General features: G+C 41.3%; 3 protein-coding genes across 4 annotated transcripts in view; 1 reads left to right on the top strand and 2 right to left on the bottom strand.

Annotated features, from left to right (window-relative positions):
- MPP3 (membrane palmitoylated protein 3) overlaps nt 1-20,542 on the top strand; it is an 81,106-nt gene extending 60,564 nt beyond the window's left edge. The window contains 8 exon segments of the mRNA XM_042477430.1: nt 69-89; nt 3,363-3,404; nt 4,445-4,609; nt 6,618-6,698; nt 13,166-13,259; nt 15,082-15,190; nt 17,491-17,613; nt 19,861-20,542. Coding sequence (XP_042333364.1) covers nt 69-89; nt 3,363-3,404; nt 4,445-4,609; nt 6,618-6,698; nt 13,166-13,259; nt 15,082-15,190; nt 17,491-17,613; nt 19,861-20,040 — 815 coding nt within the window. The 3' untranslated portion in view covers nt 20,041-20,542.
- A 9,408-nt stretch (nt 20,543-29,950) lies between these two features.
- Nucleotides 29,951-47,285, bottom strand: CFAP97D1 (CFAP97 domain containing 1). 2 transcript variants are annotated; one of them, XM_042475432.1, is made up of 7 exons: nt 47,136-47,285; nt 41,984-42,054; nt 41,000-41,068; nt 38,418-38,536; nt 35,948-36,071; nt 32,098-32,150; nt 29,951-30,237 (listed from the first exon to the last, which is right to left on the bottom strand). In XM_042475432.1, the coding sequence occupies exons 1-7, from the start codon at nt 47,254-47,256 to the stop codon at nt 30,186-30,188; spliced, it is 609 nt and encodes a 202-aa protein (XP_042331366.1). In that variant the 5' UTR covers nt 47,257-47,285; the 3' UTR covers nt 29,951-30,185. The 2 variants fall into 2 exon arrangements, with proteins under 2 accessions (XP_042331366.1, XP_042331367.1); XM_042475433.1 differs by lacking the exon at nt 41,000-41,068.
- A 4,507-nt stretch (nt 47,286-51,792) lies between these two features.
- On the bottom strand, nt 51,793-70,658 carry LOC121934692 (ras-related protein Rab-18-B-like). Its single transcript, XM_042475431.1, has 7 exons — nt 70,436-70,658; nt 70,254-70,309; nt 67,254-67,315; nt 64,811-64,883; nt 59,142-59,257; nt 53,255-53,321; nt 51,793-52,007 (listed from the first exon to the last, which is right to left on the bottom strand). The coding sequence occupies exons 1-7, from the start codon at nt 70,510-70,512 to the stop codon at nt 51,835-51,837; spliced, it is 624 nt and encodes a 207-aa protein (XP_042331365.1). The 5' UTR covers nt 70,513-70,658; the 3' UTR covers nt 51,793-51,834.
- Nucleotides 70,659-71,776: the final 1,118 nt, after the last annotated feature.

The following is a 71,776-nucleotide window of genomic DNA, read 5'->3' as shown; positions in this document are numbered from 1 at the left end:
ATCCCTTGGAAGGTTTTTCTAGGCCTTTATTTAACTTTCTTACCTCTATCTTTTTATGCTGACCATAGATGATCAGTCTTCTGAGAAAGGTAGGTTCTCTGCTTATTCTGGAGTAAGCCAGCAATGCCTTTTCTTACACACCAGAAGCTTCCCGAATAAAAATTCCCCTCTTTGAACCTAAACCAAAGTGAAGCCAATCTAGATTGTTGGAAAGGAGAAGCATGGTTCTTGCAGATGTAACATGGGCATTTTTGTTTATAACATTTTCCATCATTCATTTTGCTCCTGAGATCCAGAATTTCAGATAACATGGACGAATCATGGCAAGAAAGGAAGTACATATATAAAAAAGGAAACTTTTCTGTTCCTAGGAAAGTCCTTAGCCCTGGTGGGGTGGTCAGAGTGTGGCTGTTTCCATAAATTTTGCTCTAACAACACACAGCCCTGTCTCCAGGAGCCTGATTGAGAGTGGATTTGGGGAATAATGCCACCGGCATACTAAATGGGTTGGTTGATTTGGTCTTAAATTTAATTTCCTTTCCATTCTCATTTCAGCCTGGGTCTGAGTTCATTTGTTTCTCTCTGTCCAAGTCATTAGTGATTATGAGCTTGAACTGGGCTTGTTTTTTTCTGCTCTTAGGAGGACATGTTGTTTAGGATCAATGGGTTGAGGGGAGAGAACGCTTACATTTTCTCTTCTAAGCTTGGGGGGACTCCAGGTGTCAATCTTGTTTAATTTTCCTTAGCTATTAATTTCCCCTACATTTTTAGCATGTAATTTTTTGGTGCTAATCACAAGGATTAAGCTCCTGCTGTTTGTTAAAAGCAATTGTGCTGCTCCTTGGAGCTTTTGTTAACCCAGCAGGTAATTTCCTGTGGAACCACAGATGGGTTGCTTTGCTTCCACCACCGCCTCCACTTTGATTTGGACCCTCCTTCTTTAAAAAGCTGCTTTTTCAGACTTTCAGCATACAAGGCAGTGTGCTTGTGTGTGTTTTTAAAAAGAAAGTGTAATTACTGTACAGAATTTAGTGTTTAAGGTGATTTATGAACATGGGTTGTTGTTAATACTGGCGTTGTCATCACCCCCATCATCCCCATAATCTCTGGGGTTAAATTTGAATTCAATTGGTTTAACGCATGGCATAGCTTGCTTTCCAGCACCATGTGGTCTCTTGCATGACTATCATTAAAGAACGCAGCTAGAAATCTAGCTGGGAGAGTGGGAAGAAAACCATTTTAAATGCAGCAGTAAATATTGCACCTGCCAGATTTATTTCAATAGGTTTAAGACTCATTTCTAGACATTTTGCTAATGTGGGATAGAAAATGGTATAGTGAATGGAGCAGCTTTCCTCAGCTTCACAGACGAGAAAGGGTCGTTCCTTCAGATGACTTTCTTGTTGATGTGTACCTTCAAGTCATTTCCAATTTACAGTGATGCTAAGGTGACCCTATCATGAGACTATCTTGGCCAGATTTGTTCAGAAGGGGTTTGTCATTGCTTTCATCTGAGGCTGAGAGAGTGTGACATGCACAAAGTCACCCAGTGGGTTTTGATGGCCAAATGAAAATTTGAACTCTAGTCTCCAGAGTCCTAGGACTTTATTGTACAGGGCTCCTGGGACGTGATGAGAACGGTCCCAAAGGAGCCAGGAAGGGAACAGAATGAGTGGGGGACCATTTTACTGCACACAGAGTCCCTCACTCATTCTATTCCCTGCCCTTCCGTTCCCAGTCCGTTCCAGGAGGAAATGCATCCCCCACTCGTCCCTCACTCATTCCAGGCCCCTTCCATTCCGTTCTGAGAGCGGTCCCTGGGATCCCTGTGTGATAAAGTTCCTAGTTGAACACTCAAACCACTACACATTACACAAACCACGCTGGCTCTAAGAGCACCTCACAGCACCTTACCATTGGTCTTACTCTCTGAGGGCTTCTGGAAACTGAAGTCTTACATATTTGGAGGGCCAAAGGTCTCCATTTGTCTCCCCGCCTGTCTGGTAATTCCAGATGTATTGCACTACCCCTGCCATCATTTCACACCAGCATGGCTAGTAGACCTCTGAAGGGAGTAGCAGTTGCAGTCCAGCTCATCTGAAGGACAGGTAGAGTGTGTTAGAATACTGGAAGTCAGTTTGAGATTCAGTTTGAAATTCACAGTTAGATTGTTCATTTGCTCATTTTCTAAAGTAATGTGATGACATATATTAAGTTGGGGCACAATCAGGTTAAAACATTTTTAGTATTATAGATCGCATGATTAGGTCCTGTCATCATATTTTTAGAGTAGATAGGAAGGACAATGTGGGCACCTGGGCTTGTTGCAGAAGGGTGTGATTCATGTCTTGCATCTGTTCATTCAGAAGGAGAATACTGAGAAAACATGGTCCATATCTTCTAATTTGGTATGTGCCATGTTCTACCAGTAATGTGTTTCTGGATTCTATGCAGGGCAAACAGGCCAGAATCTGTATATGAAATGCCAATATTCACACCTAAATCAAGTATTTTTTTCAGAGCTAGTGTGGTGTAGTGGTTTGAGCATTGGGCTACAACTCTGGAGACCAGGATTTGAATCTCTGCTCGGCCATGGAACCCCACTGGGTGACCTTGGCCATGTCATACTCTCTTAGCCATAAAGGATGGCAGTGGCAAACCTCATCATACCAAGAAAAACCTGTGATAGATTCACTTTCCAGTTTGAGTCAGGAATGACTCAAAGGCACACAACAAGAACAAACTGGGGGACAATAACAAAGCTCCTCTAAATAAATCTTGCCAAGAAAGCCCTATGATAAGATTGCCATAAGTCAGAGTGGTCCAGAGTCGCCTTGAAGGCTTGTAAATCAAGGAATTCAGTTTCTGAATGGAAAGTCAACACTTGTGTAAATCCTATTGAGGCAATAGGCCTGTTCTAGTTGGTACTAGCAGGTGAATTTAGGTAGATATTGCTAACACTAAAAAATGGCTGCTCATGAGCAAAGGCACTTCAAAGGAAGATTAGAATGGAAAGCTACTGAGTGGTTATTCATCAGTAGGCTTAGCTGTCTCCCCTGTGGCTTGAATAAGGTGGAAGGTTTTATTTTAAGTTTTTAAAATTCTAGACCCACATGTTAATTAGCTACATTATCAGCAACAATAGTTTGGTAGGTGGTCAGTGTTAATAGTGCGATTGTTCACATAGTGTAATTGTTCAATCTGGGCTCTATGCAAGTCATTTCCTTCTGACCTTGCTGTTTACTGCATTCCCATCCTAATACCTGCAGGCTCAGATGAATGTTTTGTGCATTTCATGGCCTCTAGCCCTCAAAAACTTTCTTAACACTTTTCCACCCCTTCTCTCTTTTCTTCCTGAACAGAAGACTGTGATTGTGAAGGATACTTCAATGGACAATATATAGGTGAGTATTTGGTGGTTGTGAACTCCATTCTGTGGCTGTTTGAATCAATATTTAACATAATTGTCTATCTCTATGAGCACTTTCTTCTTCTTTTTTGTGATTAGGTTAACAAATGGGCCTGAACATACAGGCCAAAATAAAGCTGCTTCAGGTCACTTTGAAGGTATGCTGTTTAAATGCTGCACGCATCTTAAGAGGATAGAAGCCACACTAAAGCCACGTTCCAGTCCTAAGGACTGGAGCACAGCTTTGCTGCAGCTTCTGGACTCTTAAGATGCATGCATCATTTATACAGCATACCTCCAAAATGACCCAAAGCAGCTTTATTTTGGCCTGTCTGTTTGGGCCCAAATATTTCAAATAAAAAGGTAAGCAGAGAGGAATTGTTTTAAGAGGTCCCTGAGTTAATACATGCAAGACTAGTAGGGGCTAATCAATTACATCCAATTTTTAATAATGGATGGATGTTGTATTGGCAATGAGATAGATTCCTTTGAAGGGTGGTGAAGTCTCCTTCATTGGAGGATTTTAAGAAGAGGTTGGATGGTCATTTCTTAAGAACACTTTATCATGGATTCCTGCCCTGGCAGTGGGTTGGAATAGATAGCAGGTTTGAATAGATGCCAACTCTCTGATTGTCTGATTCTTTTTTCTTTTTCTTTGTGTGCTTTTAAATTCTGTTTTAAATTTTGAATGCTTTTATTCTTTTGTTGTTTTACCTTTGTCTGTTCTATTACACTGTAAGACACCATAATTTCATTCAGGGAAGAAAGGCAGCATATAAACAGAATGAATGAATAAATGAATGGTGGGATATTGCTTGTGCAACAGACTTCACCTTCCTCTTGCGGGCCCCTGCACACCCCAGATTTGCTCTATATGACGTTGTGCAGGACTTGATTGGGAGTGAGTGACAGAATTTGATTTCCAGTGGTGCATGTTACACTGGTGAAAGGACAGCATTATATACAACCCAGTGAAACCTTTTCTTGTAGCTTGAGTCAAGCTTGGCAACACTAATGTTGTCTTTGGCATTGTAGCTGGCTTGAGGCGGAGTTTCCGGCTGAGCCGAAAGGACAAGCAGAATGGCCAGAATGAAGCCAAGCAAGTTGAGCAAACCCAGACCTCAGAACTCCTCACATACGAGGAAGTCACCAAATACCAGCAGCAGCCAGGAGACAGAAAGAGGCTAGTGGTTTTAATTGGTGAGTTGCTGCATGTGAAATGGAAAAAGCTGACTTGCTGGGGGCCTAAAGAACAGACATTTTCTTCCTCAAACAATGGAATAAAGATTCTTTGAGATGACTGGCCATTTGAGAGTCCAAAAATTTCAGAGTGTGAAAGTCTCAGAGGGGAGGGAGTTGGTCTGCTGCACTGCACTGGTAGAAGAGAAAGATTCAGTCAAACACTTTGCACTCTGGAACTGTGTGCAAAGATGACTGAATCTGGAATCGGCCCGAATCAGAATACCAGTGATGTAAAAAATAGTGTGTAATTTTTTTACAGTGCAGAGAAATTGCAGTTGAACTATTGGGAGAAGAGGATCTGTGTCAGATTCTTGTAGTTACACTAGGTGACTGTAAACTTTCCGCAAAAGTATGGATTATTAAAAATAAGTTTTATATAAGCTTTTGTGTACCATCTGTCTTCGAAGACATACTATAGAGAGGGTTAGGGTTAGGTTTCCAAATACTGTCCTAGCCAAGATTTTTAGAACATTGACAGAGCACTGTTAGACCAGAACAAATGCCCATCTGGTCCACAGTCCTGTTTCTTACAGCTGCCAACAATGTGCCACAGTGGGATTCCCATAAACAGGACCAGAAGGCATTATCTGTGGCTGTTGTCCTCCAGGAACTGATATTCACAGGCCTATCCCTACTATATAAATGAAGCTTGTTTATTAAGTAGCAGGGAGGAGGCTGCCTTAGGCCGCAGAGTTGAGATACAGTATAGTGAAAGAGGATATAAGTTTGCTAATTAATTTATTGTAATTGTATTTTATTGTCAAGATGGGCTAACTATGCTTGTGAGATTTTCTGACTCATATGCCAGAATAATTTGCCTGGCTTTGGGTGCACTGTGTCCTGACTTAAACTGGTGAGGGCCATCTGTGGCTGGTGGACACCATCTAAGTGAATCTGCTCCTGGTTTAAGTACAAACTTTAAAGAAACTTTCCAAGATGCTGTAGTTATTTGCACAATAGCATCTTCAGCACCTCTGATAACTTCAATTAAATGAGCTGTCATTCAGCCTAGTAGCAATTAATTAAAAGTAAATTTCCAGCGAGGGGAAGATTGGATCAGGTTCCTACTGGAGTGAGTTTGGAACTGTTTTCAAGGACTCTCCCACAATGAAGGCTGGGAGGCTGTCTTCCCCAAGATGATTTGGCAACACTGGACTACTAAGAGCCTATGTAGTTGAGCCTCCTAAAGCATTATCAGTCAGAAGTGTACTGAATGATTGAGTGCTAAGAAATATTAAGACAGTGATTATTGTCAAACTCTCTCAGGAGTAATAAAGGCAGACTGCAATCTATCCTAGGTGAACTTACTTGGAAGTAAGCTAAACTGAACACATAGGCCTGTTACAGACTGCCAAAATAAAGCTGCTTCAGGTCTCTTTGGAGGTATGCTATTTAAATGATGCATGGATCCTAAGAGTCCGGAGGTCGCGCCAAAGCCACACTCCATTCCTAAGCACTGGAGTGAAGCTTTGGTGCAGCTTCCGGATTCTTAGGATGCTTGCATCATTTAAACAGCATACCTCCAAAGAGACCTGAAGCAGCTTTATTTTGGCAGTCTGTAACAGGCCATAGAGTGCACTTCTAAGTACTCATTGTGCTTGTAGTAGTCTTCATATTTAAGAAAAGTTTAGTGATAAGGGTTGGGAAAATTAAATTGCTGCCGCTTGCAAATGCTTGCAGGCAGACAAAATTAATAACAACTTTCCTGTTGTGGTTCAGCCCTCCCTTAAAAACACTTCTGGGGTCATTAACTAAGGACTTCCTGCAGTTTTGGTTTTAAAAGCTGTTGAGACAATTGCAAATTGCAAGCATGGTGTCTTTCCTAGTTTGCTTCATGGGTGCAGACCTATTCCTGGCTTGTATTTTTTTTCTTCTTCTCATTTTTTTTAGGTTTCTTCTTCTGCAGGGCACCCATATGCCTTATATTCTCTGTCCACTGACACACCTTGTTCCTCTGACCTCTCAGGTTCTTTGGGGTCCCGGTTAAATGAACTCAAGCAGAAGGTGGTAGCTGAGAACCCACAGGAGTATGGGGTTGCTGTACCACGTAAGTCCCTTTCTGGCAAAACACATTCTCACTCAGCCTTCACTTCCCTTTGGCACCTCCATAGCATGTCTTTGATTTGTTTGTTGAAGATATTTATATAAAGTCACTCAATGACATTGTTTTCTGGCTGACTTACAATATAAAATGATAAAATAGAATTCAAAAGGCAGTATATATATATATATAAAAACGACAGCACAGCAATTTGCAAGACAACAGTTTCCAATAATACTAGACACGCAACAAATGAACAAACCTTTGGGTTGGATCCAGATCTAGGTGCCTCTTGCTGGACTGGTAGAAGCACAATTTCCAAGGCTGTTCCTACCGTTAGGCAGATACTACAGGGCAGCTGCGGTACTTCTGACCCTGCAATTATTCCCTTTTCAGCCTCTTGACCATATACACTTGTTCTTGGAGGACAGAGGTGTTTGTGACACACTGCCTGTTCTGCACCTCCTAACCTCACCTGCTGCCTTTATGCATGAAGGAGGACACTGTTCTCCTTCATGCATAATTTTTTTTTATTATAACGTCAAAGGAAGGTTCTACTCTCAATCTAATCAACTTCTGTATGTGAAATAGTAAATGGGACACAATCTTGACCTTTATTTTTGACTGAAAAATGTCTTGAGCTGACACTAGGGCTGGGTTTTAGCACAATTTCTATGGCAGGAGCGTGAAACCTCTGCAAAGGGCCACTGTGTTGAGATAACAGACAAGCTGTTCATCTGTGATATATGAGAAAATCCTCCTAACCCATCCAAAATAACTGCTGTAGGTGTATGAAGGTCTCATGCAACCTGCTCCCATGCCCACTCCAAGCTGCCCATTCTTGACAGTTTGGGAACTGTGCAGATGGGCCCTTTCTCCTTTGGGATCATAAATGCCAACACTGCCTCTTGAAATGTTTTAGGCACACCTGAGCCGAGGGAACTGTTCGTGCCAAGTGCATGTGCCTCTGCATGAGGGGGAGAGAAGTGCCTGCCCCATGGGATTTTGCTTGGCCTGTTTGCTATGATTTTTGGCATACTCATCAATGTTTATCTAATCTCCAAGGCTTTTAAAAAAACAGTTGATATGGAAGTTGCATTTCAGCAACTAAGCAGCTGTCACAGTGGACCTTCCTCTTCCCAGCAAATTCATAATGGTCGAAAGGAAGGAATTTTAATATGTTGATTTATTGACATTTCTATTCCAACTTTCCTTCAAGGTGGAATTCCATGGCTCTCCGCCTCTTTCCTTTATTCTTACCATGACCCTGTGAGGTCAAGTCAGACTATGAAAAAGAGTAGCTGGGCCCAAAATGTGACAATCAGACTCCTGTACCAACAGGGACATTACACATGACCTGGAATGTAGTGGCTAATCATGATACAGGCCATAGGTGTCTTTAGAACAGGGGTGGGCTACTGTATTGGGGATGAGGGATGAATTTTAGCCTGGTGCCACTTGGGTGGGTCACACTTGTGTGTTTTTAGTGACCACAAATAATGTCTTATTAATTTTGGCTTCATTTTTGGCTCTGGGTTTTTTAGGTGACTAGGGATTATGCAAGTGAAGGAAGGTAAATTGCTGTGATTTGGAGGCAGTTTTGCACCATTTTTGTGTATTTTGGTAGGTCAGGGACTTTGGGGGTATATGGGGGAGCTTGAAGGGCACAAAAAATGGGACTGATGGCTGCATGCTGCCCATTGACTGCACTGCTTTGATCCTAAATGCAGATCATGGTTGGCATGGTATGGACTAAATTCTGGATTTAACCAGTGACTCAAAAAAAGAGATATTGAGCCTGAGCTTGGAGAGTTTATTTTTTTAGACTACAGCCTCTAGAACCTCCCAGTCAGCATAACCACTATCCATTCTGGTTGGGAACAAAGTCCCTAAAACGATTCAAACCCCATCCCCCAGTCTAGGAAAGGGAGGTTGAGCTCCTTGAAATGATCTGGGAAAATAGGTTCCTCCCAATGTAGTTGAGCCTCTACTAAATGATCAAGCTACCAGCAGACTATCCTAATTGTGTACTAAACTACACCTAAATACCCTAAAGGCACCAGATCCTGTCTGATCTTGGAAGCTAAGCAGGGTCCACTCTGGTCAGTACTTGGATGGGAGACAGCCAACAAATGCAAGGTGCTGTAGGCTATATTTCAGAGGAAGGAACTGGCAAAAACTACTTCTGAGTATTCTCTTCTTAAGAAAACTGTGTGAAATTCATGGGGTTACCATTGGTTGGCAGGCATCTTGAAGGTGCACACACACATGTACACTGAACACATTGAAGGGCACTTCTAAGTACACATTGTGCTTGTAACATTATTTCAGATGTTTCAATGATAATGGATGGGGAAATTATTTTGCCCTTTACTAACAAGTACCTGGCAAGTAGGCAACATTAATAGCTATGTCCTGCCAATACTGAGCTCCCTCACACCTCAAAAAATAGATCTGGAGTCTCTGTTGGGGGATTTTAGGAGCTGTAATCTGAAAAATAACTTCTCTAAGTGTGCAATGGGGTGGTGTAGGATGGGGGTTGTAGCAGTACCAACTCAATTATACAACTTAAAAATTAAATAAGCCCAACAAGTTTAGAGGAAACTGTTACTGCTGAATTATTGAAATATCTGTAAAACATGGAGAGCATCTCTGTAGAAAGGGAAAACCAGTTTGGGGGACTGACAAAGAGATTATATAAATGCTAACAGCATTGAGACAGATGTTGAATATGATTTCTGGCAGCTGTAAAGGCCACAGGGGAAATCACACATTGTGATCAAAGGCAAGATTTTTCACAGCACACAGTTAAGGCTTGAACAAATTAGTATGTATGGGGGGGGAGGAGAGACAGAACTCGTGCATGTGTATATAGATTGCAGTGTTCGAGTCAAAATTCTGCACCATGGAATGGTAAATATGGCAATCTTTATGTTGCAATCCACCTGAGAGTACCTTAGATTTTCTTGATCTACATCTCAGAAAATTCACCTGTAGCTGAAATATGTGGATGACAGATTGTAGCAGCAAGGGGCAGTTTACACATAGCATTACATTACCCACAAATACCACACTGTGATGGCACTTTAACTGCCATGACTGCATCTTGTGGACTCTTGTGGTTTTTAGTTTGGTGGGGCACCAGAGCTCTCTGGCTCTGAATTCTAAATAGTTGTTGTTGTGTGTCTCCAAGTCATTTTTGACTTATGATGATCCCCTAAAGTGAGCCTAAGGCAGTGGCAGTCTGAATTTATATGTATTAAATCGGTAATTTGTGATGTTATGTTGAATTTCTGTTTAATAAATCATTAGTTGGTCTTGTATGTGTTTACCTCCAAGAATGCTACATATTGGAAAGCTTGTGTTCAGATATGGTGTCTGTGGTGGCAGCAATTAATACAGTAATAACTGGAACTGGTGTTTGGTGGGGAGATAAAATGAAAAAAGTCTCACACTAGAACTATGAGGACATCTTTAAAAAAAACCCAAATTTGATGCTATAGTGGTGGGACAGGTGGAAGTCCTCACCTTGGTGGACAGAATAAAAACCCTCACCTTGTTTGCAGAGGTTGGGATTAGTGGAAGCCCTAACAGCCTCCCCCCCCCAAGAAGTGTTTGGTCAAATGAAATGTTCATTTGGTGAATGGTCTGTGAAAAGAAACAAAAAATCCAGGACAGCTTCTGCACATGAACCCCTTGAGGGGTTTCAATGATTCTGGAACTATGGCAGAAGGTACTTCTTTCCATAACTCTTCTGGGCAGGGTTCCAGTAGAAAAATCACCAACCTGCCAACTCCTTCCCTTTGGGCAGGAGACAGCCAATTTTTCAGGCTGATCTCCTCCACTCCCTCCGGCTTTGAAAATTTATTTCCTAACTTTGCCTGTCTTCTTCTAGTACTTTTCACCTTCATTGTGGTTTCCTAAGCAATGTTCTTGTCAATTAAGTGAACTGCCCCAGAAGTTCAGCTGAGCTTGCTAGATGGAAATGATGCAGTTGATGCCCAGCTGAACTCCTCTTCCCACCTCATTTGCAAGTTAATTAAGATGACAAAGGTTGAGTTACAACAACAGAGCTTTCAAGTCAGGAAGCAGGAAGCATTTTAAATGTGACCCCTACATCTCCATTTTTCATACATTTGGGAGAGAAATGGGCAACTATGAAAGGGTAAGGAATCTCATTAACCCCTTAGGAGAAATTGTAAGGTGGGAGATGCAGCCTGCCATACCTGCTCTCACCAATACACACGCGCACACACACATATCCATAGATTCTTTATTTACAGATTTAACCATCTACAGCTTGAAAATATGTTTAAAAATATAAATTCCAAAAAGCAAAGCTTGATGTGTCCATTTTATATAAGGGATGCCATTTTACTATGCCACTGTGTCTAATGGGACTTGAGCACCTCCATTTTGGTATCCAAAGAGGTCCTGGAACCAAACCCCAGTGAATACCAAGGGCCCACTGTGTGTAACTGTGTATGTGTATTTATACATGATTCCCCCCAAAATGCTCTCTAGAGGACATGAAGAGCATTTTCACCATGTGTTGGGGGTGGCATTTCTAGGTAGTTTTAGGACCAGGAGATGCCTTTAAAAAAAAATAGAAAGTGCGCAGTAGGAAGTGAGCAGCCACTTCTTCTTCGCTTCCCATTTTAAAAAAGGCCTCTGTTGGGCTAAAATTGGGCCAGGGAGGGTACCAAATTGTTTTTCTACCTCAACTAGTTAAAAGCTGAAGGCCTATTTAAACAAAAAGGCCTTTGCTATTCTGTATGTTACTACAGTACAGTTAACTCATGACCAGCATATGCCTTTATTTTAGTGCAAGATCCACTTATTTCAAATGGTATTTTTGAATTAGTTCTTCTGTTTAATTAATTGTTCTTTTTGTGCCTTGGAGGAAAAAAGTTAATCCTCCCTGTCCAAATCATTAATATTTGTTTTATACTTTGACTAAGACGTTTATGGCAATCCAATCATTCAGATTAAATTCTCTATTATAATACCTCTAAATAATCTCCAAGCTCCCAGAAGGGATATGACCCTTCTGAATATCCCCTTCAATTTATCTTTAACTTTTCTTGTTCTTGTGAAGTTCCTCCTTTTGAAACTAAATATAACCCCGATAGGCTTTGGAAGCAACTTAATTAGTTCTTTGCTCTTTTCGTAAGCATATAGTTTTTAGTTTGCTAGAAAGTTGTTCATACACACACTCAAGTGGTGCTCTGTTTGGGAAACACACTTGCTGTGTTGCTGTGACATGTATTAGGTGGCCCAAGAAATTTTGCTGCCTGAGGTAAAGGAAAAGAAGCTACCAATCTTCCACCTTTTGAAGCTGGGTCAATACCTCACACCTTACAATGAGGGCTGTGGGCTAGCTTAGGAGGTGCACAATAGGTCATGAATAACACACAGCTCTGTCCTTCAGTAGAAGGGAAGCTATGGGGCTGCCGCACTATTCATCATCTGCCCCCGAGGCATCCACCTCTTGTTGTTTAATGGCTAGCTTTGAACATGTGTATTTTTCTCAATAAGATTGAGTTCAGGAAAGAACACATTTTGCCAGTTTGAAGCAGGAAGAACTGTGCAAAGCATTTTCTTGACTTCTGGACATCACATCCTCCTCTATTCTTTCCTGAGCAGTTTTCCAACTAGTGATGGACCCAGAGAAGCCAAAGTTCTGGTGTATTCCTTTCTCTTAGCCATACTGTTGTTGTTTCCTGTTGTTGTTGTGGTTGTGTACCTTCACGTCATTTCCAACTTATGGTGACCCTAAGGCAGTTAACCTATAATAGGGTTTTCTTGACAAGTTTCTTCAGAAAGGGTTTGCCATTTCCAATCTCTGAGGCTGAGAGTTTGTGACTTGTCCACAGTCACTCAGTAGGTTTCCATGGCTGAACCGGGATTCTAACCTTGGTCTCCCAGTGTCCTAGCCCAACACCCAAACCACTACACCATGCTGGCTTTGTATAGCATAGCAATACTATAGCTCAGGGGTAGGCAACCTGCGGCCCGCGGGCCAGATGCGGCCCGGTGAGGCCTTGGGACCAGCCCCAGCCCGGTCCTGCCACCGATTGCCGCCGGGGCCTTGGAGAGGCAATTGTCTATAGAAGCCTCAGAAACATGCATTTATATTAACATTTTTAAAGAAATCAGCAAATTTTTTCACGTGTCCTCCATTTTTTTTTAAAAAGTGTCTTCTGTTTGAAAATTTTGTCCTACATTTGTCCTGGTTTATTTATATATTTAATTTTTTAAAAAAAATATATTTAATTATTTATTTTTTGGCTTCGGCCCCCCAGTTGTCTGAGGGACAGCAACCCGGCCCCCAGCTCAAAAAGATTGCCTACCCCTGCTATAGCTGATCCTAACTGCTTTTTTTCTGTGCCATCCAGGGCAAATGCTCTTTTGCAAAACAGGTAATCTCTCCACACTGACGTTGCCTGATCTTGGCTTCTTCTCCTTTGCAGATACAACGAGGACCAAGAAGAGTCATGAAAAGGAGGGTGTAGAGTACAACTTTGTTTCAAAACAATCGTTTGAAATTGATGTGCAACATAACAAGTAGGCACTGTTGGCAAAACAAGTACACTGGGGAGAAACTGAAAGTTTAACTCTTCTGGCAAATAATTCAGGGCCTGCCACACATTGCGGACATTCTTAGATACTAGTAATGCTGCCAACTCCTTTGCCTGTAGAAGTTTCTTTAACAAGCAGGCCAGAAGAGTGGAAGGCACTTGCTTTTTCTTCCATTTTCCTGGTCAGGATAATTTTGACCGCATTCTGAAAATTACCAGCTAGCCCAAATCGTACTGCCTAGATATAATCCTGAATATTATTTGGCATAATAACAAAGGAAATCAGGTCAGCTTCAGGACAGTTTCTTTTGTAGCCCCCCCCCCCCAAACATCTTTATGTCACCATATCATCCTGAACACATCCAGCCTCAACTAATTTCAAAAGCTAAGCAGGATCAAGCTTGATTAGTACTTGGATGGGAAACCACAAGGAATACCAGGGATTTCCAATCAGAGCTTAGAAATAATTTAGCTTAAAATCATGAACAGCTATTGCTGGTCAACAGTATTGGACTAAATGGACACAAGTGTCAGTATAGATACTTTCAAGTGGTTTTTTTCCTCATTCCCACTAATTCTAACATTCTAATTAGTATCATTAGGATACTGGAATACTCAGAGGCAGTTTTACGAATCTGCTTTTTAACAATGGCTGGAATTCTCTATCACAGTCTATATTACATAACTTTATACTTAACGACATAGCAGAGGTGCTAAGAAACCCATCTTGTTACAATACATAATGAGACACTGGCAAGTGTTCCAATGTGCATCATGCTCTACTAATGCTCTTAGTCACTCCCTAGCAGATGTCCCAATGCACATCAGTCCCATTGTACATTGGTTATGTTGTGTATCAGTCCTAATGTGCCTCAGTCACTTTGCCAGCTCCCTTACATAGTAATGTAACAGCAGCCCCATATTGGATATGGATGTTACAGAATTGCCCTATTCTATTTCCCACAGATGTAAGTCCACTTATGAATATGTAAGTTCCCAACATGCCCATGTTTTTAACATGTTTAACTTAATTGAATTTATTGATGTTGTTTTCACTAGCTGTCTTGAATGTAATTTTCTGGTAGAAAGGTGGGTTAGAGGAGCATCACTAAGGTGTGCTGTGGATATGGACCGCACTAAGTGACACATAAAGGAGTGTGTGACACCACTGCCTCCCAAACAGCCGCTTTTGGGCAGAAATGGGCTGTGGCATTTGCCTGTGTCCCAGTAAAATGCTGAAGAGATGATGTGAATGGGGTGAGGTTCAGTGGGAGGAGAAAAAGGAGGCCCCAGGTTTTTAAAAAAATTAAATTTAAATTTAATATTTTTTAAAATTAATTTTTATTTTTTAAAAAAAATCATTAAAAATCACATTTTATTAAAATTTCAGTTTAATCACACGACACTCCGTACAAGTAAATACATTTTGGTTATGGGTATGATGTTGTAATTTGAAGGTATCATATTAATTTTGCTAGTTGTTTATGTCACAACTATTACCATTACATTCAGTGTGATATATGGGAATTATGATTTATAAGTAGCATTAGTACTAAAAATGTTAATAAGGTTTCTGTATGGCGTGGTATGGGAGAAGGTTAATTGGGTGGTGGTGACATCATGATGCCAAACCTAGTGATGCCACAGTTGGGTTATAGATGTAATAAATAAAGAACTTTAAATCCCGTTTTCTTTACAAAACCTTTTTAAAAATAGGAACATTTAGCACATTTAACTGTTTCTGCCATTATTTATTCTGTGATGAGTGCACTTTACTTCCTCCCATTTAATTCCCTCAATCTTTTCAGGTTTGTGGAACATGGGGAGTATAAGGAGAATCTCTACGGGACAAGCCTTGAAGCAATACAGACAGTCATGTCCAAAAATAAAATTTGCCTTGTGGATGTGGTGCCTGAGGTAGTGTTTTTTATTCCCAGTTTTTTTTCTTACAGATTTGCTTCTCAGGGGCACTTCACTTTCATTTGGAACAGGGAAAAGCTCCCTTTGAAATCAGTAGGTCCTTTTGTTACAATGGAAATTACAGACCCATCGTAACACTCCTCCGTTGCACTCCACACATCCAGATCAGAACAGCAGTAAGGACAAAGGGGTAAATCCCCGTATCCTTCATGCCAGGGTAAACCAGATAAGACCAACTGAAATTTCTGGGGTGGAATCTCTCCTGTGCTCAAGGGCAGAACCCCACATTTCCCCCTTCATCGGGGATAGGCTTATTATGAGGTGGCGCGAAACATGATCAATCCCTTGATGCTGGTGGGGTGATGATCTTTTCAAATTTCTGTGCCTATTTCCCACCCACCTCCTTAGCTTTAACATGTGATTGATGGCAGGTCTGTTTTTTCAAATGAATGTTGTTTCATACTGTTGATGTTTTTGTGTAGAGGCAGAGCCTTTATAGATGGATTTTATAGCCTGGTCCATCGCTTCGGGTGCTGTTGTTGCAGAGAAACACATCTAACATGTTTGAGCAATAAATCAATAGTTGTATATTAAAGGAGAAAAGATGCCTGCATTGCTGATCCCATAATGTTACATTTTTGCTTTACCCGTTCCTGCCCTTAGTTTTCTTCTATCCCGTGTGTGTGTGTGTGTGTGTGTGTGTTTTCTGTGGAACTGTGTATTGATTTCAGGATCACATTAGAATTATAGATTCATAGAGTTGGAAAGGACTGCAAAAGGCATTTGTGAAGTGAGAAAATGGGCAAGTCTGGATAGAATCAGTCAGTCATCTCTTATGGAATGCTGTGAGAGAGAGGATTGTGGGGAAAAGGCTATAGCCTAGAGACTTGGCTATAAAAGAGTTAGGTAGGACCAGTAAGAAGGAGGAGAGTAAAGGCTGACAGCAGAAGAGAAATCAATAAGATCTAGATGAGGTTTGAGGAGGTGAGAATATGGACGGAGTTTGAGGAAAGGTTATTTTGTTTGAAACTGAGGTGTTGCCATGTACTGTGTGTGGAACCACCATAACATTAGATGTTTATTTGATCTCTTACAATAAATCTTCACTGTTTTATTTTCTGTGTCTCTGTTTGGATGTTTTAATTTAACAGTTCCTGAGAAATGGTAATATGACCTCTGTTAAAAACCTTTATACCTGTTTAATCTCCTGAGAGATGGTTATTTGTACTCTCTTTAAAAGCCTCCAAATGAGAGTCCATTGCCTTCTGAGGCAGCCTGTTGTTATTGTTGTTGTTGTGTCTTCAAGTCATTTCCAACTTATGGCAAACCTATCACAGGGACTGACAGTGTGCGACTCACCCAAGGTCACCCAGTGGGTCCCATGACTGAGTGGGGACTCGAACCCTGGTCTCCAGAGTCATAGTACAATGCTCTAAACATTACGCTATGCTGGCTTTCAGTCTGTTCTATTCTAAACAATTCTTACTGTCAGGGAATTCTTTTTTCTTATAACCTGAATCCACAAGTTTATGTCCTAATTTCTGGAGCAGCATGAAACAAGCTTGTTCCATCTTCTGTACATCTAGATTGTTCTCCCATGTGTGTTGATCAAGCTGTCTGTCTGGATGATGCCATGCTCTTCCAGTCTTATAGGCTGGAGATTTACCTCCTCTGTTATAACCTAAGGTTTGAGTGTTGGACTATGACTCTGGAGACTAGGATTTAATTTGCTTCTCACACACATACACGACAAGGCAGACTACACACCTGTGTCATTTTCCTTGCATGTCTCATCCAGCCCGTTCTGCTAAATTAATAAAAAGTGTTTGCCTCTTCATTCTTCACAGTTCTGACATATTTTAGAATGCCTTCATTGCCTTTCTATTAAAAAAGCACACACGCACACTTTAAAAAAATCTATATTGCTATGAACTCTGCCAACCCTGCGGCATTTGGGGGGGGGGGAAGGGGGAGGATTGTGGTAAACCACTAAACACAGAGGCAGAGCTGATGGGTTTTGGACATTTCCAAAAGTAAAGTGAAGAGGAAAGGAAAGGAACTGCTTTTCCTCACTTCCATTTCAAGCCTTGTGCTTCAAATGCAGAAAGGGATTTGTGTGGTGCCTTGCACCCTCTTTTAGGATTTACTGAAAGAGCTATTCTCCTCCCCAGTTCCGCAAAAGAGGGGAAACGGTACCAGCCTTAGTTTTGACTGGATTTTCTTCTATTTATTTTAAAGGTACTGTGCACTGTTTTTGCTTGCTGAATAGGATTCTCATGTTGTACTTCTCTTGACAGGCTGTGAAGCACTTGAGGACGGCGGAATTCAAGCCATACGTTGTGTTTGTGAAGCCTGTTGTCTTAGAGAAGAAAAAGAATGTGCCGACATCTCTATCACCAGATGACATCTTTGTTCCACTGGTAAGTGTTTGGCATTAACACCAGGATGTGGCCCACCAGATATTGTAAGGACTGTAACTCTCATCCTCCTTGATGCTTGTTGGTTGGGTTTGAAGGGAGCTGAAGTCCAACAATATCTGGAGGACCAAAGGCTCTGCACTCTTTAATTGAAGGCCAATTCCCAGGGCTGTCAAGGGCAGATTTGGGCCTTGGTGGAAACAAATTGGGGCAGGAGCAGGGGCAGGCCCCTCAGCTGTTTTTCAAGCTGTCTCTTCAGAGGCCAGGGATTGCTGGTGGGTGACAATGGTACAACCAGCTGGCTAAGTGCCTCTTGGCCAGGAGAGTGGGTTTGTCTCTGCTATCTGGAGCCTGGAGCTTGGCTTACTCCAGTATGTTGCAAACAATATTCATCTCCCCATGATGTGTTACCTACACAATTACTCTCATGAATTCTAATAAATCCACATTGGGTTAGATCCAGACTTATGGTATGACTACATTACACAGTATCAATTTTGAACTACTGAGGGGCCTCATTGTCTGCAGGCTTGCCATCTGCGAATTTAAGCATCTGTGGATGGCAAGCACAGATTGTCTCCAGTGGCAGCATGTGTACACGGCTGCACTGCCATTAGGAACAGCCCCTATTGTCGCCAATGGCAGTGTGTGCACATGGCCGCACCACCATTAAGGACAACAGGACTTCAGGTAAGCCTCCGTTGTTTGGGGATAACAGTACTAGAGGTCCTACTGTATTTGGTATCTGTGGAGGGGTCCGGAACGGATCTCCCATGGATACCAAAGTCCCACTGTACAGTAATTGTTCTGGTTCCATGCTATGAAATCCTGGGATTTGTTGTTTTGTGAGGCACTTAGAGGTCTCTGTCAGAGAGCTCTAATGTAGTTCAAAGAAATGCAGTAACGAATTCTAAGTTTCTCAGCAGACTATAAATTCCAGGCTTCCATAACATGGAGCCGTGGTGATATACAGTGCTATAATGGCGAACCTTTTACAAACCAAGTGCCCAAATTGCAACCCAAACCCACTTGTTTATCACAAAGTGCCACGTTCCTCTGGCTTTCTAGTAACAAACTGGTGAACTCTGTGCTGGGGTGACAGAGCGTGTGCCCACAGAGAGGGCTCTGAGTGCCACCTCTGGCACGGGTGCCATAGGTTCACCATCACTGGTTTAGATCCACCTTTAGTCATAGTCTTCAGTCCCATTGAACATGGCAGGGTGTAACATTAGTCAGTACCGATATTCTTTATTATTAATTGAAAAATGGCTTTTCCTGTTGGCAAGAATAATAGAACAGTGAGACTTTCAGTTTTGTCCCAGTGTCCGAAAGTCCAAAGCGTTCTGGAGGATTTGTCTGTGCAGAAAAACATTTTGCTTTTTTTTTCCTATGCAGAGAATGTGTTTTTGCACAGAAAAACTAGAATACAGGTTGATTATCCCTTAACTGAAATGCTTGGGACCAGAAGTGTTTTGGAGCTGGGTTTTTTAAATGTTATTTTATTTTATGGCATTTGGTATACCTGTACAAGTAGCACAATACATACAGTATTGGCAAGCACGAAGAGAGATGTGGTGCTGGAAAGAGATACAAGGATCTGTGAAATGGAGGGAATCCAAGTGCAGTGCTTGGCATGAATCCATGCTTCCCACCATTTTACAGATCCTTGTGTGTGTCTCCAGCCTTGCAAATACAGAATGTAATACTATGCTACTTGTATCCCAAACTCCAAAGTATTCTCAAACTGAAGCCTTGGAGCATCATGTGGGAACTCAACAAGTTTCAGATTTTGAGCATTTTGAATTTTTTGATAAGGAATACACAAACTGTACTTTGGGATATTCAAAGGAAGAAAACTATGCAAAGGTCTCCCTGGCTAAGGGGAGACAATAGATTGGAGGGAAGCAGACTTGAAAAGCTAAAGAACCAGATCTTGAAGTGTTTTGTGTAATCTGCCAATCTATCAAGGAAATAATAATTTACAATCTTCAACCTTTCTTCCTTGGGTACTTCTGCTTGGCTTTTGAACAATTCTAAATGTGTTAGATGAGGTACATTTATACTGTTTTTTGCCCAATGAGCTCAAGGCAGTATACATGCTTCTCCTTACCACTACTTTGATCTTACAACCACTCTGTGAGGTAGGTTAGGCGATGACAGAGTGTCTGACCCAAGGCCATGTAGTGAGTTTCATTGGGCCCAGAATTTTAACCAACACACCATACTGGTTCTTTCTGTCTTGATTTGTAGGATGAGGAGCAGCAAGAAATGGTTAATTCTGCTATCTTCATTGAAGAACAGTATGGCCACCTGATTGACACTGTCTTGGTGAAGGAAGATCTCCATAGCGCTTGCACCCAATTGAAAACCATATTGGAGAAACTGAGTACAGACTCCTTTTGGGTACCAGTCTCTTGGGTTAGATCATAGTTCTGTGTGCTGTGCCAAAAATGTTGTAAATAGAATGGATGGATGAGTGGATGATCAAAAGGGAAAAAAATGTACTCCGGAACAGTTAGTTTCTTCAGATGAGCAGCAAAGAGAAGCCTTCTCCATCTAGGAATATATTCTGATGGAAACCTATAGCTTCACAGAAAAGGACAAACATTGCAACGGAATGGAAAGTCATCACTGAATTCAATGCAGAGACATGTGCATCATCGAACAATAGCCTTATTTCAGATTCCAAGTACCTGGAAGGATACTTTTAGCTTGTTTTAAACTTGCAAGTTAGGCTCAACGAGTGGTGATCCAGACCAAGGTTGCTTCCAGACAGAAGTGCACCCATTTGGAAAGGATTGTGCACCTATTCTGTCTTTTTCTCTATAATGCATATTTTTGCTGATAAGAAAGAAGAATCATAGAGTTGGAAGAGACCAAACAGTGCTGGAAAAATATGGGAGAATTATAAAATATTGAAAAACATGGAAAACAATGACTTGAATCTAATTGTTAGTTCCAACTGGATTAGATCCATTGAATCAATAGGATCTAGCTATGTGTTGACTTATCATTCAAAAGTTGATTCATGGGTCTAGTCTAGCTGGGATGAATTGGTAGGATTTGGGCCAAAGTTATCTGGACCCAGAGGTTAAAGGAGTTGCTTTTTGGTTTACAGTGTCCTGAATCCTACATTCTGGGCATTATGTTCCCCAAAATATATACCCCAAGCTTTATCTGGACCATTCCCTCCCACTGCAAAGTTCTGTGTTTAAGGCAGGATAACTGCAAATTAAAAGCCTCAGCTAGCATAAGTAATGGAAGCTACAGTTCAATGCATCTGGTGGTTGTTAGGTTGGAGAAGACTATCCTAAATAATGTGCTAAATCATTATTATGATGTTCATGATAACTGTTGTTATCATTATTATTTATATCCTGCCTCTTCCCCCATTGTGGGACTCAAACCTGCTTATACGAGTTAAAACAAATATAGCTAAGACGTTTATATCATACAGAAGATAAAAATACAGTTACACTCCCAATAAAATTAAAAGCGGTTTTAAAAGCCATTAAGAATGAATAACAAAAAACAGCACAGGATATGAAAGGCAGCCACCATCAAAGATTGACTGGAACAGAAAGGTCTTAGTCTGCCTGCGAAAGAATAGCAAGAAAGGTGCCAGAGTTCAAAAACCTGGGAGCAGCCACTGATATATCTGTAAGGGTAGTGGGTCAGAGAGAAGGGCCTCCCCATAAGCTCTTAAGACACCCACAGGCTCATATAGGGCTCATATATAAATCATGTGCTCAAGGTTCTAACAACTTCCTTTCTATTAAATCAAAAAACCACCAAATTCTAGATCAGAGCTTGGAAAATTTTGCTTTTGGGGGGATGGAAGGGCACTATACTTCCCAGATTTCCTGAAGCACCCATGACAATACTGGTTTGGCCATACTGGTTTGAGAAGTCCGGAAGATGCAATAAAACAACAACAACCCAAACCTCTTTTTCTAAGCTCCACGCCAAATAGTTAAATAATGAGGAGGTGCCTGATGTGCTTCTATATTCTGCCTGTTTTCCTTGTACAAGATTTCAGCAAGGCTTTAAAATGGTGAAAAACTTGTAGAGTCCAATTACTCACTCCAGTTCAATTTATTTTTATGCTGATTATTTGAATATGTCGAATCAGTTCAAGGTGCTCATCATGGGGGATACTGAAAGGAAACTGACAAAGCTTATCTTCGAGTCCCACTGTAAGTGTGTCATATTATTTCACAGAATCATTGCTATAGGTGTTGCAGAAAATTTGCAGGAGGGGTCATATAACATATGTCATCTAGGCCGACTGATGTATTTCATACCTATGAAATTGCTGGACAAGCATAGAATCAGGCACTTGGTTCCCCCCCCCATGTTTTTTTCAATATGAATTTTTGCACAATAAAAAAGTGTGGTGAAAAACAACAACATTGAACTGGGCACAAAGTTCAGCATCTAGAAAGGCACAGGCCTAAATCCAGTGGCAAATCCCAACTAGAGTGAACTTGTTGAACCAACTGGAGACTTCCTGACTAACCAAGCTCCAATTGATTCAACAGAATTAACAGTAGTTTGGATTTAAAAACTAGATTTGGGTTGGGGTGGGAATTGTGGCTCTCCAGAGGTTGGACTGTAAGTCCCAGCAGTCCTAACCATCCTAGCCAGTGGAGAGGCAACTGCTGGGTCTGACTCTTGAAGTCAAATAATATCTGGATTTAGGCTGCAGCCTTTTTTTTTTATTAAAAGCAAAATAAGTTTCTAGTTCTTATGTCTATTGAAAGAGAAGTCGCCCCAGGGACTGGGGCAAGGATGCTGCATTGTTTCTGCAGCTCCAGAGTTCCATAGTTAACCTGTCCTCAATGGCCACTCTCTTCCCTGCTGTTTGCTCTCTAATTCCACATCAAAAATGAACAAACAAAAGAACCTTAGGAGTAAACTAATTTATGCAATATAAAAATACACAAGCAAATTCTCAATTTTGCATAATGCTTATCGCAGAATGTGGGGTTTTTGGCACATGTATGTGGGTGTTGTTTGTATGTTGGGGGTATTGTGTGTTGGGAGTAGGAAGTGTGCATCTTGTTTGTGTTTTCCCCCCTTTTGGAAAACCCATAGCAATTTTATGTTCTGATGTGAAACATTCCTGTGTTGTAATTCTCTGTAAAATTGAGTCCCATTGATGAAAACTTGATATCAGATCTTCCCAGGGTTTGTAGATGTGTCAGCCCAAGACTGTATCACAAACCTGTCCTTTAGAAGTGGAATTTTTAATGTACTTACTGTTTTGTTCTGTGGTTTGAAAATTGTACTGCAGGAACTCAGGTTTGTAAGAAGTTAATCAGGAAAAGGTCCAGAGCCTGGAGTACTCTTTATGCACTACAACTTCCAGACTCTGTTCACAGCCAACAAGGCTGGGTGGGGAATTCTGAAAGGTGTAGCCCAAAACAGTAACATTACCAAGTTATTATCCAGGGGTAGCCATGTTGGCCATATAGCAAATCCAATAACATCAAAAATCCACCAAACAGTGGCCCCATACAGACAGGCCAAAATAAAACTGCTTTGGGTCACTTTGGAGGTATGCTGTTTCAATGATGCATGCGCATTAAGAGTCCGGTAGCCGCGCCAAAGCTATGATCCAGTCCTAAAGACTAGAGCGCAGCTTTAGCACAACTTCCAGACTCTTAGTACTCATGCATCATTGAAACAGCATACCTCCAAAGTGACCCGAAGCAGCTTTATTTTGGCCTGTCTGTGTATTGGGCCATTTTTGCCTAACTAAGGGTTCTGTGGCCTCACAAATGATGGAGACATACTGGACTGCAAAATAAGTACCTTTTCCTGTTGCAAATGGATGTTAAATTTCCTGGACTTTGAGAATCTCCCAGTAGCCACATGGCCAGAAGGAGGAGGTACCAGCCTGCAAGAAACACCCCTCCACATCATCTGAATTGAGAACAAAAACAGCGAAAAGCAGGCCTGTGACTAACATGTTCAATTTTTTTTCTCCTACATAGCTTTCGACACCTTGCCTGTTGAAGAAGCCAGTGGAGTTTCAAAAGCTTGCAACATGATTATTGTGCACTTTGGTTGGTCTGATAAAAGATATCACTGTTTGGTGGATTTTTGATGTTACTGGATTTCCAAATTATGAGAATGTTGGAAATAGGAAACCAGTTTCACCTGAGGTTTTGCTCAGCCTGGTCAATCTTCTACAAGGGAGAGTGGGCTGTATTCTAGACAGTAATGGAAAAGAATTGTAATGGTTTACAGAATCAGCAAATTGTTCATTTTGCAGCTCCCGAGACTCATTGAGAGACAAAGCGCAGCTTGTCTCAGAAATTTGCACGTTTCAGAGGCTCGCAGTATGTTTCATATGCACAAAACCATGCAGAAATTTTAAAAATGCAAATGGCTAAAAAAAATGTGGACTATTGAAAAATACATTCAAACATGCTTTAGTACATGGGCGAAAAGTGCGTAAATAAACGCATGCATTGCAGAAAATGTGTATGAATTTCCCTGAAGAAAAAACAAAAACAAAAAACAAAGTCTCACAACCTGATATGAACAAACCAGGGATGGATGGATGGAAAAGTAGGTGGAAATTGGCGAAATACAACACAATAAAGACAGGTCAAGGTCCTAAAGTAGCTTGGGAATGCATGAAACTCCCCGAAGCACCCATTTGCCTCTCTCACGCCGTGTGTATGCAATTGACCCTTTGGCTACTCATCCTTTGATAATTTAGTGGCCCTGGTAGGTCTATGCATGCCCAGGGTCCAGGAGGGTAGAATCTTTGTGCATCCAGCTGAATTCAGTGTGGGCACCCCTGCTCTTCCCTGGCCATTAAATGTTTCTGGAAGCATGTACTTGCAGTTCACAACCTGTGTTCAAGTGGGGGGTTCTTGCACAAAGGAGGTACTGGAGACAATGTGTTTGCATGGACTAAGGCAAGTGTAACAAAACAAGTGTTTATCCCTTGCGTATGCAATCAACAGAATCCCAATCACAGTTTCTAACAGGTTAGTATTAAGAGGCCATGATGGGGTTAGATGGTGAAGTCTTAGGATGCCCAGCTAGTATCCTGAATAAACTGAGAGCTGCATATAGACAGCCAACCCTGTATCTTGATTCCTCTTAACTCCTGTTTCCCACAGAGGGGTTATTACTTGAAATGCTATACCTAAGGAGTGGAGACTTAATTCTTCCCTCTTTAGCATGATTGGACATCTCTAACCACACATGGATAGAACATCTCTCCCTTATGCATAAGTTGAATGGTCAGGGTTTGTTACACCTGGTAGCTTCTATGTGAGATGAGCATGATTCTGTTCTAGAAGTTATTCTTAACTTTAAGGAGCAATCAGAGATGCCATTCTCAAAATAGGTTCACCATGTTGGATAGCTCTTTCAGAGTCTGAAATCGAGAGCAGATTTTCTGTTGCACTTAACACAAAAATCACTAGCAGTCATTGCTCAGGGATAGTTAAGCTTCTTTCCTCTACAAGTTTTGGAATAGCTCCCTGCAACTCTGGCCAGCTTGATCAGTGTTTGGGGATTATGGGAGCTATTGTCCAAAATATCCTCAGGGCACCATATTACCTACTCCCAGTCTCCACTGGCTTCAGTGGGGTCTTTTTATTTAAGTGTTTTTAGCATGATCATGATGGGAAGGGAAGAAATTAAAGTTTTCATGTGTTGTATTCCAAGAAAGACCGCCAGCTTCTAATTAAGGAAAAATATACGTAACTACAGAAGGCCTTTGATGTTTGCTGGGGTTTGGTTCCAAGGTGCCCCATGGATACCAAAATTTCTAGATGATCAAGTCCCATTAAATACAATGGCATAGTAAAATTGTATCCCTTATATGGCAAAATCAAAGCTTGCTTTTTGGAATATATATATTTACAAGTCACGGTGGTTGAATCTGTGGATAAAGACTCCATGGGTGCGGAGGGCTGATTTTACATGTCAAACAAATGCTCATTTAGCTCTCAGACAGGATTGATGTACATGAGCCTCCAGATGTTCTTGGACTGCAGCTCCCATCACGTCTAGATAGCATAACCAGTGGTGTGGGGAGGGATGCTCAGAACTGTGGATCAACAACATCTGGGAGGCCAAATGACCATGTGCCTTGGAAGCTTGCAAGAATTCCACAGCAGGTGTTCATCAGCAGACTAATCCAAACAAAACGATTGTTTGAAGGTAGGTTAGAGGAAGAAAACCTCCCTGACATATTCCTTTTGTAAATAATTCAGTTTGTGATTTAAGTGGAGCAATACATCATGTCTATTTGAGTTTATGAATTCAATGTACATGGTTGTTTTTCCTGTGACAAACTATCTGTATGAATGCTGCAGAATTCTATTTATGTCCACTTGCTTTTTAATAGCCATTTTTAATGGTTGTTCAAAATTTCAATGCATGTTTCACTCTGGTTTAGAACACATGAATGCTCTCCGCTCCTTCCAGCTGTCTATCCTGTGGCATTAGCTATAATGCTTGTATTCCACCACCAGGTAGATGCTGCTTTGTAGTGGCAGCTATCTCAGTTTCCTCTGGCACATTGGCTTCCTTGTGCATATTACCTTTTTCCATGAAAACAATGACTCGATTTCTCCCAGGGTAGGGAGTCCACCAAGCAGCATGTATTTTACACAAACAGTCAACCGCTGGAGTACTAAACACAACAAAATCATGCAAATAACCTGCAGTAAAGAAGCACTATGCAGACATATGACATAATGTTTTTTCCTGAGTGAGCCCAAAACATTTTATTGACTAAAGAAGAGCAAGAGATGTACCCTCCCACACAGATTACTACTTTTTGCTTTTTTCTACAAGATGCTTTACTTCAACATGAGACCCAAGGTGTCAGTGTCATGGTACACAGTATGGAAAGCCAACCAAGTTATTTTGACACCCCAGACAGAAAATTCCACAAGCATCTCTCTTAAAAACAATGTCTGGGATCCTGTATCAACTACTTTGGTAAGTACAATATATGTATCTATGTAATCTTTCCTGATCCAACTTCTCCAAACCTGGTGGAAACATACTCTAATCACCAGCAGAATGGATTGGAGTGTGTATGAATGATGTTTCCATTGAAGCACCCCCTGTATATGTTCATTTCCAGTTACATGCAGCATGATCCATCCTCCCACCCTTAGTGCAATGTGAGCATTGCTGGTCACTTTGGGGCTGAGTAGGAATTTCCCCTATTTTTTACCAAAGGGTTTTTCCCCCTACCCCACTCTGTATCTTAGGGAATTGGGTACAATTGGCTTAGGGTGGTGGCGACAAACAGCTCTCCACTGGCAAAGTATAGGGGAAAATATAAGAGTTCCAACATACACTTAGTTTTGGTGTAGGATAGATCTTTGGAACCACCTCACTAGGGGTCTGGGGGTGGAGAAGGACTCTGTCTTTGAGGTGGATCTGGGGTTTTTACTCCAACTTGAGTGGGAGCACCTGGGATTGCTTTCCAGGAGATGATCAACCAGGAAACAATTTAGCCCAATGGACTGCCCCTGATGTCAGGTGTTTTGCCTTAGGGAAGGCTGAGGATGTAGCCAAGGGATGACACCAGGCCTCAGCGGAGCCCACGTCAAGTTGTTCTCCCTATTGCCATGTCTCAGGGTTGGAAATGTTAATAAATAGGTCAATAAAGTGGCCCTTGTTTAACCCAACGCCTTGAGTTTGCTCTCATCATTCCATGGTAGATCATCAATATTTAGTTAAGTATTGTAAACTAAGACATTTATCCAAGAAATGTCATCACAAGACCTAATATTAGGGGGACCTTCACGTGCTCATTCTCCAATGTGATTTATGCCATACTGTGTCAGCAATGCCCTTCAGGACTCTACATTGGGCAAACAGGCCAGGCCCTGCGCTAGAGGATAAATGGACAGACACAAATCAGACATTAGGAATGGGCATACAGAAAAACCGGTGGCAGAACATTTTAGTCTTTCTGGCATTCCATCTCAGACCTCAGAACAATGGTCCTTGAACAAAAAATCTACAAAGGTAGATTTGAAAGAGAAACAGCAGCATTGGAATTCATCCACAAACTACAGTTCCTCAGCAATGGATTGAACAAAGTCAATGGTTTCCTGATTCACTACACACACTTCAACACTATCTAATCCCATCCTCATGGGTGTGCCCTACATTCATCTATTCTCACCACCACAGGCTAGTCCCATTGCAAAACTAGATCTGCCAGTTCATCTCCATGCACCAAGACCAGTTTCCTATGCCTCTGTGCACTAACAACCATCGTTAAAACTGGACCTGCAACTTCATTTCCATACACAAAGGATTTGTAATTGGAATTGGCATCCTCACATACCTATAGCATATATGTGTCTGTGCCCGGCTTCCACTCCACCAAATGCATCTGAGGGAGTACACTGAAGTCTATGAAAGTTCATGCTGCCAATTTCTTTATTTCAGTTAGTCTCAAAGGTGCTACAAGATCTCTATAATAGACTAAGGCCCTTTACAGACCAGCCTGAAAGGCCTGCATGGGGGCATAATCAGGGTGTAGCATCCTCACAACAGGGGAGACAGCCTGATTAGCAATATCATTTATCATCTGTCTCATCTGTTTTGATCCAGCCCTGTTAAGTCTAGAAAAGGAAATGAAATGTTTGCTCCATGGTTTCTACAGACTACAATATGACAGTGTTGTCATGGCCAGCCACAAGGAGGACTTAGAGGATGACGAGGAGGTCTTGGCTCCTCAGGTGCAGAAGGAACCTGAGGCTGTGCCAGGCCCCAGTTCTGCTCTCCCAGCCCCAGTGGATTTGGCTCAGCCAGACCCTAGCTCTGTCTGATCTCCTCCAGTGGAGCCTGGGGCTCAGCAGAGAAGCCTTGTTTCAGTAGAAGTACCAGACATGGGAGACATAGAGCAACAGAGCATTGAGGTTCCTACCTTTAGCCAGAGGAGATGAGAAAGGCATGCCTTTGGCGTTCCAAGAAACTTGCTGAGAAATGCTCATTAGGTAATCAGAAGCTGTGATAAGGAAGCTAGACATAAGACACCTGGCAGATGCTGAGCTCTCTTGTCAGAGACTATTTGTTCTCATTAGCGAATGCTGCTGGATCTGATTCCTTGCCTCCTAGACCTTTGACAGCCTTGGAATCCTTGACCTCAGACCGGACTTGCTGACCAAGCCTCTGGTATTCTTGACCTCAGACTGGACTGGTAGTATTGCTCTCTATAATCCTGAACTTTGGACTGGCTTATGGCTTATTCTCTTTGGACTTCATTTGGCATTGTTGCTAGAGGAACTGCTTCTTGGCAGCTCAGCGTGTTTACTTTTTTCCGAGCAGGCTCTTATCAGTCGTGTGAGTGTGTGTTGGCAGCATTCCTAGACAAGTGTACACTGTAGGCACATACCATCTCCTAGTTCACTGAAGGTCTTGGGGCAAAGCAGACAGGTCAAATAGAGTGATCTGCAGCCTCTCCAGCTGGGATCACACCAGGACCATGGTGACTGGACACCATAATCCTAATGCCAACCATTGCCACAGTCCCAAATGGGCTGCCAGCTGGAGTGGCTTTTTGCCTTTCTTTTTCGGACCGGCTTTGGGCCACATAAGCCAGTCCCAGAGCGACTTCTGGCAACTTCAGGGGCAGGTGTTGTTGGAACACCATGCCCTCAAAGCACCCAGAAGGTGTTTTATTTGGCCTGTCTGTCTCGGGCTCCTGACTTAGAGCTGTATCACATCAGAAAAGAAAGCAGAAATGGAATGGGAGAGTACAAGTTTTCTCCATGCCAGTTTCCCCATGCCATGGAAAAATCTTTTCGACAAAAGGCATGCTTTTATGACCATCTCCCTCAGGAAAAGAATGGAAGTATTATGATGGTATGTGGAGAGACATGAAGAAAGCTGTTTCTGTCCTACTCTGTTTGGGCTATTTTTTCTCATGCAATAGGGCTCTCTGTTTTCTGACAGAAAGTATGTCCAATCTTTGTCTCCACACCATTATACTGTGGGTAAACAGATTGGGGCTGCCCCATGTGGTTGCCATGGCCTCAATCTGTGGAAGATGGAGGTGACTGTAGGCTGCCTCTTCAGGGGTGGTCTGCACAGCCCCTAAGACAACATAGGATGCTTCATCTCCTCATGAGTCAGATTACAGAATTTGAGACTGGTACATCATTGGCATGATGTTCTGTAGGGTTTGTTAAGGAATAATAGAGCATTAACTGCTTCAAAATGGATGGCAATGTTCATATTTTTATTTAACAAATAAGACTGTTTTGTTTGGCCAATTAAGATAGGCAAGTCATTGACCACAATCCAAACAAAATATTAAGAAGGTCTGTGAAAGCTTTCGATAAAATATTTCTGTCCCTAAGATGCCACTGGCTCAAGCTTGTTGTTTGAGCCTTTTCTTTCATAAATGTGAACAATCTTGTGGAAAGTATACATATATTAAGCATGCCTTGGTGCTTGCCGACGTTCAATAAGAGAAGTGAGAAGATGTGCTTCCAGTGTTTCATGCTTTATTCTAAAATCTTAATAAAGTTTATCAGCCAGTTGCTGAGAGTACTATTACCTGGCTGTCATAGTCGAGCAGCCCCAAATGCGTTCTTATTCCTCGCATAGCCTAGCTTTCTGCAATAAATCAGAAGAGGAAATATTAGAAAGAAAGGCATAGTCACATTTGTTTGTCATCTTTGCTGTCCATGGTATCCTCAGCACTCTTCTCCAACACCACATTTCAAATGAGTTGATTTTTTTCCTAAATGCTTTTTTCAATATCCAGCTCTTACATCCATACTTGGTGTTGAGGAATACAATGTGTGAGTGGCAATATCTCTCTAAAGCCACACTCAGAACCATGTGCTCTTTGTGCTCACAACAAAGAATAATCTCTAGAATTCAGCACACCATTTATGGATGAAGAAGGCAAGCTCTGAGGGCCAACAACACAACCCAGGGCCAAGCAACAGAAGGCTTTGGGGGGCTTGCCAATGTGTCAGTAAGCTTATCCTGGAAGCAGAGACATCAATTTGCAAGCCAAAAGCATATGGCATTGGACCCAGGCTACTGGTGGAAGGAGCAATCCTTGTTAGCAGGGCTGCTTTTGAACATTAGATTTCTCTGTTGATGTATAATGTGCATTGCCACAAGTTTCTTGTTATAATAACAGGTTCTAGTCACAGCTTGGGAGAATGTTACTTTTGGACTATAGTTCACAGAACCAGTTCCTAGTCTAAAAAGGGGGCATTTTTCTGAGATGTATCACCTTCTCTACTGTGCTTCAGAACTATTTGGTAAAGGCTATTAGATGGGATGCTGAACAAAGAGAACAAACGGACAGGCTTACTTCTGGACCAGGATGGAGAATCTTTCCTCTTCCAATAATGATAAATATACTTTAAATGTTCAGAAGGTCAAAACTTCCCCCAGCTTTGTCCTAAACAAATGTGGGTCAAGCCTAAACCATTCTATAAAACACCTCCTTCAAAAGATAGTGCCTCTATCAGCCCACTTTATACACAGCCTTTGTGTAGACATGATGGAGTAGTGTAAACATGCACATTCCCATTATGACTGTAGCTAGGGTTGCCATACCCCAGTCCTTATAACCTGGCATATTATAGTTATGCAAATTATTAATTTGCATTCTGATTATGCAAATTCAGCACATTAATCATTGCACTTTTTCAACCATTATGTTACAACCTCAGTACCAGTACCAACCTAAGAACCCCTTTCCCCCCTTCTTTTCCCCTCTAGCTTGTGTAAGGGGACTCCAAGCAGTCCCAGGGAATAAAAGGGATTCCTTTTACTCTCTTGAGACTGTTTAGAAGCAAAGTTTCACCATGCTAACTAGCCCCAGGTTGAAGCTGCCAAGACAATCACCACACCTCACAATGCCAATGTGACAGCAGCTACATTTTTGGTGTATCAGTAGCACCCATTTCAGCAGCTGTAGTTGGGTGCCAGTGTGGGCCACACAAATGCTTGGTGGTACTGCCCACCTGAATTAAAAATTTTAATTGAAACTATGCAATTATAAATAGCCTCATGGGCATTTTGGCAGATCAACAAGTCTGAAAACAGAATAAGATATCTAGGATACCCACAAAAATTACCTTAAATAGTTACTAATGACATCTTGGAAATGCAAGTGTGCCTTTTGCAGACCTCAGATAATGTTTAATTGCCTTTGGACATTTGGCTTTTGAATAGATATACTTGTTGTGCACGGTATTCTATTCTATGTAGATTATCCCATGTCAAGGTCTTTTCTTGCATTTTCTGAGTAACAGGCTTCAGTAGCTGAACTCAACATTTTGTAAAGGAAAAAAAATCATATTGCTCAGCTAGTTTCTCTTGGGCTTTCTGGACAAAGTTTTTCTCCCTCCCTTGTCTATGCAGCTGAAGAGAATTTCTCTATACACATATGCATTCTCTCCACAGAAAAGTGTTTGTGTGGGTTGTTTTTTTTTTTTTTACAATACTTACTCGCGGTTTGAGATTAGAAAGCAGGTGGTGTTCCTCAGATATTTCCTTGAATTCTGCAAAGATTAAGGTAAACACAGGCAAACATTTAGTTATAGTAATTGATGCTATTTAAATGTTATGTTGAATCATATTGGATCACTTTAACGTTGTCGCTAAATGCAGTCTACTACACGAGGCTAGTGCTGTTGTGATCATGCTATGCTGATGGTGGATTCCCACAACCACATTTAGGATGACAGTGGGCCCGAAAAGACAGGCCAAAATAAAGCTGCTTCGAGTCACTTTGGAGGTAAGCTTTGCCAAAGTTGTACTCCAGCCTTTAGGACTGGAGTGTGGCTTTGGTGCGATTTTTGGACTCTTAGGATGCACACATCATTTAAACAGCTTACCTCCAAAATGACCTGCTGAAACAGCTTTATTTTGGCCTGTCTGTTTGGGCCCAGTGTTACAGATATGACAAATAGTCGCCTTCAGTGTTGCAACAGACTTAGCAAGAGGACTGTCTTCAACAGAGAGAGAGAGATTCCCCATGGCTTCACTAACATACTGGACTGCCTTTCTTTGTGCAGACTCACAAGAAATGTTGAAAGACTTTAAGGTGGGAATGGAATTGTGGAAAGGATGTGGCCTTCCAGATGTTCTTGGACTGTGCCTCCCATTCACAACACCCTTGAAGAAACACATAGCTGAGCTAGTTATTAGAGATGATACCAACTGGTTTGTTTCTATGGTGTGCATTCTTCAGTGCTTAGAAATGTTACAAGTTGGGCTGTTGTTGTTATGTGCCTTCCAGTCACTTCTGACTTATGGTAACTCAAAGGTGACCCTATTGCTGGTTTTTCTTGGCAAGATTTGTTCAGAAGAAGTTTGCTTTTGTCTTCTTCTGAGGCTGAGAGCGTATGACTTGACCAAAGTCACCCAGTGAGTTTCCATGGCTGAGCAGGGATTTGAACCCTGATCTCTAAAGTCATAGTCCAGTGCTGGTGCTCTACTTTTTGGGTGATAGCCCTTAAAATCCCTGGTTGTAATGTAAAAATGCAACATTTGCAAGCTCAGTATGCTATGCTATTGCTATGTTTTAGTATCATCAGTATTTCCTAGCTTTTGTATTTGGGATGACTCAAAATTTAAACCACCAGTTCTCAGATTTTAATCCTCCAGGTGTTTTTGACCAACTCCTAGAAGCCCTACCCAGCTTGCCAGCAGTCAGGAATTCTGGGAGCTGAAGTCCAAAACATCTGGAGGCCCAAACAAACAAACAGAATAAATGAAATAAGGCAAAAGCAGAATTGAAGAGTTTTAGGCCCAAGTATACACAGCCAGCATGGTGTAGTGGGTTGAATGTCAGACTAGGACTGTGAGGGACCAGGTTTTGAATTGTCACTTGGCTATGAAATCTCATGCGATGATCTTGGACAAGAGGAAAACAGTGGCAAACTTTCTCTGAACAAATATTGCAAAAAAAAGCTCCATTGTAGGGTTGCTGTAAATTGGCATGCTGTAGTGGTTTGAGCATTGGACTATGACTCTGGAGACCAGGGTTCGAATCCCAGCCGAGCCATGTCAACCTACTGGTTGATCTTGGCAAGTTACACTCTCTCAGCCTCAGAGAATGGCAATAGCAAACCACCTCTGAAGAAACTTGCCAAGAAAACCCTATGACAGATTCACTTTAGTGTCGTCAAAAGTCAGAAACGGCTTGAAGACACACAGCAACAAACAGCAACAAAGTCGAAATCAACTTGAAGGCACATAACAACAGAGTGTAAAGCGTCTCCATTTTCATGCAAGAGACAAAGAAGTGGCAACTTTTGTGCTAAGTAGACAAAGTTTGCAGCTGTGCCGTCTGCTTTTTCTGTCTGTGGGAGGATTGTTGACATCAAGAAGATGTTGCTTGACTTTGGGGAGGCATATTAATTCCACCGACAGAGAAATTAGGGCTGGCAGCATTTTTGACAATTAAGACAAGAGAGACGAAGAAGAAGGCTGCAACGTGACCGGGGAGAGAACAACACTGTTCCTCCACAGTTGCTAATAACAGGGTTAGAACATTCACCTCCCACATGAGAGCTTCAGAAATTGTCCCTCTACAATCTCTTCTTTCTCCAAAGATCATACTCTCTAATGCTGAGCAGGTGAGGGGAGAGACTGCAAAATTGACTAAAATGTTGATACTCAATTTTATTTGGAAATGTAAAGATTGAACACACAGTGACTGAGCATTAATAAATGTGACATTCATGAAAGTTAACATTAATAAATAATAATAATAATAATAATAATAATAATAATAAGTAGTAGTAGTAGTAGTAGTATCCAGCTTTCCCCTCCAAAACTGGGACTCAAAGCAGCTTACAGTACAATTAAAAAACATACAAAGAATAGAATAACATTATTACAATATTAAAACAGATTACTTGTTAAAAGAATAAAATACAGATAAAAATATAAATAAAACTTCTAGGTTCAGCATACATGTTCTTATTTGAGAGTTTTTGACTCTTTGCCTTAAAACAGTCATTCCCCTCTTCCTCCCCATCCCCATTTAGGCAGAAATAATACTTGGGAGACAGGTTTCTGTCATAGTTGATATAGCGATCTATGTCTTTCCACTTACACCAGTTCTATGGTTTAAATCATACAAACATCTTCTTTCAGCTTGTCTCCCCTCTCCAGCATCTACTGGGGATGAGAAACCAGGCAGGGATATTGCTATTTGGAAGGAGGGCAAAATGAGGGCTTTGACACTCCAAATAAAAATTCCCCCCATAAACTTTTCCTTCAGTCCACACGTTTTTAGCACTGAAAAGGACAAGGCATGGAAAATCATTCATTATCAAGAACTCTTGTATTTGCTGTGTTTGCATTCCCTTGATAACCCTACCTGCTCCTTTTCTTGGGATGATTAAACTAAGTTTCTACATGCTCAACTTAATTAACATAAGTGACAGCAAACTGTCCCCTGCCACTCCTAAAATTAGGCTGCTAAAATCTCACCTCCCCAGTAACTATGATGTGGACATGAATTTATATATTCCAGTGTACAGTGCAAAGGTGACAAGTTTCGAAGTGCAGGTGCTGCTCATTGTTACAGTCTCCTTGAACACTATAGGAAAGTCCAAACAGGCAAACGCCTTCGCTGATCTGTAGCAACAAACCAGTTCTTATAGTTTTCATCTCTCCTCAGAACAGTTTTTTTTGTAAAACGGATGGATCTTAATCGCACTTGGGATGCCAAGCCATCCTCAAATCCTTACAATTGGGATAGTTCCCATCACTTGCTAGGTAAACCTGCTCCACACACCAAATTCACCCCAGTTCCTATGAGGAATGCAGCTAAACTCTAAGGGAACAGAGAAGGCTCAGTGGGTTGATGGATGGCAGTAGTCCTCCTGCTAATTTAAAATCCCACTGCTTCAACTACAAACACAAGCTATAATGCACCATTGTTGTTAGGATATTAATTGGTTTTGCCCTTTGACACAGCATTTTGCATTTAGCTCCATCTTTATTATGACACTGCTATTTTGCGCTCAGAATACAGAACAGACTGTTGGACTTTTAGGGGAAAAATCCATTAAGTCAGTTCTGAACTTCTGGAGTCTTCTAATAATAATAATAATAAATAAATCATTTATTTGTAGCCCGCTTTTCCTGGGTAGATCAAAGCGGGTAACATGGTTGTATACAATATACAAACTGTAACAACAATCAATCAATCAATACATCAATATAAAAACAATGGTGATGCTGCCCTCACATTAGCTGGCTTTTATAAGCCATGAGCTACTGCAACAAAAAGAATGGTCACTGGCTGCTTTTTGATAAATCTAGTGAAGGATCCACTTGCCTGCCAGTCCAATTCAGATTGTCTCCGATCATAGGTTGGTTTTCGCTCTCTGATCCTCTTGAGGATAGCCTGGTTCTCCATGGTAATCCTCACAACTTCCATGTTCTGCTTCTGTCGGAGTTTGCTACAAATCCCCAAAAGACCATGTTTAATGTGGGTACAAGAAAGGAGACTGATTTGGGCTGGGTAGCCATGTCGGTATATATATAAAAAATTCAACAGGTATGCAGGCTGATGATTGTCATTCATATTAAGCTGTACTTCCAGAAGACCTCTCTAATCAATCAGGAACAAGCAACTGAAGTCCCATCGATCTGAACAATTTTATTTTAGGCATCACTACATCTGAATCCAACCCACTGAGTCTGAGCACACAGTTCATAGCCTAAACTCATATTTTACTCTAATAAATATCAAGGACATAGTAAAGTCTCTATAATACTCATGGTTAATTTATGGAATGACTTGTTAGCATACATATACTTGAAGGTATGAATGTAAATAAACATGTACTTATTCACCTCTTATCAGTATAACTATTTATTATCATCACTATTATTACCTAATTAATTATCATGGAAATGTAATCTATTCTTAGTAATCAATTCAAGTCCCCACTCTAAAAGAAAATCAACAGGGGAGCTCTTGAAGAAGTAGCATTCAATTTGGAAAAGTTCTTTTCTACACTGAAACTGGTCCTATTAAAATCCTTTTGTCTCTTTTCTGGAACTAGGTGCATTTCCAGGCTTCTCCAAGGCTTCTTTCAGTACCAAACACTGATATATATATTTCTGCCATAGCATAAACTTTATTGATGGTAAATGATGCCACAGGTGATATATGACAGAGAAGCATTCCAGCTCTTCCGTTGTTAAGATTCACTACTCCCTCACAGCCAGTGGTAGAGGTGGGTACCCCAACAAATTATACCCAGCCTTATCCCTCAGACAGCAATCAAATCAAATCCCTGTCAATAGGAGAAGAGGGAAAACCAGGCCATTTAACAAAAGCAGTTGAAAAAATGGGATGACAGAGGATTAATCAGAAGTGCTCTTGCCAAATCAGGCCAGTTTGGAAGGTGTGGGTCAATATCATCCCAGGGTCTGAGACCTCAGGTCAAAACCTGAGACCTAGGGACAACTCCAGGCCTTGGTGACATTACACCAATTATGAGCAATTATGTCATAACACATAATGTATAAAGCATCAACCACAATTGCACCAATGATATCATTAATTCAAACACACACACACACACACACACACACACACACACACACACACACCACACACATCTAACAAGTGAGTAAAATATACATGCTCTCACGCTGAGAAGAAAGTCCAGACTCTGAGAACATGGAACTCTAGCCTGACACCTTGGCCCTGTCTGCACAGGCCAAAAGGCCCATTTCTCCCCCCCTTCTGGCATTGCCCTATTTGGACAACACACATCCCACATTCCAGTTCTGGTGTAAGCAGTCCACAGAACGTCGTTGGCATGTTCCACACCAGAACCAGGCTGTATCAGCCTTAAAATGCATTAAAATAACTTACCTGTTATTATCTTTTATATTCTGTTGCTGCAGTGGCTGTCTGCACAGGTGTCCGATTGAGCCACCCAGCACATCTCCCATCATTACAGGTTGCTCATTCTGAGGTATTGAGATTCAGCGGTTTTTTCCATACACGCGAGTGGTCCGGAATGCATCCCCCATGTATAACAAGGACCCACTGTATATTACTGTTTTTAGTTTTTATTTGATAATGCCCTACATTTTGTGGTGCCTTGTCCTCCTCTGCAGTTATGACATCTCGTCACCCTGTGGTGGCTGTCTCATTCTGACCTCAGAAGTGAGTGACTTGCAGTGGCAGCAGACTTGCCAGGCAGTTAGATGGGACACATGTGCAGGCAACCGCTGTAATGTGGGAATGGAAGACCAGGTAACAGGGGCAGTTTGGGGCAGCTGTGGGGCCAGTATACTCCCGGCTGCCTAACAGAGTATCATGGCCAGTGCAGACAAGGTGCTTGAAGCAGAATCGCTGCCATCACTCCCACCTCTGGTATGCACTAGATTTTGGGTAAAGCCTGGCAATCTGGGGGTCACTCAGACTTTTTTTTAGCACAACTATGCGAATAATCTCACTCATGCATTCTGGGTTTATTGTTCACACAATAAAACCACATCTATGCGCATCTATGTGAGTTCTGTTGCTCTCGTGTATCAGTGCTTGAATAAAGATGGAGTCAATGATGCAAATATATTCGAAGCACGTTCAAGGCATTTAGAGTTGTATCCCAGTTTATCCAGGTTCTATCCACATAGGTTATTCACGCAGTCAAGAATAAAAATCTTTTTTTAACACTTGGGGGGAAACCCTAGATCGATTATCCCAGGTTAAGTGAACAACAAAGATTCAACCCAGCTTCCCCTTGGTTGGAGGCATTACTTCCTATCTCCCAAGTGCTCACCTCTTCTGTTGGTATTCATTCCAGCAGTCAACCATGCCTGTTCCGCGATATATACTAGCTAGCCGTGCTGAGAGGCTTTTGTTTTCTCTTTCAATCAGCCCGATTTTCTTTTGGGCTTCCTGTGGAAAGAGAAAAACTGTGTGAGTTTCAAAACAAATTTATTATTACATATACCCCATTACCACTGCCCTGGAACATAAAACTACAATTGCTTCAACATTTCCCAGCGTGTACTATTCCTAGGCATTTTACACTCTAGTTCTAATTTTGCTTTCATGTATTATCATTTGTTTTTTTAAAAAAGCAAATGATGGAATTTTACAATCTTGCCATCTCTTGAATTTGTACATCTCCAGCCTATCCTTCTGTGATGTCTGGATGGCAGGGGTAAACTAGATGAAATATTGGGAAATATGTGATAGGATCATTTGTTGCTGTTTTTAAAAAAATATGAATAGCTTTGCCTCAGTCTTTTTTTTAATTAGTGCAAATAGCTTTGGGGGTGTACTGATAGTTTATCAATCAGAGAGATGACTATATTTGGCACAGTAAAAGCTGGCAGTTTGTGGGCATGGCCGGAGGTTGCATTGGGCTGCTAGAACAGAGGGGAGTCTGAGGCAGTAATTGTGTATTGTGCATTTCATTTATATGTACCTGTAGACTATCACAATAAAATCAAAATCAAAGCCAAAGATAAAATGTGGGAAATGGGTTCAAATAAACACTTCACTTGCAGCAATAGCAAAATAGAGCTACCAGATAAGCAACAAAGGAATGATCATCACACAAAGGTTTCATTATAATGTCTAACATCAGAGAGGAGAAGGAGATGTGTCACTTGAATATATTATCATTTTTTTTAATCACAACTCTCAGAATACTTCTGGCAGTTATACTTTAAAAAATATTCCCAAGACAACTGGTATGGTGTAGCGTTCTGAATATTGGACTAGCACACTTTAAGAGGCAAGATTTTGAATCACTAGAACTGCATAAAACATCCCCCTGTTTTACCAAGTATTTTCAACATGATTTCTCTATGTAGTAAAAAAATACAACACAGGCAAACCTTCTGATTGCCCTCAATCTTAGATCTCAAACTATACCTTTAATCATAGGTATGGCTTCATTTCCAGTATTTTCTATTAACAGAGTCTGGCAGCGAGAATAAAATGGAATAACAGTGTGTTTCTTCATATTTATAAAAATATTTTAGATGACTGCTGCTCAAAATGGTGAAAACCAGCATGGGATAGTGGTTTGGGTATTGAGCTAGGACACTGGGAGTCCAAATTGTGCTTGGCCAGCAGTTATTTGTAGCCTAAGAGCCAGTCTGGTGTAGTGCTTTGAGTGTTGGACTACAGCTCTAGAGAACAGGATTCGAATCCTGGCTCAGCCATGAAACCCACTGGTGACCTTGGGCGAGTCACAGTTTTGCAGCCTCAGAAGACAGCAATGGCAAATCTCTAAACAAAATTTCCAAGAAAATCCTGTGATAGGTTTTCTTAAGCTTGGCACACATCAGAAATGACTTGAGAAGGCACACAACAACAACTCAATACAATGGTCTATGGCCCAGTGGTGATCTGTGAGCCATCAGCTGCTGATCTTGGGCACATCTCCAAGAACTAAAGGCACAGTTGTAGCCAGTGGGCACAAATATGGTGCTAGTCTCTGGCACTCCACATCAGAGAATCTGAGAAGAGCTGTTTAAAATTCTGGTGGCATATAAAATCTTCCTACAGCATAACTGAAGGCCTTCCATACAGGTATAAATAACCATGGTTCTTGCAATATAGCTCTTTGGCTTTTGCCACTTTTGTTCCCTCTGCATGGACTTGTTTGTTTTGTTCTTTTGGGTGACCATTTCTAGCAATTTCTTGGATCTGCAATACAGTTCTTCAATTTTTTTTTAAACTGGGGCATAGTTTGCTTAGGTGGTCCTATGGTATGAAGGGCAAATTTTTACTGTATGAATTTTTAAAGTTATAGAGTTATAGCGTAAAAGGCCCATTTCACTGATGCAGTATACCACCATAACTATAAAAAAGTGTTTAAAAAAGAAGAAAAGAGGAAAAGGGAAAGGAAAAGGAAAATGCTCTTCTGCTCAGAATCAAATTCTGAGACAGAATCAGATTCTGTCTCAGAATCAAAAAGCAACTCCTTCAACTGTTGGAATAAAGTGTTGCAACTAGTACTGGGAACTGCCAGAAAATAGTCCAGACAATTATTTGGCTATTTTAAAAGCCCCTATGAATTATAGTAACAAATATTGGAACTCATTTGCCCCATTTGGAGCCTTGATTTTTATATTTTGGCCAGGACTGCCACAAAGAACTTATAGTCAAAGAACTTATACTCAAAAAGGGAAATTGAATGATATGAATATATGGGTCCATTTATAATTAATAGAAAATCAATAACCGTTGCATCTATTCTGGAATTAGGAAACCTCCTCACTTCCTCTAAATGTCACATGACTTTGGTCAGTGGCTCCACTTTGTTTCCTAAAACTCAAAAGGGGGAAATGCTCATCCTGGATTTTATTTTTGTTTTATTTATAACTTAGCATTCTTAATTACATGGTCTGGCACAGGATCATTTGGCTTCTCCGTCCTCTCCTCCTCCACAATCTTGGGAAGTTTTAACTTCTGAAGAAAAGAGAGTACGGAGACTTGGTTAGGTTTATTGGAATAATAGAAATGTATTTAAAATAAAATTAAACGCAGAGTTTTCTGTGGGTTTTCTCGGCTATGTGGCCACGCTCTGGAAGAATTTATTCCTGACGTTTTGCCTGCATCTGTGGCTTCTCTAGGGGCTTGTCCACACTAAGGATGTATACCAGGCTCACATTGGTCCTGGTGTGATCTGTCCAAATGATGTATGGCAGCATCCAAAGCAAAACTTTGGTTTTTGGATGTTGATCTGGTTAAAGAGAACCTGTGGTTTACTCTGGGGTTTCAAAGAAACTCTGGAGTGCATCCAGCTCTCTTGGCTGTCTGGATGGCTGGATTGGGTCTGAATTGGCCAAGTCCAGTTGTCCAGACAGCAAACACAGGACCATCTTTTTATCTGCACTAAGCAGTGCAGGGAAAGGATGGATCTGCCTCACCTGCCAAGTAGCTCCCTGTGAGAGTCTAGCCATTGCTATCACTTTTGCTGAGATCAGAATTATGCACCCATAAAATCAATGTGGAGCAGTAGAGTAACATCCTTCTTGTCAATCACATGATGGATCAAACTGAAATCTGTGTATCATTGGGCATCCCCACAACAAATTAAGCTTTAAAACCCCCCACAAGTGCATGAGATCTCCTCCAATAGCCCCCCATTCTTTTTAAGAAAGCTTCATAAGAACATTAACCAGAACTAAAAAAAGATCATTTTCAGACTATAATTCCCAGAATTCCCAACCTGCACAGCTAGTGCTGGAGCTGGTCAGGAAACCATGAAAACTGTAATTATTAGCACTGCAGACCAGCTAAAGGTTCCATATAAGTTACGTTATAGTAGTACAGCACCATGCTCTAGGTCAGCACCAATTGCAAGAGGGGAAGCTCAGGTACCTGTATCTTGGTGACCTTGAAGTAGTGGTGGACCTGGGTACTGGGAGGTTTATTATCCACATGCTTCCTTGCTGGAAGAAAAGAAAAAGCAGTTGTGTGAAAGGATTTCAGGATGACATATTATTAACATCAACTAGCCCAATTACTTCCAATCCCCACTTCAACATTGTGCATGCCCTCTCTCAGTGCTGGGGGGATTACTTTTGGGGATTACAATTTACAGAATGGGATTTCTGGGCATTGTAGTCCTAAAGTTACCTTTATCAAATTCTCCCTTCTCCTGCTCCTAATCTACAACCACTCCAAACACCTGTTGCATTTTCTCAATTAGAGGACAAATGTGTGGGAGAAATACACAATACGCTGAGCCTCTTTGCTGGTTGTGCTTGTATGATCTCCACTGTGTTGCTGATCAGTTTAAATAACAAATCAGTACAGATGCCCAGTGATGAATTGGAGGAGAGTGGTGCACACAATATCTATAGCACCAAGTCCATTGTTTTAATTGAGACCTTTCTCCCTCACCTTTCCATTCCAACATTAAAAATGCATTGTGACCATCTCTAATGTTGTAGTAACTGTTGTCATCAGTTCAAGAAGTTCTCTTAAGGTTGCAGTCATAGACACTGGGATGGGACAAATGTGGCCCTCCAAATGTTGAATCCCTGCTCAGCCATGGAATCTCACTGGATGACCTTGAGCAAGTCACACTCTCTGTCTCAGAAGAAATTGATGCACACATACACACACACACCCAAATAAATCTTGCCAAGGAAACCCTATAAGAGGACCATCATAAGTCAGAGTCAACTTGAAGGCACATAACAATAACAGTTGAATTAGCGTAACAATCCCTCCCTCCTCACACTTTTCTGGTGCAGAGTGATGGTGTAGTTAATAGGGACTTTCACCTAAGGAGGGGATGTATAAGAAGCATGCTCTCATACTAGGCTAACCTCCCAGTTGGGCCACTGATAGCGTTTTCAGTTCCCCAGTTTAGCCAGGTTTTATCTAGATTTTAGGCCACCGTAGTGCCTGGTGAAGCCATCATGTGTTCCAGATGCCAAATTTTCATTAAAAACAACAACAAGGCAAGTCTCTAGCCCTTGTAAAAGTCAAGAGGGAAGGCACTGTAAATTCAGGTGGTGAAGGACACATTGAGAGGGTGAAGTTAGGGAGCAGAAGGCAAGTCAGAGTGAGGTGTGGGACTAGATCACATGGTAAATTCCATGACCAAGCAGAGATTTGAACTTGGGTCTCTATGTCCCAAGTCCAGCACTTTAAACATTACTGTGTTTGTTTCTCTCAGATCATTTGTAATAGAAAAAAAGACTGGTATGACAGTTGAGACACAGTGCTGATTTTGCACAACTGGAAAGCAAATTGGAATGATTAGTATAATTAGAATAATTTCCAGAATATATTTTAAATGCCCAGATATAATATAATAATATATAATTAGGTGCCCAGATAGAGGAAGTAGAATACGGCAAAGCAGCAGCTAAAGCCAACATTTGGCATTTTGAAACATAGGGCTAATTCCCCTTTAAATCTTGTACAGCGTGAACTATGTCTTGTCTACTGTGCCATCTATCACCCTTGAATGGGAGCAGCTAGCCCAGGTGGCACTGGGGACTGGCAAAAAACCAAGAACCATATATTGGCTCTGTCACCTCGTCTCTCTGCAGTGTGTCCCAAATGTCGGGTAGATTTTAACGTTGTGTTTGGGACACACAGCCTAGGAGACTAACGCTCAGCCAAAGTCAAATTCTCAAGCTTCTTTGTGCTCTAGCAGGAGAGAACTTTAGAACAATTGCTTTCTTTTTAAAGGGGGAATTTTGTTTGCTTTTGGCAAGTCCAGAATCATATATTCAACATTATCTAAAACATTTCTGCACTGTAACAACTTCTAGCCCTCTACTTTCCTATCCAGAGAGAGCTGAAAAAGCTTTTCCCACAACACTTTTGCTTTGGAAATTGTATATAGCAATTTTCCGCTTGTATCAGATGTACAGGTCCTTACAAGGTTTAACAGGTCCCAAAATCCTGGTGGTTTGGGGGCTGCTGTATGCTGACTCTAGCCATTAAAGGCCCCAAAATTGTAGGCTTGTGCTTTTACTTGGCAGAGGAGCAGAAGCTGTGTAGTTCATTCTCAGAGGTTGAGGGAAAGGCTACATTAATCAGGCTTAGAAGAGATGTAAAAGGATGCTCAGTGTTCTTGAAGTAGGGTATGCCCTCCAACTTTTTTTGGTTTCACAGGGAGAATTCCAATTAATCCTCTGTTGTCCCACATTTTCATATGTTCCAGGTTCTTTCCCTTCCTCCCACATTTCTCCTTTGGCCTCAGCTTGCTTCAGTTGGTGCAAACTGAGTTCCAAATCCCAAAATATTCGATTAACTCAGGGGAGGAACAGAAGGCAGTTTGAGGCCTGAATGCTGCATGATGGGGTGAGCTCCTGTCACTAGTCCCAGCTTCTGCCAACCAGGCAGTTCGAAAGCATGCAAATGCAAGTAGATAGATAGATACCACTTCTCAGTGGGAAGGTAACAGTGTTTGGTGCAGTCATGCTGGCCACATGATCACCAGAGCAGTCCTCGGACAATGCTGGCTCTTCGGCTTAGAAATGGAGATGAGCACCGTCCCAACAGTCAGTTACGACTAGACATTCATGTCAAGGGGTTACATTTACCTTTAAGGTGAAACTATCACAGGGTTTATTTGGCCAGATTTGTTCAGAGGGGGTTCACCATTGTCATCCTCTGAGTCTGAGAGAATATGACTTGCCCAAGGTTGCCCAGTGAGTTGCATGCAAAGTGGTCTAAATATCACGAAGGCATCAAATCCTTCTGATCTTGGAAACTAAGCAGGATCAACCCTGGTTATTAGCTAGAAGGAAGACTGCTGGAGAATACCATGTGCTGTAGGCTTAATTTCGGGGGAATGGAACTGGCAAAATTACCTGAGTATTCCTTGCCAAAGAAATTCATGAGTATTCCTTGCCTAAAAAATTGTCTATGAAATTAATGGTGTTGACATAAGTGGATGGGTGACTTGAAGGCACATACACACTGTGAGACAGTGCCCTCCACCATATCTATATGCACTGTCCTCCAACAGCCCTCACCCTCCAGTGTCCATGCCTGAGGCAGCTGCTTCAATCTGCCCTTGGCAGTAATGCTGTTCTTGTTGGCAGGAAGTAATGAAAATTTACAAAGGGTCAATCCAATATTATAGATGATGCGGCATTCGTGTTTCCATCAGTTCACAAAACTTGTGAAAAGTCAAAAACATTTCTTCAACTCAGAGCACATGACAACAATATTATGTACACAGGAATCAATGTTAAGGAAGCTGTGAAGAAAATAAAACAACACAAAATGTACCCATAGGAACAATAAGATGCCCGGTTGTTTTGGAATAAGAGATGAAAAAAAGATGATGATGAAAACAGGGACAACTCCAGCTCATTCCCCACACTCCCCTGTAATTGTAACCTCCAAAATTTCAAAGGTGAAAAGAGGGATACATGTGGCAGAACATCAGAGTGTGGACAAGATGGCAAAAGTTATGAATGAAGATGCACACAAACTAGGAGAGGCTGCAGCAGTTGGTTTTTGCCTAAGTCTACTGGCAAGGGCAAGATTCCACACGGTCTCTTCTCTCTGCTGTTGAGTTAACTGAGTGTAAACTACTTTTGCAGTTTGAACTCATTTTGCAACAAATGAAATAAGCTGAGGACAAAGGGGGAAAGTGGGAGGAGGAGTGAGAAGCTGGGACATTTTTAAAAACAATTGGAAAAAGTGGGACCAGAGAGGATGACAAATCAAGACAGTTGGAAAGTATGTGTTAACGCTAGGTGGGTATTGGGCAAAGGAAGAATTTTCTCAGTTCTGGCACTTGGTGTTTGCAATGGCTTCCTCCAGTGGCCAGGGAAGGAGAGATCATTTGATGTCAGCATCAGGCAAAGCCTTGTTTTTTATTTGCCAGAGTCTTCCATCATGTCACCTAAGATCATTCTGAAGAATTGTTCGGGTAGTTATTCCCCCCCCCTTTTTTTTTTAATGTACTGAAGCTATTACTTTTATTGCTCTGTTCTGCTTTAAGTGCTTTCTGTGGGATAATGTTGAGTTTCACTTTGTAGTTGACATTCTTTTTATGAGCTGTCTTGGTAGGCGTTCTTGTAAAATTAAGGGCAGGGGGGGGGCTTTAAAATACATTAAATAATACATGGTTTGGCTCACTTGTTTGAGTCATCTGTTGTATTTTTTATGGAAGGTGCCTGCTTTCTGATTCTGTCACACTAATGGGACTGATTTCTAGATTCTGTGGACTGAACTACTGAGAGTTAACAGGATGCTGATGTTACAGATGTTCAGCAGGGATCAATTACTGGCCTTTCTCATCTATATTCCAGCTCCAAAGCTCTGTGATCCCATATGTGTGCTTACCTGGGAGTGATCCCAAGTGGCACTCAGGCTGCATCCACACTGCAGAAATAATCCAATCCGACACCACTTTAACTGCCATGGATCAATGCTATGGAATTCTGGGAACTGTTTGTTTGTTAAGGTACCAGAGCTCTCTGATAGAGAAGGTTAAACGTCTCACAAAACGCTAATGAGCAGAATTCCATTGAACTGACCCATGGAAGTTAAAGTGGTGTGAAACTGGATAATTTCTGCAGTGGAGATCCAGCCTAGTAGGAACTAAATTCAAAGTAAAAATATACAGGATCTCATTGAGCGTTATCACACGAGTGAGATCCTGCGGGCAAATGGGAGTTAAATGCGATTTAAATAAAATTTGAATTTAAGCAAAACTTGCAAATTCGGGGAGTTTATCACACCAAATTGCTTTCAAAATGAAATAATGCGAAGTTAAACCGCAGTGAAAGCAGAGATAACCGGCAGCTTTTTACTTTCAGGAAGTTCCGAAAGTAAAAAGCTGCCAGTTTTCTCCGCTTTAACTGCGGCTTAACTTTGCTTCATTTCACGCTAACTGCAACGTTGTGTGATAAACTTCAGGCATTTCTGGGTTTTCTTCGCATTAAATCATGGTTAACGCCTGTTTGCCTGTGGGATCTCACTGGTGTGATAAACTCCATTGTGTGATTCTAGTACATAAGCAGGTTAAGAATTGAGAGGAACCTACCCAGTTCTGTTCTGCCACATTGAGGGAATTCACCCGTTTGGGCCTGCTTCTTTCCAGTTTTGAGTCTATGCCTTGAATCGGCAACAACTACAGGGAATGTGATGATTTCTATGCTGCTCATCTTCTTGGTACAGGCTTCCAATACCAGGACCCAAGGAAAAAAGGCAAATCCAAGGGGAATCTGCTTCTGAATTACCCCTCCCCCTTGTTTGTGGGTTGTCATAGATGGCTTGCTGTGACATCACTATATGACACAAAGCAAGGACTGTGTTACACAAAAATTCTCAGCCTTTGGATGCCATGTCCTTCAGTACATTCCTTTATGGGTTTTTAATACAGTTTTCTTTATGTATGTTAGATTTCTATCTCACCTGTTCTCCAGTGAGCTCAAGGGCGAGCTTGTGGTTGTTGTTGTTGTGTGAGTTACTGAGTTATGGTGACCCTAAGGTGATGGGGTTTTCTTGGCGTACGTCTTCAGAGGGGCTTTGCCATTGCCATCCTCTGAGGCTGAGAGAGTGTGACTTGCCCAAGTGGGTTTACATGGCCAAGCTGGGATTCGAACCCTGGTCTCCAGAGTCATAATTTAACACTCAAACTTGCTTTATTCTCACAACAACCCTAACAATAGGGCTGACAATGTGGCTGGGGTATTGAAGGAAGGCATGACTTTGGTAGAGACAAAGAGCCCATACAGACTGGCCAAAATAAAGCTGCTTCGGGTCACTTTGGAGGCATACTGTTTAAATGATGCATGCGTCCTAAGAGTCTGAAAGCTGCACCAAACCTACGCTCCAGTCCTAAGGACTGGAGCGCAGCTTTGGCACATATTCTAGCCTCTTAAGATGCGTGTGTCATTTAAACAGCATACCTCCAAAGTGACCTGAAGCAGCTTTATTTTGGCCTGTCGGTACAGGCCCAAATATTGGGAAACAAAAGGAATAAGATGGCAAAACATCCTCTTCCCCAGAAAGAATACCGGTGCTTTAATTTTAAATTGTCCCTTTTAGTACACAAAGGAAAAGGAATACTGCATCCAGTTCTAGGTACCAGTGTTCAAGAAGGATATTGACAAGCTGGAGTGTGTCCAGAGGGCAACCAAAATAATCAAAGGTCTGGAAAGCAAGCCCTAGGAGAAATGACTTAGGGAGTTGGGTATGTTTTGCATGAAGAAGAGAGAAGACTGAGAGGTGACATGATAGCCATCTTTAAGTATCTGAAGGAATGTCATGTAGAAGATGGAGCAAGCTTGTTATCTGCTGCTCCAGAGACTAGAATACAAACCAGTGGATTTAAATGACAAGAAAAGATTCCCCCTAAAAATTAGGAAGAATATTTTTATTTTTACTGCAAGAGCTGTTCAGCAGTGGAATGAATACATTGCCTTGGACAGTGAAGGCCTCTCCATCTTTGGAGATCTTTAAACAGAAGTTTAATGGGCATTTTCAGGATTGCTTTAGTTGTGTATTCCTGATGGGTTTGGATTAGATGACCCCTGTGGTCCCTTTCCAATTTGATTCAATGATAAGTACTAGATCACTGGAGTGATAATTGATTATATATTTATTTGTTTATTGAATTTCTATCTTGCTTTTCTCCCAAAATGAGATTCAAGGCAGCTTTGGATGGTTGTACGCACCAAGTGAGTTCCCAGTTTAAATGTAGAAATGTATACTATCAGGCACAGATTCCCCATTTTGGATTCCCGAACAGTGATCATCTAAATACCTACAAGACATCCCTTCCAGAGGAATTTAAGATCCTCCTCCTCTTTTGAATTCCCAAAGAAATACTGTTTAAGTTGCTGGAGAAACTATGCTAGCTATCTGGCCCACTAAACTTCTTTCCCCTCTAATTTTATTCTTCTCTTTTTTCAGGGCTGTATTCCACCTTTCTGTATAATGTACTTTAGTTGACTGACTACATGACTTAGGAGTTTTTCGCACAGCAAGAAAATCTGGTTTACCTTTTCCGGTTTGAATCTTCTTCCAGGATGCAGCCAGGTATAATAATAACCAAAGGAACTCCAAATTCACTGCTGATGCCGCCAGTCAAGTGCAGCCTGACTGCAGCCTGGGTCCCAAGTGTGCTTCAGCAGCCATTTTTCAAAGCCAGGAGCTTTCCAGTATTGAAGAGCAGTGCCTGGGAGATGGGCTGCACTGGGATGGTGGCATCATCAACTAATTTGTCCCAGAAGAGGATTCAAACAGGGAAAGGTAAACCGGGGTTTTTTTTTCTGTGCAAAAAACCTCTTACTTTCCCTTTTTTCCCTTCATCATCTGATCATGTTTGCTAACTTTTACAAACATTTCAGGGGTCATTCACACGTTGTTTATTTTAATGCGACTATGCAAATAATCTCACTCACGCATTCTGGGTTTGTTGTTCCCACTATGGAACCGCACCTCTATGACTTTGGTTGTTCACATGTGCCAGGACATTTGGAGGAACAAGTTTCACATATTCTAATTTGAGGACAAGAGATCTTAAAATGACTCCTAACATGATCCACAATACAATGAAACAATTATTTGGAAGCCTTCTGTAAATAAATAAATACAGAACAGATTGTAGAAAATGTTTTAATACATGCAGAAAACTAAAGTTCTTCTTTTGGTTGTGGTTGTTGCAGATTTTGCTATTTGATGTAATTGTTAACAGAGCTCATTTACTGCGTATCATACACCAGCAAGTCTCCCATTTAGCTTGCTCTCTGTTTAGGTAAACACTTTGAGAACATTCCTTATCCCACCTTCATTAGAATGTCAGGTAGAATTCAACATTGATGGAGACAGCTCTGGATTTTGTGATAGTTAGAATCATAGAGTCATAGAATTATAGACTCATAGAATTGGAAGGGGCCTCATGAGCCATGAGTCCAATCCACTGCTCAATGCAGGATCTCTAGTTAAAGCATCCCCAGCAGGTAGCTGTCCAGACTCTTTTTGAAGACATCCAGAGAAGAAGATACCATCACCTCTCTAGGCATTTGGTTCCATTTCCACACCACTGTCACAGTCAAGAAATTCCTTCTAATGTTCAATGCAGCAGTTTCCAAGGTAAAAAACAAAACAAAAAGAATACATTTCCTTGGCAAGAAATATATTCTAAAGGAACACTCCCTGAGATGAATCTCAACAAGGTCATGATGCATTTTTAAAGTTTCCAGATCATTAAAATATACACAACTCCAAGGCAAGAAAAGGCCCGGGAAAATAGAATTGTCGTACTATTGCAAATCTTCCTCTCTGACTGGAATTTTGTCCCATGCTGCTGTTCTATTATTTATTGCATTACATTAATATTGCACTTGTATATTTTGTTACCCACTATAGAAATGTGAAATGTCACTGGAGAAAAATCTTGGAAACAGTAATTTAAAAAAAATCATTTTATACCTCATTTTTTGATTTAAAGCATGCATTCCAAAAGAGCTAACAATGGACTGTGGAGAGAGAAGTAAAAAATATACAGAACAGTCAAATCCCTAAACAAATCTTGATAAAATAATAGAGCAACAGCAGCAGAGAAAAAAAATTAGAATAAAGGAAGTACTACAGAGCAACTAAGCTTGTACTCTACCCCAAAGGTCTTTGAACAAAAAAGGTATGTGCAGAATGATGGAAGGCCATTTCTGGGTGGGTGAGTGAACAGATGAGCATCCCGCCAGGCTATTTCAACAAAGTAAACATACAAGAAGATTAGTTCTTAATAAGCGCTATATAAATGCCCTTTGTCAACCTGATGCATAATTACACTGCTGGACAACCATTCCTTTCTTAAGGCCATGGATCTGTAACAGAACATCTCTGTGTGGAAGGACCTTGATGCAATCCCTTTGTACCTCTGACAAAGCTGGGAAAGAGCTCTTATTTGAAATCTGGGTAGCTGCTGCCAGTTTCGATTAGCCTTTCTTTAGCCCTGTGCCCTGCAAATGTGGAAGACTTCAACCCTCACTATCGCCAGCAATATGTTGGTTGGCCATGTGGAAGTTGTAATCCAACATATTTGGTGGGGTTCCCAATGTTTATTCTGAACTTCAAATTCCAGAATCCCCAGGCAATGTGGCCAGTGGTCAAAGATTCATGAAGCTGAAGTCCATACAACTGAGAAGGCCCAAAGCTTGATAACCAATGCTGTAGATAACACTGAGTAAGATCGATCTGCTTTGAAAGCAGATGGAAAGAGCTGTGACTAGGCAAAGGAGAGAGTACCTTTGGGTGCAGTGGTAATGATTTTATTCCTGATGATGTGATATCAGTAGGTGTGCACCTTGGTTTAGGATTCTGCTCTGGAACTCAATTGCTTGTGTACAGTATTTGTAAACCACACAGGCCTTGTAAGCCTCCAGTGCTTCCTCATCTAAAGCAAAATTAAACAACTATGGTCAAGCCAATATTTTTGGACTTCATAGTACATAATCTCTCAGCAAAAACTCTTCTGATTAGGGATTATGGGAGCTGTAAAATGAAAAAAAAATGTTGAGGGTGATAGTTATCCTAGCCAGGCTAAAAGGCACAAGACCTAGTAACGATGCCATCCCTGGAAGTGCTTACTATTTGGAGAAGTGCTCAGGAATGTAGGCAATACACTAAAATGGCAATTTTCTTGACAGAACATAAGCACTGTGGGGAAAGGACAGAGGATTCTGCAGCTTAGGTATTTTTGACCTGAGCTATTTTTATTTGAAGATGGTGAGTTTTTAAGCAACAGCACAAGTTGCTCCACTGCAGGAACTGGCTTCTTTAAGAGTCCGGCTTTCAGCCAGCTTCACTCCTTCCCTTTTGATATTCCAAAGTTCTGGAGTCTGTAGGATCCGTATGACAACCTCCTCAAAGGCATTTTGCACTCCATGCCTCATTTTAGCGCTGGTCTCTAGGTAAAAACAAAACAGCAAGAAATGTTCTTCCTTTCAGCTCTGAGGAAAGTCTCCAGATCTGAAGGCTATGTGCAAAGCAGGAGTCCTTTCACACTACAAAATTACAGTGGTACAATTTCCTTTGAATTGTCATGATTCCATCTAATGGAATCCTAGGTATTTAGGGGCATTTAGAATTTTCAGCCAGAGAGCTCTAGTGCCTTATCCAACTAAAAATCCCTATTTCTTAGGATGCAGCCATGGCAGTTAAAGGGGAGTGATAGTGCTATAACGTAGTGTGAAGGGCCCTAAGATTAATTACTAAAATACCAAGAGGTTCCGTAGACATTTATTTGAAAAAACATCAAAGGGGTCATTCACACTACAGCATAGACCAAATTTCAAACCGGATTATAAGTGGGTAGTTCCCACTGGTGCTGGCTTTTGCACACCCGGATCAGGGTTTTGCACACCTGAACCAGGGCAAATCCCCCTCAGCGCGGGTTTTCCAATATTGGTTTTTTTTCCTGTTTCTTTTCGGAAAACCCAGTTCTTCCATAGTGCTGGCAAATGGGAACTTGTCCCCAGTCATGATCGGATCATTTAAAGGGAGGGATAAAGGTTAGACAGTGGGCAGAACATTCCTCCCCTTTCGCACTGGTTGCTTTGCAAGTGACTTTAAAAAAAAAATCTGATGGAATATACAAATGTTTGTGCTAAGAGCCAGTGTGAAAGGGGCCAAAGTATAAATGCTTTGGCTTATTTCTATTTAAGCAAAATGTTGTGAAGTGAAGCAATATCTAAATCACTATTCATTTATTATGGCAGCCTTCACCACCCTGGTATACTCTAGATGTGTTGGACTGCTGGGAAAGATAGATTATAGTTCAAATAAATGGAAGCAGCAAGTTAAAGAAAGCTGCATGCATGACTGAAGTTTTATGGAAAGTTATGGGAAGCCTGTTTGGGAAATCGGTCACTTCTCCAATGTCTTGCTTAGTTCTTCAGTTTCCCATCTTTTACAAAATTATCCTTAATTTGTGACCCTGAAGTCCCCAGGTATTACTAAAATGTGAAAGCAAAACAAAGAAAGCTTTCCATAGCTTACAAGGGGGAAAAAACCCTTCATCTACTCAGTTTCTCTAAATTGGCTTGTGGCCTGTGGGCAAGGATAATCAGTAAAATAAAAAATACAATTAAAGGTACTCCATTATGTTACCTCTGGCAAACATTGTCACTTTTCTTTTATGTAATTGTCACATACCTACAAAGAGCATGGAGTGTTTCCGAGCAAACTGTAAGCCTTCCAATCTGTCTACTTCACGATCGGTCTACAGAGAAGGAGAGATGATATTAGGAAGCTGGCACAAGCAGCAGATCATACAAACCAGGATATTTTATTCCTTTTGAACTGGGGACATCCCTTTACATTATCTTGATTGAGATACTACCTCCCCACCCCTCCACACATATTTAACAAATCTTGAAAGTTTTGGTTATTGTGTATGTGTGGCTTCAAGTCGCCTATCAACTTATGGTGACCCCATGAGTTTCATAGGGTTTTCTTAGGCAAGGAATACTCAAGAAGTGGTTTTAACAATTCCTTCCTCTGAAATATAGCCTAAAGCACCTGGTATTCATTGGTAGTCTCCCATCCAGGTACAACCAGGGCTGACCCTGGGGAAATAGCAAGCCCAGGGTGACATATCCTATATTTCAACCTTCTGTCCAGGAGGAATTGAAAATATCCTCCATTTTGAGCATGACTAAGAAGTACAATGCAAATATTGAAAGGGTTATTCCCTTTAATTTCAGCACAATGGACAAACAAAAGGCATAATTTAAATGTAGATTCAGTCAAGGGATTGTTACTGGCAAAATACAATTTTAAGCATTGATCTTGCTCAGAGTTCTGTAAGTATATTGCCAGCAAGGCATTTCAACGAAGATAAGTTCATCAGAAAAATACAGTTCGGTACGCAATATGTAATATAGCTGTAAATAAACCACATGAAATGCATTTATATTTATATATGTTTTTAAGCTTTTATTTTGTAATGTCCTACATTTTGCTGTCCCTTGCCCTCCTTTGCAGTTATGACTTCTGGTCACCTTCAGCAAGCTGATTTATGAGGCTGTTGTAAGGAAAAATGCAATACAGACTGCAAAGCAAATCAGGGGAGGGTCAAACACTAACAGGGGAAGGACTACTAACAATCCCTGGAGCTTTCTGCCTGCTTCTCCTCCTCCTCACAATTACTGTCAGTCCTCTCCAAGGAAGTGAACTTCTCTGGGAAGTGCTGCTGATTAATCTTAGAGGGACACAGCAAGTGACAATAGCAGTGAGGGAGGAAATCCTGCCCAAAGTCCACCACAACCTGAAGTAAACACTGATCAAAGGTACAAACCAGTCATGTAGCAGAGAGTCGAAGGGCAACTTTTAGATCATGAGATGTTCCAGCCAACACAATCAGTAAAAGAAGTTATGGGAGTTATACTTCAAAACACCAGGAGATGTCACATCTCCTGGCATACTGTATATGATTTGCTTTTGCCAGGGTTCTGAATGCACTTCTCCTTAGGTTTGCTGAAGAGCAGGAGGAGCTAGGAATCAACAACAGCACCAGCAAGATCAAGGCTTCCTGATTTCCCATTTGTATTCCTCAGTGAAAAAATGGCAAAGCTGTTATTGCCGGCTGTGCTGCTGATAAACACAGAGTAATTTGTGAATGAGCTAAGAGAGTAAGCGACAACCTGGATTGCCTTGTTTGTACATACAAGACACTGTTATCTAGAGACACTTCTGGATCTTAATTCTGTCAAGCCTAAACAGTGCCCACAAAGGAGAGAGAGAAGACATTTTGTCTGCCCCCTCTGTTTCTTGCCTAGTGCAGTCAAGTCTTGGCATCTTTGATTTTCTGCATTGAACAATCCCTGGAAGAGGGCATGCAGATGCATTCAAGAAAAAAACATGCAGTCAATGAAGGCTGCCCAGTTCTTGTTAGAACACAGCTTAGAAAGGTAACTTTTGGAGACTGTTGCTCCCTGAATCTCTCAGCTAGCCTAGCCAGTGACCAATTGGTACAACAATTCAAGGAGTTGGAATCCATAAAAGTATTTTTCCCCCCCAAGCTCTGGCTTAAACAGTAGTGTTATGCTAAGTAATGGTAAAATCCCTTCCACAGCTTGTGACACTTTAAGAACTACAGTACTCTGAACACAAGGAAAGGGTTTTGTGAGGGATAAAAGGGCAAGCCAATCAACCTTGTACTCAGCTTTAATCTAAGAATGGGAGAAGAGGCTTCTGAGTTGAATAGCCCTTGTGTCACTCACAGCCATCTTTTGCGGAGAACCAGAAGAAGAGTTTCCCCCTTCAGTCTGATCATGGGTACAAAAGTGTGGTGCAGTAGTACGAGTGTTGTACTCAAGAAACCTCAAGACTAGGGTTCAAATCCCAGTTCCACCACGGAAACCTACTGGGATGACCCTGGGCAAGTCATACTCTCTGTCTCAAAGGAAGGCATGAACAACCCCTCCCTGAACAAATTCTGCCAAGAAACCCCTGCGATAGGTATGCCTTATGGTCAACGTAATGAGTTGAAGGCACACAACTACAAACAACAACAAAAGTGTACATATGGCCAAAATATGAGTGTGTACTGAAAGTCAGCTGGAATGATATCTTTCTCTGTCCATCTATATATATATATTTGTTAACTGCTGTTAAGTTGACTTTGATTTATGGTGACCCTATTAGTGCAAAGCCTCCAAGTCATCATGTCATCAGCAGCCCTACTCAAGTCTTGCAGACTCAGAGCCATGGCTTTCTTAACTGACCCTATCCATCTGGAATGTGATCTTCTTCTTTTCCTACTGTCATCTTCTATACCAAACATTATGGTTTTTTCTAGGGAGTCATGTCTTCTCATGATATGGCCAAAGTACCACAGTCTCAGTTTAGTCATCTTGGCTTCTAGGGAGAGTTCTGGATTGATTTGCTCTTGGACCCATTTATTTGACTTTCTTAGCAGCCCACTGTTCCCGTAGAACTCTTCTCCAGCACCACATTTTAGATAGATTTTCTTCCTAGCAGCTTTCTTCACTGTCCAGCTTTCACAAACATACATAAACATTAGAAATAGGATGGCATGAACAATCCTAACTTTAGTATTTAATGATACATCTTTACACTTCAGGATTTTGTCTAGTTCTGCCCTTCCAAGTCTGCAGTCTCCATTCTGATTAATGATTGGACCAAGGTATGGAAAATCTTGAACTATTTCAATGTCATCATAATCTACTTTAAATTTATGTAAATCATTTGTGGTAATTATTTTTGCTTTCAACTATAAACATGTTTTTGCAGCTCTATTGGTGGGCAACTGTACCTGATGATTTATTTTCCCCAAATGCTCTGAGTGCAACTTCCACTTCATTTTCTAAAACTATAGGCTCAGATGGTTCTTCCTTGAATGAACCTGTTAAACCTTCACCTCTTTTATATAGTTCTTCAGTGTAGTGTTACCATCAGCTTTTTATCTGTACTTGGTCATGTAATGTGTTCCCCTGCTTGTCATTGAGCATTCCTATTCTTGGTTTAAATTCCCTTTTGATTTTCAAATTTTGTGGAAGAGGTCTCTTGTTCTCCCCTTTTTATTGACATCTTCTAGTTCTCTGCATTGATTATTACAGGAGTATTCTTTGTCCCTGCACACAAGTTGCTGATCAGTTACATTCAGGGTTGTGACCCTATTTTTGTCACCTTTTACGTTTGCTTCTCTGTCCTGAACTGGTTGAAGAGTTTCATTTGACATCCACTGAAGCTTCCATTTCCTCCGGGCTGTTTCCATGAACAGTCAGCGAAATCAAGGGATTTTAGTTGTTTGTTTGCTTTCCTCTGCCCTTCTGACAAATGTGAGAAGAAAGTCACTGCTTTTTCAACTAGCCATGGTGAGTCTCCATTTCATTTCTGATTTTCTTATGTAAATAAACGGTTAGCAGTTTAAAAATAAAATCCAAAGAGATGCAGAACAAGAAACAAGGATATGGAAAAGCAATTGAAAGCTTAAGGAACAGTAATGCTCAGAGGTAGGGTTGCCTATAATTCTCTTCCACAAAATAAGGACAAAATGTAGGAAACAATGTAGGACAAAATGTAGGACATTCAAAATATGGAGGACCCAACCATCTAAGGCAGCGGCGGCCTTCAATCCCCACCCCCAGCCCCCAAGACCATCAGGCTGTCCCCAGAGGCCCCAGAAAGGCCTGCCTGCCTGCCCACCCACACCATCTCAGCTCCTCCTCTGGCTGGCGGAGGCCCCGCGTGCAGGTTGTGCCAGGGGGGCCTCGCCCCCTGGATGTTTTTCGGGGCAGACTTGGCCTCCGGCTCTCTCTGGGTTCCTCTAGCAGGTGGAGACCCTGCACACAGGCTGCACCAGGGAGGCCTCACTCCCTGGATGTTAAGGGGGCTGGTTTTTTGGCCAGCCAGCCAAGGCCCTGTGCAGCTGCGCCAGGGTCAGGGAGGCCTTGCCGAGTCTGGAACTTGATCCTAAAAGTGGATGGGAGATCCCAAAGAGCCTTAAAAACTGGGAATGTCCTAGGAAAAACTAGGATATGGCAACCCTACTCAGAGGACTGTATATTGGAATGGAGAGCCATGGAGCCACAAAAAACACCAGCAGAACTATCCCAAAAGCAGCAACAGAAAACAAGAAACACTCCAAAGGGAAGACTCTCTGTTTTCTGTGATAGACTAAACAGATTGTCCATTAAGGAAGAATGGGAGTGAGGCCAAGCCCAGAAAGCTGAGGTATGGAGGCAGCTGGTGCCTCTGGCAAAGTGTAGGAGGGTAGGCAACACGAGGAACAGGCTGGGACAAGACTCTGGACCAATACAGAGGGAGGAAGAGAAAGTAAATTAAGAGATAGGCAGACTTCTGAGTCTTTTTGTTTTAGCCAATAATGTGTTGTGCACTTCAGCTATACTAAAGACTGCATGCAGTTTGCATTAACTTTATGTTAGCAAATGTCCTTGAGTTAGCAAATGTAAAATGTAGGTGGCATTTTTTTAAAAAATCAGGAGTGGTATAGTAGTGATGTAGTGGTTTGAATGTAGGACTAGGAAACTGGGAGACCAAGGTTTGAATATCCACTTGACATGGAAACCTACTGGGTGACCTTAGGGAAATCCCACTCTCTCAGCCTCAGAGGAAGGCAAGGGCAAACCCCTCTGAACATATTCTGCCAAGAAGACTTTGTGCTAAGTTTGCCTTAGGGTTGCCATGAGTTAGAAATGACTTGAAGGTACAAAACTATAACAACACAGCTCCAGTAAATTGGAAGATCACTTCTGGGCCACATCAACTAATAATGGGTAAGTTTTTTTTTTTAATTTTGTGGGTGTTCGGTTTGAGTGGGAAGTTAGTTAGCCTAGGGTTTTTTGGAGAGTGCGGCTAGAAAAGGGTTTGAGTTAGACCAAGCCTGGATTGAGAGAAAGGAGTTTGAATTGAGTGATTGCTAAGGGTCTGAGTTAGCTTAAGAGAAATGAGAGAGTGTGGTGTTTTAAATGTAATAAATTAATAATCTATTGTGTTATGTTTAACTTTGTAAATAAAGATTTTTGTTTCTATACACTTTTGGCCTCCAGAAACAATATCTCTCTGAAAACCTGGAAAATGAATACAGAGAGGTGGCATCCACTGAAGATAGAAGTCGTATACATCATTAAGATTGTCCCTAAGGTTGATGTCAGAGGTGGGGATCAGGGAAATCACTCACTCTTGGTAATTGCTGTGAGTACTGTGGAAGTCTTCCCAGTGAGTGGGTTAAAGTGTAGAAATCTTACATTTGGCCACCGTGGTGGTATTACCTGGGAGGAATCCTCACAGGTGGTGGCACTGGTGGGATTGCCTAAGTGTAAACCTCACAGTTGGGGGAGTAAGGGTTGGAAAACCCCATTTGGTGACTATAGCAGTGGAATAAATGATGAACCCTCACATTTGGTGGTTGCAGCAGTGGTATATGCTGAAATCCCAACACTCAAAATGTAAGTCCAACACAGTGATCATACCCAGTAACAAAGGACATGATTCAGCCTTGGCCACTGGGTAGCTTTTGCCACCCTCCAAAACCGGCAATGGGCTACCAACTCACCTCATCAATTTTGTTGCCTACCAGCATCTTCACGACATTTCTCTTTGTATACACTTCCAGCTCCTGCAGCCAGCTTTCCAGTCCCACAAAGGTTTCTCTATTGGTGACATCATAAACTGGAAGGGAGGCAAAAAAACCCCAAATAAACCAATCCTTCCTAATCAAGTATTACAAAGCTTTGTAATGTCACCGCATTGTAAGGTGAAATTAGATCTATTGAACTGCACTATCATGAAGTGTGTGTTGTTTGTGTGACAAGGCCAGGACATCTAGAGACAAATGTCCTTGAGGTGGCCAGACACTTGTTTGTGTATTGCAACACACTTTTGTGTATGACTAAGCTTAATTAGCTAATGTACAATGATGTAATGTTTGAGCAACTATGCATTGAGGTTGCATCAGACAAGAGTAATATAAGTCCCACCTAACTGTAAACATATGTGGGTCAGTAGCTGTAGGTCATTGAGAAGTGTGGGTATTTGAGAGTTGTGAAGAGTCAGTGCAGTTGCTGTTTGTATAGTGAGTATACCAGAGAGTTCTGTATAGCTCTGTTGCTGTTGAGCTACTGAGGACTAAGAGTTGTACTTTCATCTTAGAACTCTGTTCTGTCCCTGCATCTGTAAATAGTCTTCCTGATCACCTGTAAATAAATATCTTCACTGTGAGCTGTCCAGTCCCACTTCCTGATTTCAGAAAATTGTCTCAAGGTCTGGCAGAGATACTACATTTCACATTTACGCCTCAGTGTCATTGTGACATGTAATACTTACAGGTGTAAATCTTTGCATTAGCTTTCATAGTATTCTCCCTGCAGATGGAGAACATGAAGATTTGGGGGCAATATTCTCTTCACATGGACACTCTGAGAAGTCTTTAGGGGAATTATTCTATTGATGGTTTTCTGCACAAAATTTACAGTTTTTTTGTATGTGTGGGAAACACAAGTAAGCTGCTCTGATAGCCTTGGCTGAAGAGCGAGGTATAAGTAAATAAATATTATTATTTTCTGTACAAAACATGCTGCTTCCTGTGTAGAAAAGCATGCTTTCTGTGCACCCTGCACCCCCATTTTCTGAGCAAAATTTAGCTTATTTGTACAGTGGGCCCTACTGTGGTTTGGTTCCAGGACCCCCCCCCCCCTTCTATGGATACCAAAATCCATGGCTACTCGTCACATAAAATATAATAGCATATTACAGACTGTAGATAGTAGGCCATTTTAGGAGATGTGAAGCAGGCTGCCTATTAAACACAACTCTCCTTGCTGGTCAATGACCGAATAAATTTTATATATAATTTTATATATAAACACAACTCTGTCCTCCAGCAGAAGGAAATGGCCAGGGAGTGTTGTTCAGCCCTTGGTTCATACCACCCAGTATTTGCTGCCTGAGGCAAGCACCTCATACTGCTTGGTCAGCATAATCCTGATGTAGTCTTTAGGCTCCTTGGAAGAATGGCAGGAAAAAAATGTAATTAAAACAAACAAAACTAAACTGAGATTAAGGTGTCACTCTAAGAAGAGCCAGCACGCCTCAGTTTTTGGTTTTCTTTGTTTAATTACATTTTTATCCTGACATTCCTCTAAGGAGAGGAGGAAAGGAAGAGACTTAGGCCTGTTACAGACTTCCAAAATAAAGCTGCTTCGGGTCTCTTTCGAGGTATGCTATTTAAATGATGCATGGGTCCTAAGAGTCCGGAGGTTGTGCCAAAGCCACACTTCAGTCCTAAGCACTGGAGTGCAGCTTTGGTGCAGCTTCCGGATTCTTAGGATGCATGCATCATTTAAACAGCATGCCTCCAAAGAGACCTGAAGCAGCTTTATTTTGGCAGTCTGTAACAGGCCTGTGGCACTACATAACTGCCAATGTTGCAATTGCTGCGGCAGGGATGTTTCGCACCAGAGTAGTATTGGGACTGCCATGCTATTGTGAGCTACTGATGGGTTTCCCTGTCAATGAAAAGGGATGCCTTAACCACACTTGGCATGCACAGCAGCTACTGGTTGGAGTTTGATAAGATTGCCAAAGGCACTGTTGTACAATTATAACTAAAGTTTAAAAGCTACATGTCATAATTTCTCAAGATAAAAGGAGGAGGATGGCGGTCTAGAATAGGGCCCAGGGGACAACTATCTTGCATATGTTTTTGACTTTCTTCGTAGTATCATTATTTGTCTATTGATTTTGACATCCATAGTAACATTGGTGAATGCTATACAAAATTCTGTCAGTTGCTGTCCAAGATAATCAGCCAAAGAACTACTAATTACATATTAAAATAGAATAGAATTATATTAAATACATTTCTTTAACAATATATATTTCATAGTTGATAGTGTGATAACATCTAAATAACATCTGGCAAGCATGTTCTGTTAACCAAACACTTCAGAATAAAGACTGTTCACGTGTCCACTCTTTTTCTTCACCAGGGCCAAAGCATGCTTTCAGCAGGTTTGATAGAAAAGTTTTGCTAACTGTCTCTGCATATTAAGCTTTATTTTGAGGGCTGTTGATTTGGTGAGAGGGGGTCACTTCCAGACAAGGCTTTTATCATGCAATCACATTGCCTTAAACACTGAATTTTACTGGGAATCCAGATGTCACTTTCGTTTTGGAATCCTCCCTAGTTTTCCCCACCATTTCTTCTACACTAAGCATCTTCTTGCTAAAAACAAACAAACAACAGCAGCAGCAACAACAAACTGTTAGAAAGAAAAAGACAGACTTGTTGCACAGTGCTTTCTGGGCATTTGTCTGTAAGCTCCACGAAATCGATGCATTGATTGAAACTGAAGTAACTTTGTGAATGAGTGATCTAAGTCTTTCCACTTGTATTCCCAGACTCTTCCCTGCCCAGTCCATAACAGATTATCCTCTTTTTAATCCTTATTTAATGGCAAAGTCATGTAGAGAACATTTGGACCCTATGGGCATTTTATACTTCATGTATTAGAAGATGCAAACAGAATGGCTAACAATGGCAAAGGATTCTGGCTGTTTTAGTCCAAGTCTCAGGCCAAAGACTTCCTGCGTTTGCAGTACAGTATATTTCATGGTACAACATCAGTTGCCCACCTCTACTCACCAGGCAGCAGAGCTAGGAAGTAGTTCAATATTTTTGGTGGGGTTTTGTCTTTTAGTATAAGTAAATTATAACCTGTTGTACCACAGGCTTGAAGAACAGCAGTTCCTTCCTGTTTAAAAACCACTAGTATGTATCCACCCCACACTGCCTTCTAAATAATCAGCACTAGTTTTTCTTCTGTGGAAGGATTTGTGGGATCCATGTAATTCTTTCCTCTTTAAATCATACAGGTTCTGTTTTAAAATCCTGCTAGAAGCAGCCCTCTCCCTGAGGTGGCTCACACAACTTCCCCCCAGATTATCTGAGCACATTACTACATGTGGCTTTTAAACCGCAATTACACCAGGAAAGACATGGCTTTGGCAATAATCATTGCAGGCCACCGCTTCTGACCTGCAACTGCTGTGTCCCTGACCTGTCCCTATTCATTGATGGGAAACCCATCAATGACCTGGCAAAAGCAAAAGTATTCCGGTATGAAACCTCATTCCTGGGGGAATTGCACAATTGTCAGTCGCATTCTGTCAGTGTCATCCTCCTCCCCATCCCCCCTCTCCCTTACTATTCCCATGCACCCTGATTACCTTTATCTCTTTTCTTTCTTTTTAAAAACTTCAATCACTGTAGCAGAGCTCTGGAATTGTGTGGAAAAAGTGGAAATTAAACAAAAAAACTATAGGTGCTGGGTAGGGCATAAAGCAGGGATGCAGGGTTAAGGGAATGTCAGGAAGAGAGTGCAATGGGGGCAGCAGCCCTAGTTGCATGACTGATAAGATGTGTGGTGATAGATTCTATGCTATTATTATTATTTACTGTATTTATACCCTGCTGTTCCCACTTTATTTTTACTAGCTTTACTGCTGAGAGAACGGGGCTCGTGTGATAAAGTCCTGAGTTGCAACATCTGAATTATCTTCTCTCAACATTGCACTAACGCTGTGAGCCTGATGCACTTTTATGAATAGTGATGCAGCTACATCTGGACCTCAGAACCAAAGTCCAGGAGCCTATGCACAATAAAGAATTACAGTGCTACTCTTCCACTTTAAGTACCATGGTTCTATCTTATTGAATCCTGGGATTTGTAGTTTGGTGAGGAACTGGCATACTTTAGCTGAGCACTCTAAATACCCCACCCCAAACTGCCAATTCCAGGATTCCATAGGATGGAACAATGGCATTTAAAGTGGAATAACAACACTATAATTCTGTAATGTGAATGGGTTCCCAGGGCTTCCTAGTTCAGGGGTCCTCATGTGACCAGTTAGACAGTAACAGGCAATTGGGGCAGCACCAAACAGGTCCACAGTTAACCGAGTTCTACCAGGACTGACACTGTTCTCTGCAGTATCCTTTTGTAAAAAGTGAATCGGGGTGAAGCAAATTCACACAGACATAGTTACATGCCATCATTTTTTAAAAAAATAAAAAATAAAATAGGTATTGTTGCTTCCATAGTGCAACAAAATGGTGCTTATTGCTAAGTAAATGTGTTTAGCATCAAACCAGCAGTTCCTGCAGTTGTGACAGTGCCATGATTTTAAACAAGTTATCAAGACAAAACTTGTGTATTTAGACAATTTCCAGGGTTGGCAAACAGGCTTTTGGTGGCAGTAAGAAGCTGTTTTAACACATGTCTATAACAAGGGGGAAGCCAAAATAAGAACTTGGAAGAATAACAAGTTCACAGTTACCTATTTCACCTCCACCCCTGCCCTCCTGAGTAATGATGTCATTTCTTTGAAGGAAAAAACCCACAAGGAATTTGTCATTAGGGGTTTTGTTGGTGTTTGATGGACAACATTTACTAGTTACTTTAACATTTTATTTTGAGAGTCTTTGGTGGAATTTTGGAGCATTTTCTAATATTATTAAACTCTTTTTTTAAATCCAAGAAATTAAAAAAAATAACACATTTGCCTCCCCCTCAACAATACTTCCCATAAGATTGTTACATCCAGGCTTTAAAATTACCTGTCTGCACCACTGTTTCTGAGAACTTAAAGAACAGTATTTTGTTCCTAGAAAAATGCACTCCCACCACTGGTACACCTAGCACAATTGTAATTGTTGCACAGAATGTAGTTTTGTGAATGTCACAGGCATACTCCTAGCCTATAATTAGTGTTGAGCCATACAACTTTCATGTTGTGGGATTGAATTGCTTTTTGGAACTTATAAAACTCCTCTCATTTTGAAACAGGAACTTGGAAGGATATTGCAGCAATGTCAGAATGCAGTTGGAGGCTTGGCTTGATTTGGAAAAAGGTCTTGAAGCCTGAAAGGCTATTCCTTTTCTGCCTAAATCAATGTCAAATGGAAACATCTTAGAAGCCAAACTAAGGAGGTTTTGGCTTTTACATCTGAAATAATCTGAAGAAGAATAAAGGGACTCTCTGCCAAGGGAACAACAATCATTGACTGAGTAGTGTGGGAGCATGCAACACAATTAATTGTTGTTCCAAGTTTGCCAGTGCCAGCTATCCTTAGAGGAACAAATGTATTTCCATTTACCTGTACCTTAATGTGTTTGACTTGAAAGTTGTTCTAATTACAGCCCTATTGCGTCTGCCACCTACCTAAAATTACACCTTGAGCGCCTCGGTAATAGCTGGGAGTCAGTGTTCGAAAACGCTCCTGCCCTGCTGTGTCCTGCAAAAAAGGGAACACAAATAAAGGGCACGTAGAACAAAATGGTTATTGAAAACTCCAGAGCAAAACATTTTTTAAAAAACCACAAGTTATGTTTCCAAGGATTTGTGAAAATTATGGACTCCAATCTTATGATTATGAATATAAACCTCAACATCTAAAAAAGAGATATACTGGATATTGAACTGGCATGAAAATTTAATATGCTGACTCACAGAGTTAATCCAGGTAAATAAATCACCGACTTTTGAACTATCAGAAAAAACCACAAAAATATCATCTATATATCTTCCATAATATTGGAAATATTTATGAAAAGGATTGTTATCTGGATTAGTAATATATGTAGATTCTAAATGAGCCATATACAAGTTGGCAGCTCCATGTTTCCAAGGATCCAATTATGTTTCAGAGGGAAATCTTAGCTTGAGAATATTTGACAGGCTAATACCAAGGTCGTAATTTAGATGATCTGTATTTTATGCACACCTGAAACATTTTGGTTTTGTACTGAACTGAGTTTTATAGGATTGTTTTCTAGGGCTGCATCTATACTGCAGAATTAATGCAGTTGACACTGCTCTAACTGCCATGGTTCAATGCAATGGCATTCTGGGAATGTGTAATTTTGTTACTTAGTTATTGAGTTACAGTATTTTGTCTTCTCTGTCAGAGAACTCTGGTACCACAAAAAACTCTAAATCCCAGAATTCCATAGAATGAAGCAATGACAGTTAAAGCAGTGTCAAACTGTGTTAATTCTGCAGTGAAGATGCACTTTAAGTCCAACAGCAGAAACAAAACTGAATATGAAGAAGAGAAAGTGAGATAGCTTTAACTTGTCAGTTATTATGCAAGAGTTATATATGGATTTCTGCTTTATTTTCTTCCCTTTGACCTTAACAGCCATAAAAATATGAACTTGTGCAACCCTGAAATCAATATAATAAATTAAAGCAAGCTCAGTTCTCCAACTGCTCCTGCTTTTGTGGCTAAAATAGTACCTATGCAAAAGTGGGAGGAATCAGCAATCTTGAGGAATCTTAAGGTTTACAGAAGTCTAAAAGAATTTTTAAAAAGATAAGCAATAGCCCTAAATAAGAAACCAGAATGTGCTCCAAATAATCCAGTGATGTCTGAGCATGCTCCATTGTCACAGAATGTCAAATGTCTTGGGTGAGGAAAGAAAATTAGAAAACGCAGGCAAAATGACAGAGAACATATGGAAAGGAAAATGATTGAGCAGAAACAATTCACACTTCAAGAGTTTACTATGGCCCCATACAGACAGGCCAAAATAAAGGTGCTTCAGGTCACTTTGGAGATGTGCTGTTTAAATGATGCATGTGTCCTAAGAGGCCCGAAGCCGCACCGAAGCCATGCTCCAGTCCTAACTGGAGCACAGTTTGGACACAGCTTCTGGATTCTTAGGACACATCCATCATTTAAACAGCATACCTCCAAAGTGACCTGAAGCAGCTTTATTTTGGCCTGTCTGTACAGGCCCTATATGTCCCATTTAACAATAAGCGCACTGTAAGTGATTTTATATAACATTTTATTACCTAAAGAGCATTCTGGTTTGGGAATAGTATTTTTAAACTTCTTTGTGCAGTAGACTAAGAGTAATCTGGGGCCTTTTCACACTACACAATTATAGCACCACAATGCCACATTAACTACTTTGACTTCATCTTATGGAATCCTGGGGCTTGTAGTTTGGTGAGAGCTGTTTTACATATTTTGGTGAGGCACTACAGCTTTCCAGATGAGCATTCTAAATTCTGCTCCCTAAACTGCAAATCCCAGAATTCCATAAGATTAAACCACTGTTAAAGCAGAATCATAGTGTTACAATTTTGTGGTGGGAAAGGACCCCAAGTTTTCTAAGCAACTAGGGCTGTACATAATTGCAAGTCCATCGTCTAGTCACCTTGTGTGAGGAAGATGCTTCTTGTGTGCCAAATGTTTTAGTAGGAAAAACACAAATTTAGAAAATAAAATGGTGCTCATCAAGAAATGACATGTCCAGCATAAGTGAAGTATGTTGGAGAAATAACACTAGAGCTGGAGGCTTGCATGCCTCTCCTTACACAAGTAGATAGGCACTGCGAAACAGGCAGGGCAGAAATACAGGCCATTACCCTCCATCCTTACAGCTGCTCCTATTTAGAGGCATGCCCATCCCCAGTTTTAATGGGCAAAGGACACATTGGAAGAATGTTCCTTTAAACATTACTAAAATAAAGGATGTTCTCTTTACCTGTACAGCTGCTCTTGGTTTTTTTCCCCCCTGTCTGGAAAGAGGCAGCTTTCCAGGATCACACCCTCCCCACCCCGTTTGAGACAGGAAGACAAGATGTTGCATACCCATATTGCTAGCTGCAGGGGAAGATCACCAACCACCATCTTCTTTACTTTAAAATCAACACCTGGCAAGCAAAGAGGCAGAGAAACACAGAGGAGTTAAAGCAGACACATCAATTTTCCGCAGAGATTCACAGGCCTGTGGCAGATACATGGCAGGCATACCAACTCAACAGATGAAGCTTTTCCCTGATGCTTGTGCTGGAAAGTACTGTTCCAGTGGAATTTCTACTTATCAAGCAGCTGGTTAAAGGCATACAAGGGCTAGGGCAGAGGTGGGTAGAGCGAGACACATGGGACAATGAGTTTTTAAAATATTTATATCCTACCTTTTTAGAGTACAGCATAAGGCAGCTAGGAGATAACGTATAATTCAAATATAAATACCTAAACACATTAGGAGTGCAATTTCTACCCATTTCTACTTAGACATAAATGCCAGGTAAATGTGGCATGGATTTGTAATCTTACACATTAAGGCTGAAGTCCTATTAAATTCAATGGGGCTTGCTTCTAAGTAGATATGTATGGGAGTGATCTGTACAGTAACTAACTCCCAAAGAAATGGCAACAACTACTATAAACAGAAGCAAATGAATCCTCAAGATACTGGATACTCCAAGTGCTTTCTGCAAAAGAACTCTAGCATGTTTCAGAAAATGTGAACAATGGAACAATGCCATGCAGGTATGTGTAGTTATACCCACTTTTTCAAAACTTGTAGCCTGCCCTGCAACACAGAGCATTTTCAATTCAGTTTAGATGAATGAAAGATAAATAAAGCACAAACAAGTAACATTGAAGATAGTCTTCAAATCCAGGTGATGATGTGGGCCACATCTGGAGTGAGCTGAGCAGGGCTTGGGAGGTGATGGCTCCTCCATGAGAGAGTCAGGGTCATCCCCCTGGAATTTTATACAATTGCATGCTTCATTATATCTGAAACTTATCAGACTGGTGCTGAGTAAGAGAAGCGCAGGGACAGCATGGCATCACATAGCTTGTAGAAGATAGTGTTTGGAATTGTTGCTGTTGTTGTGTGCCTTCAAGTTATTTCCGACTTATGGTGACCCTAAGGTGAATCTGTCACTGGGTTTTTCTAGGGCTGAGAGTTTGTGATTCGCTTGACATAACCCAATGGGTCTCCATGGCCAAGTGAGAATTGAACCCTGATCTCCAGAGTTGTAGTCCAATGCTCAAAACACTACGCCAGACCACACTGGCTCTCAATTCCCACAAGCTCCCAGACAGGAGAGCCACTGGTCATTTGGACTAGGAAATTCTTGGAGTTGTCCCCCCCCCCAATACTGATTTCAATCAGAGTAACGTAGTAAGAGCAGGACTAAGCGGTACAAGGAGCCAGCATGGTTTAGTGCTATGAGTGTTGGACTAGGACTCCAGGTCAGGGTTCAGATTTTGCACTCAGCCATGGAAAACCACTGAATGACCTTAAGCAAGTCACATGCTCTGAGCCAAAGAAGAAGGCAATGGCAGGCCTCCTCTTAATACATCTCACCGAGAAAACCCTACAACAGTGTTGCCATAAAACAGAGGCTACATCCGCACTGCAGAAATAATCCAGGTTGACACCAATTTAACTGCCATGGCTCAATGCTATAGAATTCTGGCATTTGTAGTTTATTGCGGCACCAGAACACTCTGACAGAGAAGGCTAAATGTCCCAGAAAACTACAATTCCCAAAATTCTATAGCACTGAGTCATGGCAGTTGAAGTGGTGTCAACCTGGGATATTTCTGCAGTGCAAACACAGCCAGAGTCAAATTGAAGGCAAATTACTACAACAAAGAGAAGGTCTTTTGCTTGGTTTTTGTTGTGTGCCTTAAAGTCGTTTCAGACTTATGGCGACCCTAAGGCGAACTTATCATGGGGTTTTCTTGGCAAGATTTGTTCAGAGGAGACTTTCCATTGCCTAGTTTATATGACTGACAGCACATGTGGCCAGAGAAGAGCCTCTGATAACAAACTTAACAAGCAAGTAGGCCCACTGGGAGAAGACAATCCTTTACAGTCATTATCATGAATGTCTCTTAATTTTAAAAGTTTACATTTTTAAATATAATTTAATATAACGTTTATACAGTTTTGCAGACTACAGACCAGGGTCTCATCTTTGGTTAAAAACTAATAGCAACCAACATTTTAACAGCTGCAGTGGAATGCATTAACCATACCAAATTTAATTCTTGTAGGCAAAACATCTTTTCAGCTGGCATGTCTGAACAAGCAACACAAGCAGTGGCAGGCTTCGAACAGAAGCTTATTTAGAAGAGGCAGAGATCACTCCAGAGGAGAAAACACACACACTTCTGTTTGCAAGTACAGCTGTGCACAGCCAAAATGGTCTGAGAACGTGTTTTACTGCAACATGATGAAAGCCAAGTGGACCTAATTGGAACATGGATAAAAAAACATATGAGGCGTACAATGTAAACTGTGCCGAATTTTGTGAGAAACAGGATTTAAGTATAAAAATATGAAAGGGGCAGCTATTATTGATCTTGTTGCATACCTTCAAGTAATTTCTGAATTATGGCAACGCAAAGGCAAATCTATTGGCAAGATTTGCCATTGCTTTCCCCTGAGGATGAGTGTGACTTGCCCATGGTCACCCAATAGGTTTTATGGTTGAACTAGGAATCAAACCCTCGTCTCCAGAGTCATAGTCTAGTACTCAAACCACTACGCCACACCTAGATGTTTTTTAACTAGGCATTTCTAATTGCTGGGTTTCTAAAAAGGGCAGCCTGCCTGGAAGCCATAACTTTATCTGTGCAACTATTTGACCATCAGCTCATTAAGTGAAAAGGCAAGGCATTCTGCTCATGATCGGTGGCATTTTTTATTGCACAATTTCCACAGCAGGTCAGCCTCCATGACTTCCCACTGTTATGGGGGATGTTTGTGTGAATCAGGGAGAGCTCAGATTCTAATGTAAGTGATAGAATGGAGCTGGGGGGGAAAAGTTAGCCAGCAGTGCTCACCAATGGTTGGATTGAGGTATGGCTCAAATTGGTCTTCGGTGAATCTCAGCAAAAGGCTGCAGGAGAAGAGAAACGAGAAAAGAAGTGAGTTATGTAGGTGTTTTTCTTTCTCTGTCCTGAAGTAATATTCCCAGTACTTTTCCTGATCTATGACTGCACCCTCCCCGCTTTTCCCCTTGCACCTGGATTTCCCCACTGAGCTGTCTCCAATCAAGAGTAGCTTCAGGGTGGGCAGTGACGCTACATCTTCTTGTGACATGGTGAGTTGCTGAGAAGGAAAACAAAGGCACTACCGCAACATCCAAGCCAGCAACACTGGGAAAAGAGAGAAAAGGAGGAGTCAGAATATGGAACATCACCACTAACACCTCTTCCAGTAAGAAAGAACCAATAATCTTCTGGTAAGGTGTAGAGGTACAACATGGGGAAGATTACCTTGTAGGAATAATGAGAAAGGGGAAGAAAGATGCCACCAAACTGCATTTATTTTGCAAGCAAAGATTATTTTCTGAATATAAAATGGTGAATATAAAATCTTGTCTCTTAAACCTGACAATTAAGCTCTAGCTAGGCTGCTGCTACACTGCAGGATTAATACAGTTTGACAATGCTTTAATTGTCCTGGCCCCATCCTATGGAATTCTGGGATCTTTAGTCGGCTGTGGCACCAGGGCCTCATTCCCACTACCTTTTAAGCTGGATCGCAATTCAGTTTGAACCAGTTCAAGCGACCTTGGTTCCCACTTAAATTGCTTAAGCGATTTGGTGACGGGGACCATGCACCAGACCCATTTAACTTGCGTCTTTTTGACGCTGATTTTTTCTACATCTTTTTCGATAAATCAATTTTGTGAAAGTGTGAACCACAAGTGGATTAGAATTGATTCAAATTTACCCTTTGGCTGTCTGGAACCAAATAATTTTGAATCGATTCATCGTGAATGCGAACCATAGGTGGGTTATTTTGATGCCAGAAAATGACAGAAAATGCGATTGGGGCAAATGTAGTGAGAACCATGCTCTGATGTCGAATCAATCCACTGATTCGGATCGCACACTGATTTATCTGTAAGTGGGAATGGGGTCCAGAGCGCTTTGACGAAGAAAGCAAAATGTCTCACAAAACTACAAATCCCAGAATTCCACAGCATTGAGCCCTGGCAGTTAAAGTGGTGCTAAACTGCATTGTTTCTGCAGTGCAGATGTGCAGTCCTAGTTAATCAATGGTGGAGGGAAGGCACTCTGCAAATGCTCAGAGGCACAGCCAAATCCTATAAAACCAGAATAGCTTTGCAGGTTGAATTTTTGCTTGCTTGTGTCTTCAAAAGAGGGGAACATCAAACATCTTGCAGTTTGACAATGACAGTTTTCCTGTGGCTAAAGTTAGGAGAAATTATATTTTATGTTCTGGACCTCAGTCCCCAAATCTACTTCCTTTCTCAAGTTTTAGCCTGGAAGATGTGTATGAGAGAGGAACCTTAGGAGATACCAGTAACTTTAGTAAGTGAATTACTTACTCTGGA

Source organism: Sceloporus undulatus, chromosome 6, assembly GCF_019175285.1.
Source record: "Sceloporus undulatus isolate JIND9_A2432 ecotype Alabama chromosome 6, SceUnd_v1.1, whole genome shotgun sequence".
Classification (NCBI taxonomy): domain Eukaryota; kingdom Metazoa; phylum Chordata; class Lepidosauria; order Squamata; family Phrynosomatidae; genus Sceloporus; species Sceloporus undulatus.
This window is presented reverse-complemented; position numbering and strand designations above follow the sequence as displayed.

Coding starts and splice junctions, on each gene's coding strand:
- CFAP97D1 (XM_042475432.1), bottom strand. CDS start 47,256: ATGAGCAGCATAGAAATCATCACATTCCCTGTAGTTGTTGCCGATTCA. Junction 42,055..47,135: donor ATGTGGCAGAACAGAACTGG/GTAGGTTCCTCT, acceptor CTTTTCTTCCAG/CAAGGAAGCATGTGGATAAT. Junction 36,072..38,417: donor AATGAATACCAACAGAAGAG/GTGAGCACTTGG, acceptor GGGGATTTGTAG/CAAACTCCGACAGAAGCAGA.
- LOC121934692 (XM_042475431.1), bottom strand. CDS start 70,512: ATGTCACAAGAAGATGTAGCGTCACTGCCCACCCTGAAGCTACTCTTG. Junction 70,310..70,435: donor AGCTCAGTGGGGAAATCCAG/GTGCAAGGGGAA, acceptor CTTCTCCTGCAG/CCTTTTGCTGAGATTCACCG. Junction 64,884..67,253: donor CCCTGCAGCTAGCAATATGG/GTATGCAACATC, acceptor CCTTTTTTGCAG/GACACAGCAGGGCAGGAGCG.